The sequence below is a fragment of the Neoarius graeffei genome, chromosome 22 (assembly GCF_027579695.1).
Source record: "Neoarius graeffei isolate fNeoGra1 chromosome 22, fNeoGra1.pri, whole genome shotgun sequence".
NCBI classification, from domain to species: domain Eukaryota; kingdom Metazoa; phylum Chordata; class Actinopteri; order Siluriformes; family Ariidae; genus Neoarius; species Neoarius graeffei.
The window spans coordinates 27,748-99,325 of record NC_083590.1 but is presented as its reverse complement, the minus strand read 5'-3'; the positions used below and the strand labels follow the sequence as shown (position 1 = coordinate 99,325).

At 44.8% G+C, this 71,578-nt stretch overlaps 3 protein-coding genes across 3 annotated transcripts; 2 read left to right on the top strand and 1 right to left on the bottom strand.

Moving 5' to 3' along the window:
• Positions 1-18,511: 18,511 nt before the first annotated feature.
• On the top strand, positions 18,512-23,390 carry LOC132870479 (ER lumen protein-retaining receptor 3). Its single transcript, XM_060904123.1, has 5 exons — positions 18,512-18,937; positions 19,485-19,585; positions 19,739-19,897; positions 20,886-21,138; positions 21,963-23,390. Exons 1-5 carry the CDS (start codon positions 18,847-18,849, stop codon positions 22,004-22,006), a joined length of 648 nt encoding a protein of 215 aa, XP_060760106.1. The 5' UTR covers positions 18,512-18,846; the 3' UTR covers positions 22,007-23,390.
• A 141-nt stretch (positions 23,391-23,531) lies between these two features.
• On the bottom strand, positions 23,532-26,825 carry LOC132870478 (GTPase IMAP family member 7-like). The gene is made up of 2 exons (XM_060904122.1): positions 26,786-26,825; positions 23,532-24,848 (listed from the first exon to the last, which is right to left on the bottom strand). Exons 1-2 carry the CDS (start codon positions 26,817-26,819, stop codon positions 23,944-23,946), a joined length of 939 nt encoding a protein of 312 aa, XP_060760105.1. The 5' UTR covers positions 26,820-26,825; the 3' UTR covers positions 23,532-23,943.
• Positions 26,826-27,833: 1,008 nt separating this feature from the next.
• LOC132871041 (meiosis inhibitor protein 1-like) lies at positions 27,834-63,894 on the top strand. The gene is made up of 32 exons (XM_060905195.1): positions 27,834-27,845; positions 27,901-28,053; positions 33,693-33,813; positions 34,350-34,400; positions 34,765-34,838; positions 35,089-35,185; positions 35,373-35,576; positions 35,698-35,810; positions 36,093-36,204; positions 36,282-36,398; positions 36,624-36,723; positions 36,816-36,950; positions 46,003-46,111; positions 46,217-46,308; positions 46,423-46,567; positions 46,695-46,806; positions 46,919-46,979; positions 47,249-47,343; positions 48,934-49,093; positions 49,314-49,461; positions 49,549-49,797; positions 58,385-58,544; positions 58,689-58,793; positions 58,967-59,077; positions 59,178-59,338; positions 59,413-59,497; positions 60,065-60,210; positions 60,377-60,455; positions 60,554-60,660; positions 60,779-60,910; positions 63,674-63,777; positions 63,843-63,894. Exons 1-32 carry the CDS (start codon positions 27,834-27,836, stop codon positions 63,892-63,894), a joined length of 3,702 nt encoding a protein of 1,233 aa, XP_060761178.1.
• Positions 63,895-71,578: the final 7,684 nt, after the last annotated feature.

Below are 71,578 nucleotides of genomic sequence, written 5' to 3'. Positions count from 1 at the left end.
TTCCCAGAAGAGTTGAAGCTGTTCTAGCTGCAAAGGGTGGACCGACGTCATATTGAACCCTATGGATTAGGAATGGGATGTCACTTAAGCTCATATGTGAGTCAAGGCAGGTGAGCAAATACTTTTGGCAAAATAGTGTATGTGGATACCTGGCTAACATCCCATTCCAAAACATTAATATGGAGTTGTTCTCCTTTACTGTTATAATGAGCTCCACTTTTATGGGAAGGCTTTTCACTTTTCACTCAGTTCAGCTACAAGAGCATTAGTGAGATCAGACCATAATGTTGAGCTGTTGAGGCTCCAGTTCCAGTTCATCCCAAAGTTTTCAGTGAGATTGACTTCAGTCAGGGAGTTTGCATGTTCTCCCCGTGTCCGCGTGGGTTTCCTCCAGGTGCTCCGGTTTCCCCCACAGTCCAAAGACATGCAGGTTAGGTTAACTCAGAGGTGGGCAAACTACGGCCCGCGGGCCACATCCGGCCCGTTGGCGTTTTTAATCCGGCCCGCGGAAGACAATCATAGCAGATCTATAAACTATAAGCATCAGTGTTATCACGTAGACAGGTGTTCTAGAGATCCGTCTTTCCAGTCAGTCGTATTCACGCGAGATTACATTTGCAGAGTGGTGCAGCGCGTGCCATGGAAGTCATTCTGGCGCCCGTGCCACTGATGATCTCGAGAACACAGGATAAAACTTTACAGTGAGTGGTCCTAAAAAAAGAAAAGTGGACAGTGAGTGCAGGGTGTTCAATAAAGAATGGACAACTAAATATTTTTTTGCTGAAGTCCGATCAAAGGCTGTATGCCTTATTTGCAAAGAAACCGTTGCAGTTTTAAAGGAATATATAACATCAAACGGCACTTTTCCTCCAAGCATGCTAATTATGCTAACAACCAGTCAGCGCAAGCACGGATGAATACAGCTCAGCGGTTGCGGAGTGAATGTGAGTATTAACACTTTCTCTTTTTAAAACTATGTTGGAGCTGTAATAAGATGGTAGTCACATGTTTACAGACATAATAATATAAAAAGTATAACTCAGTAATTTTGGTTGTCGTGGGTGGCTGCTGTAGTGCTGGTGTTTGTTTTTATGTGTATATATTTTTTATGTGCCAATCTATTGAACTGCAAACATTTTTCTGCTCTGCCTTTGTTGACTGAGAACTAAAATAAATGTCAATCTGATCTGCATTTGGGTCTCTGTCAGTGAAGGCCTTACAATAACACTAAAGCTTTTCCGGTTTATGTTCGATATGTATGAATTTGGTGCTGGCCCGGCCCGCCTGGCAAATTTCAAAAGTCAATGTGGCCCCTGAGCCAAAAAGTTTGCCCACCCCTGGGTTAACTGGTGGCTCTAAATTGACCGTAGGTGTGAATGTGAGTGTGAATGGTTGTTTGTATCTGTGTCAGCCCAGCGATATCCTGGTGAATTGTCCAGGGTGTACCCCACCTCTCAGCTGGGATAGGCTCCAGCTTGCCTGCGACCCTGTAGAACAGGATAAAGCAGCTACAGGTAATGGATGGATGGATGACTTCAGTCAGGACTCTCAAGTTCTTCACTCCAACCTTCACACACCTGCTCTCTTTGGGCACAGGAGCATGTTTAGAACATGTTTACATTGAAGGGAAACTGTAAAACTACAGCAAAACAGAGACACGTCGTACAACTATGTGCTTCAGACTTTGTGGGAACAGTTTGGAGAAGAACCACATACGAGTCTGATGTTCAGGGGTGCAAATACTTTTGCCATACAGTACACAATCATTACATTACAAGCATTTAGCAGGCACTCTTATGCAGAGTGACATATGTACAACATATCCAGAGCAGCTTGGGGGTTAAGTGCATTGTTCAAGGGCACTTCAACCATTCCTGCTGGTCCAGGGAATCAAACCAGCAACCTTTTGTTCCCAAAGCTGCTTTTCTAACCATTAGGCCATGGCTTCCCTTCAATCATCATCATACATCCTGAAGTAATCTTGATTATCAAACAAGCTGGAGTGTTTCCTTACCCTACACACAATCTTTTGGACACCCTGATTTGTTGAGAAGCAGACTTCCTTGGATCAGCAAGATCATAATTTCCATTAAACATGATGGAATAAATAACGTAACTTCAGGTGGTGAAATGTGGACGAGCTAATGACAGACATTCTATAATAACTCTGGAGGAAGTTTAGAAGCTGCCCGTGGACCTGCCAGCATAAGGACAGAAATGCTCAGATAAAGCATACTGTACACAAGCTGCAGAAAGCACTGCTCGAGGTCTACAACCTTATCCTCACTTCAGACTGAGAGGGCCAGAGGCGTGGCTGTGAGCAGTAACCTAGGGAAGGACACCTTCACTACCTGCATTCTGACCTTCTGACTCACATTAATGTCCTGTACAAATTATCTGTAGTGTAACGACTCCAAAGGAACAACTGAGAACTCTTCCTCAGGAAAGGGCACAGTGATGTTTACCATGAAGTGTTCCACCAATGCTCGGGGTAGCATAGGCACAGTGAGACAGGGAGAGAAAGAAGGAGGTTTGTCTCCCTCTGCTGGACAGGAAGGAGATGACTATCATGTGAATAGTTTTCTTTGATTGAATGAGCTCCTATAAAACAAAGGCCTTCTATTCTCCTCAAGTCAGTTTTGACTTACAAAAGGACTTCTGTTCTGATTCAGGTTTGCTTCCCATTCATTGGTCTTTTCTTACTTATAGTGTTCTTTTTTCCAGCCCAAACTCATGAGGAAGAAACCTTGAGAGGAACCAGACTCAGTCAGAAACCCATCTTCTTCTGAGTAGTCCTCCATTTCTCTGAAAGATTCTGCCATTTCTTGTGTTGATCATGATTCAGTCTTTTTTGTCTGAAGTCATGTTTTTGTTCTTTCTTGCATTTGAATTCTATCTTTTCAGATTTTCAGTAGGACTTGGGAATTAATGTCTTGTCACACTGTATTATGGGATCTCTCTGCCATTTCAGAAGGGTTAGTGCTTTTGTTTACATGCTGTAAATATGTTCACACACACTGTAGGAGCTGAACTGCTGCTTTTATGTGTAGTTAAAAACTTAAAGGGTTGGATCATAACAAACTCATGATTAAAATTATGGTACTGATGGTGTAGATGGGGCGGCACAGTGGTGCAGTGGTTATCACTGTGGCCTCACAGCAAGAAGGTTCTGAGTTTGAACCTCACAGTCGACGGGAGCCTTTCTATGTGAAGTCTGCATGTTCTCATCGTGCCTCCTGGTGCTCCAGTTTCCTCCCACAGTCCAATGACATGGATTCAAGTCAAGTTTATTTGTATAGCGCTTTTAACAATAGATATTGTCACAAAGCAGCTTTACAGAATTGTAATGAGTTTAAAGATGAGCTAATTTTATCCCTAATCTATCCCCAATGATGAAGCCTGTGGCGATGGTGGCAAGGAAAAACTCCCTCAGATGACATGAGGAACAAACCTTGAGAGGAACCAGACTCAAAAGGGAACCCATCCTCATTTAGGTGATAACAGACAACATGATAATAACATTTTTAACAGTTTTAACATGAAGTTTGTTTTGTTGACGTTATAAACTCTTCATTGATGGAAACTTAAGTGCAAAACTGTTCATAACAACTGCAGTTCTAAAGTTAGCAAGTCAACTGAAGTCCTCAGCCATAAAAGCATTACTGTCAGTATCCAGAGCATCTTCCAAGTGTGACTTTCAACTGTCCATATGGGGTCATCTTCCACAGGAGCAATGTGATGAGACTCCAGCCAGACGTAGGGCATCAGGATGGATCAGGCAGGTCCGAGGAGCAGAAGAGGTCAGCATCTCGATCTCAGGCTTGACATGTAACTCAGAGGGATAGACGGGGGGGAGAAAACACAGGTTGTTAGGTATGCCCAATGTCACCTGATGAGTAGGAACAGTATACATATTGCACTGAGTACAAGCAGGGACTCCGGCAACTAACTATGACAGCATAACTAAAAGGGGAGAGCCAGAAGGTAACACAGGCATGATGGAGCCCCGGGACATAAAGCAGCAGCCACTACACCGTCAACAAACTCGAGTGAGCAAGCGAGTGGGGACTGACAGCATCCATACATCCCAGTTTACCAAAACACTCTGTCTGAGGACCCTCCAGATCTACACCTTTACCTCATAAACACCATTAACACAAGGCTTGACTAAACAGATATGTTTTCAGCCGAGACTTAAACACTGAGACTGTGTCTGAGTCCCAAACACTACTTGGAAGGCTGTTCCATAACTGTGGGGCTTTGTAAGAAAAGGCTCCGCCCCCTGATGTAGCCTTCACTATATGAGGTACCAACAGATAGCCTTCACCTTTTGATCTATGTAGGTGTGGCGGGTCATAAAGGACCAGAAGTTCACTCAGTCAGCTGGATTCGGTCAACTGGCTGCTCTAAACCCCCCAGAGGTGTGAGTGTGACGGTTGTTCGTCTCTGTGTAGCCCTGTGATAGATTGGTGACCTGCCCAGGGTAAACCCCACCCCTCACCCAAAGTCAGCTGGGATTGGCTTCAGCTTCCCCTACAAGCCTGGCAGATAAGCGCCGTAGATGCTGGATGGATGGTGTAGATCTGCATGAACTCCCAAACAGAGTGGCGTAATGACATGGATATAGTGCATCCTCTTCAAATAAAATCAGACATCATTTAAATCAGTGCCTATCTATTTAACTCATCTGGCCATAAGGCTGGTGAGCTGTTGCCATGGTGGGGTGTCCGTCATCCACAATTCAGTTAAATCATATGTCCTCTGCAAATTCTCCACAAATTTCCTTTCCGATTGTTTTGTTTGAAAGAACTCATCACTCTACAGAAAACTTCATTGTTGTTTTTTCAAAATTTTTGCTGAGTTAATAATTAGGCCAAATGAATGAATCTTCCAGGCCTCTCACAAGAATTGTATCTCCTCTCTCATTTCTCATCCAATTCCAGTTATGATCAATGTTTTGAGTTGATCTTCCCTCAGGGAACAAAATTTAGTCCTTTGTTGATGTTTCTGTTGTAAACAATTTGTCGTGGAGGTTGGTCCTCTCGCACATTGTCACATTTTAGTCCTGTTTGATGTTTTGGTCATCATGGTTGTTTTGATGGCAGGCCAGATGAGCTCCTACATCCTTGATGTTCTGGTAAACCAATTAAGACTATTTCAAATAACTTCAAGCCATGTGCGGTTTATAAAGGAATGGGTTCCAGGACCTGCAGATTTAGCAATAGCCTAAACATGATAGCACAGTCATTCAAACCAGTGTTAGAGTTCCAGAGCTCTCACTGTTCCCCTACAGTGATTTGATTCATGTTTGTCCTGTTATGTTACTGACAGTTAAATAAGGGTATATTTTTAAACATATAAGCCTTAAATTAGCATATATTCCATATCTGAAACTGTGCTTTCCTAATGTAAACAGACTTTTGTAGAGTTGTTATATCTCAGCTTTCACAGTGCTGCTTCCCACCATCATGACCTGAACGCTCAAAACACTTTGTTTGGATAAAACTGACTAGATCGGATGGATATCTGACTTGACTAATCCTGCCAAAATATCAAATCATCTATGAGACATTGCATCATGAGATAATTTCCCCAATCCCTATGTGGATACACATGTGTTGGTCAACTCATGGCCAAGGCCAGAGAATGAGACTCAGTGAGCACATCGATCTGCTTCTTGCTCCGGTTCTTGCTCTGAGATAATCCGTGACTTTGAACATGTGGCACAGGATTTTTATTTTTCCATTACTCACACTGAGTGTGTTGGAACCTGTCCTGATTCTGAGGGTCTCTGTTACCACTGAGGAACTAATGCTTTCAGACATTCATACACACTCAAGTTCCTCTTTCAGCTCCTGATGTTTCTCCAGGTTCTCACAATCCTTTTGGATGTTATTGTGAATCAAGGCTATGACCTATAGTTGGATTGGTTTGCTAGTACTCTTTAATCCATCAGAATCTGGAGGTCAAACAGAATCTTAATTTTGTTGTTCCTCAGATTCAGACCCTGGATTGTCCCATCAGTATTTTTCTCAGATGTATGGAGTTTTATTCATATCTTTAATCCAGAGTGTGGTCAATGGACCAGTGGAATCATGACTGCCTCCTTGGGTGTGTTTGCTTTACTTACACACAGTTACTGTTTAACTGGAAGTCAACGTGCTGCAGGGCTACTATGGGGTACTACCGGTAATAAAAATCTGAACATAAAATGAACAAATACTCCTCTCAGACTGAAACACCACACTCTTGATTAAAGATAGGCAAAAAAAACCCTCCATTTAAAACCATTTACTAGGTCATAATAATAATGAGAAAGTTTCTTGGACTCTAGGGCATAATTTTGGGTAGGGACGCTAGGGACGTGTCCCTACCAATATTCAGCTGCTACTGTGTAATCACGATCAATAAAACCGATGTCCTAACCTGAGCAATGATTATATGGCATACAAAAGGTTAAATGTATGACACTGCTAATAATCCCCCCTCTAACGTAGATATCATTCTCTGATTAGCTACCTGTTTCTCGCTAACTTGCATGGTTGGCTATCCCAGCTGTTACTCCATCTGCTGTAAAAACAGCACACTTCCCACAGCAGCCGTGACTACCCGCCCATCAACCCCCCGTATCTCACACGTACACACCTGACCTACCCCACGCACCCCCCACTCTCCGTCAGCCTACAAATTGAGCTGGACTTCGATGTGCATGCATGCTTGCCCTACGACTCGCATGCTGACTTGAGTATCATGGATGACGGCCCCCCCCCCAAGAAACGAGACATTCGTTCATTCTTCTTCAAAGTCAAGAATGTAAGTGCAGGGTTTCCGTCGAGCTTTAAAACCTCAACAAAATCCTTTTGATGTATGGAAACCCTTCATAAAACTATTGCTGCGGCTCCTTAGGCAGGTTTAGCAACGTGACAGGACGCATCAGAGCTAGGCTACTGCATAGCTGCAGAGAAAAGGAATGCTGGAGCAATGTAACTTGGTGTTAGATAATATCCTCGATGAATGAATGTTAAATTTATAGACCTAATGGTTTTACAGAATGTAAGTAGTCAGATGTAGGCTACTGCATGGCCATGCAGATGTGCGACTTGCATTTCAGAATCAACAGCGTGACAGCCGCTGAGTCTGCTGCTGAGTCTGCTGCATTCACCGTTTTACAGAGACCTCTTTCTACTACTACTAGGCTAGGCTAGATACAACAAATCCATGGTCCTTTACTGCCACCTACAGATGAATATTGGTAACTGCAGCATGAACATAAAAGAAGTCACAAGCACATCTGCAGTGAAAATCATAACACACGTTACGAACACAGAAACAGGCAACAAAAAGACATAATATGGAAAATGGAGGGGCAACAAAAAGACAAAAAATGGGGGGTATACTACAAATGCAATACTAATGTAATCATAATCATGCTATAATAGGCAATCACTAAATTATATATCCAAATATCATTTTAACTAAATTTGAGCTTAATTACAGAATAGAAAATGCCACCAGTAGCACCTATTTATGAGTGTCTCAATAAGGCAGTCAGTGAATTTTGAGACCCCCCCCCCATGTCAAACAATACAGATATTGAATTTAAAAAAACAACAACAACAACAACAACAATATTTACAACCCTGGGATCCAAAGACCAACTCCCTAAACATTAGGCCACGGCTGCCCTCGTTAACCTATAAGATCTGCATGACATGAAATTATGATTGCTAATGAAAAAAAAACACCTTTTGGAAGCTCTGCCTTGGATCACTTTTGTGTCTCCACCAATGTCAAAATCAAAGTTACTCCATTGCTTGGACTGATGACAAAAGGCCCATTGGGATGGGATTTGTTCTCCACCAAGAGCCGGGGTAACTGTATCCTCTACAGGTGTTCCTCTGGGATTATATTTCAGTCAGGATCTGCAGAGTTTCTGTTTCTCAATTCAGACAAAAAAAGATTATTTCTGTATTAAAACCTGATCATTTCAGCATTTCTGGAGAGACATTTCAGATTCTCCATGATTTGCAAAATGTTTTTACGACTGCTACACCCAGATACGACAGTGTTAGTATTCAGTGGCTGTAGAATTTCTACAATCAGCTCTGGGATTCATCACTGAGAAAATATGGACTTGTACCTGATCATGAATGAGTCCAACAGTGTCATTCCATGATGAGCTAGTCGCTATCATGCTACAGATGCTAACTATCACCGTGGTAGTTATTATGCAGTCCACTAAGTTTTGTACATACAGAGCAGTGGATCTCAGAATGACCCCAGAGATCTGTAACACATAGCCAGGGGGTGGGGGGTGTTTATATTATTCTACTGGTGGAAATCACAACCCACATTTGTCAGAATTATATTTATTATTATTAATATTTATTAAGTTTGTTTAGATATTAGCCTATTTGACTTGAATTGAATGGGTTTAATCCAAATCTAAATAACTGAAAAACAAGTAGAACAATAAATAATATCAGTTTGGATGATGGAAAGTGTAGGAATATAAAGCTCTATGGTGAAATGAGCTGGATATTTCAGTAGTTGGATTATGTGAAGTTTATTCTACAGTAAAATGGATTGCTTTAATAGAGAGAGAGTAAATGGATTTTTCCAGAATATCACAGCAGTACAAAAATGGTTTTGTGTTTAAAGATCCTGCAAAGCATTATTACTGTGCTGTTGTTAAAACCATCGTCCAAGTGGCTTATAAATTTACTAGGAAGGGCATGAAGTAGTGGGTTCTACACCCTACATATAGTGCACTAGATGGATAAGGGGGTGAGTCTGTGACCTCCCCGGGACCTGAAGTGAGCCATCTGAGATTCAGTGTGAATTCTACAATCTGCTGTTCTGTGATTTTAATGAGGAGACATTTGGGTCACTATTTCCTGTATTATTATATATTCCTGTACTGTTATATTAGTAATATCACAATAATATAATTATAAGACCCCAGTATGAAACAGTGGATTTCACACACTATGTATAGAAATACACATGTCAAGTGTGTAATATGGGATTCGGTACAGTAGTCCCTATACACACACCCCGGCCACATTAATAGGAACTTGTTGTTGATTCTAAGATCCCTGTTCTTGGCTGCAGGAGTGGAACCCAATGTGTTCTTCTGCTGTTTCAGGCTGAGATGCTTTTCTGCTCACCACGGTTGTAAAGAGTGATTATATGAGTTACTATATCCTTCCTGGAAAAAAAGCTCGAACTGATCTGTCCATTTCCCTCTGACCCTCTCTTATCAACAAGGTGTTTGTTTCCACCCACAGAACTGTCACTCACTCACTCAGTGTTTTTTGTTTTCTGCACCATTCTGTGTAAACTCTAGAGACTGTTGTGTGTGAAAACCCCAGCAGGAGATCAGCAGCTTCTGAAATACTCAAACCAGTCCATCTGGATCAAACCAACACCCATACCACAGTGAGAGAAAGTCACACTGTGAGATCACAGTGTTTCCCATTCTGATGTTTGAACATTGTGAACATTAACTGAAGCTCCTGATTTGTATCTGCGGGATTTGATGCATCGTGCTGCTGTCGAGGGATCGGCTGATTACAGAACTGCAGAAAACAGCAGGTGGATGGATGGGTGAATTGTACAAGCTAGACATGATACCAAACCAAAACCCAGTATCACTATCGGGCTGATACCAGTAAAAAATGTGGTTCGAATGTCAGGGAAATCGTATCGGATATCCAAGCCTGTTAAATAAATGCAAAGACTGGAAATTGATTTGTCAAATAAATATATCTTTTGAACTTGTCACGGTGGTGTAGTGGTTATCACTGTCGCCTCACAGCAAGAAGGATCTGGGTTCGAGCCCAGCGGCCGACAGGGGCTTTTCTGTGTAGAGTTTGCGTGTTCTCCCCGTGTCTGTGTGGGTTTCCTCTGGGTGCTCCAGTTTTCCCCACAGTCCAAAGACATGCAGGTTAGGATAATGACTATAGGTGTGAATGGTTGTTTGTCTCTATGTGTCAGTTCTGTGATGATCTGGCGACTTGTCCAGGGTGTACCCCGCCTCTCACCCATAGTCAGCTGGGATAGGCTCAAGCCTAAGCAGTTATGGATGGATGGATGAAAATGTTTACATACAAAGAGTCTTGAGTGGGCGGCATGGTGGTGTAGTGGTTAGCGCTGTCGCCTCACAGCAAGAAGGTCCTGGGTTCGAGCCCCGGGGCCGGCGAGGGCCTTTCTGTGTGGAGTTTGCATGTTCTCCCCATGTCCGCATGGGTTTCCTCCGGGTGCTCCGGTTTCCCCCACAGTCCAAAGACATGCAGGTTAGGTTAACTGGTGACTCTAAATTGAGCGTAGGTGTGAATGTGAGTGTGAATGGTTGTCTGTGTCTATGTGTCAGCCCTGTGATGACCTGGCGACTTGTCCAGGGTGTACCCCGCCTTTCGCCCGTAGTCAGCTGGGATAGGCTCCAGCTTGCCTGCGACCCTGTAGAAGGATAAAGCGGCTAGAGATAATGAGATGAGATGAGTCTTGAGTGTTTTTTTTCTTTTGTTAGGATTGATTGTATTATATTTCCGTGAAGGCAAGCGTTTTAAGCAGTGGAGTAAATGCAGTAAATCTTCATAGGCTAAAATTCTGTGGCAATATGTCATCAGAGCAGGCTGCTCAGCAAATACCAGACATCCCACCAGTCAAATTTGCCCTTATAAATGCTCGGTCCTTATCAAACAAAACCTTCATTTTTAATGATAGTTTTATGTCTCATCAGCTGGACTTTGTATTTGTAACTGAGACTTGGCTTAACGTTGGTGATTTCTCCTCACTTGGTGATCTCTGTCCTCCCCACTGCAGCTTCTTTAATTCCCCAAGGACTACAGGTCGGGGAGGTGGCTTAGCCACTGTTTTTAAAAATTGTTTTAATTGCAGAACTATGCTCGTCGATGCCTACTCTTCTTTTGAAGTACAACTACTAAAGATTAATGCCGCTACCCCTGTTCTATGTGCACTGGTGTACAGACCACCTAAAACTAACAGTAATTTCACTCAAGAGTTTTCTGATCTGCTATTATTTATGGCCTCTCGCTCTGATAAATTGTTGATTTTAGGGGATTTTAACATTCATATCTGTTGTCCATAAAAGCCTATGGTCAAGGAGTTTTTATGGCTCGTGGATTCTTTTGATCTCATTCAATCAGTATCGGCTCCAACATATCAGAAGGGCCACACATTAGATCTTTTGTTATCATCTGGTTTCTCTGTCTCTAACCTTGACATTGTTGATATTGGTGTCTCTGATCATTTTATGGTTGTGTTTGAATCCATATTGTATTGTCCCCTTTCCACCCCCCCCCCCCCCCCCCCCCCGTCCGATCTATAAACTCAGCCACAGCCTCTCAATTCTCCAACACATTCATGCTCACTCACCTGCCTCGTATCTCTAATACCCTTCTCTCCTGCACTGACACTGAAGTGCTAGTCAGTCTCTTTAAGTCATCCTGCTCTGACACTCTGGACTGTGTAGCCCCTTTAAAACTAAAGAGACCCAAGGTTAGCACTGTAAGCACCCCCTGGCTGAATGATTCCACCCGTGCTCATAGACAAGCTTGCAGGAGAGCAGAACGCAAATGGAAAAAAGACAAACTACAGGTTTCATATGAAATTTTAAGAGATTGTTTAAAGCTGTACCAAAGCTCTGTTAGTACAGCTAAGGCTAAATATTTTGCCGAACTAATTAATAAAAATGCCCATAGACTCAAAATGCTGTTCAATACAATTAACTCCATCTTATACCCTGCTGCTGCTACTCCTGCTACCACCGAAACCTGTGAGAAGTTTTTGAATTTCTTTATTGATAAAATTGACAATATAAGATCTCACATTTCACCCCCAGACTCTGATACCTCAGAGGCTCATCATCCAGTCAGCTGCCTCCAGCAGTTTCAACCAGTGTCGTCCTCCCAGCTGTCTGAGGCGGTCTCACATATGAAACCCACTTATTGTCCCCTAGACGTGATACCGTCACGCCTCTTCAAGGAAGTTTTTGTCATAATCTGTCCCCTTATTTTGGCTGTTATTAACAGCTCTTTAATGAGTGGAATTATTCCTTCTGGTTTTAGACATGCAACTGTGCAACCTCTGCTAAAGAAACCTAGCCTAGACCCTAACAACCAAAAAAACTACAGGCCTATCTCCAAGCTGCCTTTCATCTCTAAGATTTTGGAAAAAGATGTTTTCTCTCAGGTTTCTTCTTACTTAAACACTTTCAATATCTTTGACAAATTTCAGTCTGGTTTGAGAGCGCGGCATAGTACTGAATCCGCTCTGTTGAAGGTCTATAACGACATCCTTCTCTCTGTTGACTCTGGTTCTTGTGCCATTTTAGTTCTGCTTGATCTCAGCACAGCATTCGATACTGTCGATCATGACATCCTTCTAATACGCTTGGAGGTTGAAGTTGGTCTGCAGGGCTCAGTGCTAACATGGTTTACCTCTTACCTGAGAGACAGAACATTTTCAGTCAAAATGGGAAACTGTTCCTCTTCCCCTGCTCTCATCAATTGTGGTATCCCCCAAGGACCAATCCTAGGGCCTCTTTTATTTTCTCTATACATGCTTCCCTTGACTCTATCTTTGACAAATATAACATTTTGTGTCACTGTTATGCGGATGACACACAGCTTTACCTACCAATTATACCCGACAGTGCTTGTTCATTGAACAACCTTTTTAACTGTCTAGACAATGTCAAATCCTGGATGGTGAGGAACTTCCTACAACTAAATGAGAACAAAACTGATGTCATTATATTTGGCCCTCCTAGCTCTGTCTCTAGCTTAACCAATGTGCTTGGTCCTCTGTCTGCAAATTTGCACACTGAAGTTAGAAATCTTGGTGTGTTCTTGGACACCTCTTTGAATTTTAGCAAACAAGTCAGTAGTGTTGTGAAAGGTAGCTTTTATCAGCTTAGAACCAGAGCCAAATTAAAGCCATTTTTATCTCATAAGGACTTGGAAACTGTTATTCATGCTTTTATCACTTCCCGGCTGGACTACTGCAACTCCCTATACATGGGGTTGACCCATTCCACCCTGGCTAGACTACAAATGGTTCAGAATGCTGCTGCCAGAATTTTAACTGGTACAAAGAAAAGACATCACATCACTCCAGTCTTAGGTGAGCTGCACCTGTGAAATACAGAATTGATTTTAAAATTTTACTATTTGTTTTTAAAGCCCTCAGTGGATTAGCTCCACAATACATTACTGTCACAATACATTACACAATCATCTTATTTATGTTATTTTATCTACTTAACTTGTTTTCTTTTTTCCTTTATCCATGTATACCTCTAAGGTAATTTTTTTTTCATCTGCCTCATTATGGAAAGCACTTTGGGTCAACTTCTGTTGTTTTAAATGTGCTATGCAAATAAATGACTTGACTTGACTTGATATTTATACTTTATAATTTACTTAAATTTGTGTTCAAAAGTTTATTCGCAAATGTGCTCAAACACACAGCTGTATGTAAATGTAAAAAGTCTCTGTATATGTGACACTGTGAATCATTAATAAATACACATTTTTAACTGTCTTAAAATAAACATTAGCAGCTGAGGATGTGTTAAAATAAGTATACGAAAGGTTCTGTGGGTCCAAGAAAAGTCAGAACTTAAGTTTGTTTTATGGAATTCTGAGGAGTCTGATTGAAGACACCATCAGGGAAAACAACAACAACAACAAAACACTGTGATTGTATTTTTGGGTCAAAATATCAAATATCGTCATTGTGTTTGCTGAAGGTGACTAAAAACAGTCTTTAAACAAGAATAAACTTTTAGTTGATAGACTTAACTACAATTTGAATGAAGACCACATCAGTTTTATTGCCTGCAAAATTTGGGTCCATGACTCAAAACCAGAAATAATTGTCATGAAAAGCCAGTAGATGGATGTAATAGCTGGAAGAGTTTATTGAAAGCACACTGGCAAACAGCTCCAAAACATCAGGCAAGAGCAGAGTGAAGAAACAGGCAAAGGTCCAGTGAGACACAGACGGAATATCCAGGGCAGAGACGAAACACAGTCAGGAAAAACAGAAACAGAGTCGGAAACCAGAATATCATCACAGTGCTACAAAGGCTTAGTAATATGAGACACAAGGTACAGAGTGTATACTTCACAAAGTCTGTGTGTTAACAGAGTCCTTATAAGCTCATGCTGTGATTGTACTCTAATCCAGAACAGGTGCATGGTATAATTCGCTGCGCTGCACGTGTGTTGCATTTCATGGCATGCGCTCTGAACGCCAATGCACATGGATGTAACGATAATCATGACAGATTACAAGGAATTATTATATGGCACAAGCTACTTCTGGTAAAATCGTGTGCTTTGATTGGTTCCTTGGGGGCAGAATTTTCCCGTAATGCCCATGGGCGATTATGGCCTTTCTTTCCAAGGTGCCGGCTTTCAATGTTGCAAAAAAAACAAACAAAAACAAAATAACAAAAAAAGATTAACTGGAAATCAAAATGAAATCAAAAACTGCCGAAACAAACAAGAGTCACTGAGTTATGCAAGAAATGAGCAATGAAGAGCGTTCAGAAACCACTAACCGCAAACAGAAATTCAGTTTTAAAACCGCTAGCCGTTTATTCTGCATGCGTTACTCAACCTCGTTACAAATATGACGTGACTGAAAGCAGCGTCACACCTCATTATAATGACCATCTATTTTAATCTTACAAATAAAAAGCCACATAATAAACTCCTTATTAACCTCGCAGGCTTGGTCTTTATGGGACAATATCAGACCGAGGTCTTTCTGTATGAAACTCGTCCACGGCTCGGTCCGTACTGTCAAAATGTAAATTGGAATGAGTTACTGTCTACTGAAGACTTGAGGCATGGCTGTGACTTATTTACAGCAACTATTAATTCCATAAGAGCTAAGTATACCTCAGAAGCTTGGGAAAAAAAACAGGACTAAAGCTGATTTACCCTGGTTTAATGAAACCCTATGGAAGTTGATGAACAGTAGAGACTCTGCATTAAGGAAAGCCATTAAGACAAGAAGAGATACAGATATGTTGATTTACAAAGGTATGAGAAATAAAGTTATTAGAGAACTGCGATTTGCTAAATCAAAATTTTATCTCCAAGTAATGAATGAAGCAAAAGGAAATAGCAAAGAAATCTGGAAGAATATTAATCACCTCATAGGGAAGGAATGATATTTCTCTGGGGGGCTTCAGTTAAAAGTTCAGGGTAAGCTAATTGAGGATGATACTACTACTGCCTCTATTTTTAATTCTTTTTTTCTTGAATCAGTACAGGAGCTAGGTAAACATTTTAAAAAGATGGATCTGAAGAATACTGTCCACATTAACAGGTTAGGACAGGTTTTTGATCTTGATATAGTTGATGAAGGGAAAGTTCACAAAATAATTTGCTCCCTTAGAAATTCAAAGTGCAGAGATGCCTTTCATCTAGACACAATGCTTATTAAAAAGCATGTTGATAGTCTAACCCCCCCCCCCCCCCCCCCATTGCTCATTTAATTAATCTCTCAATTATTTAAAGTCTTTTTCCCTCAAATTGGAAACATGCCGTTGTGACTCCTGTATATAAATCTGGTGATCAGTATGAAGCCAGTAATTATAGACCTATAAGCATACTGCCTGTATTATCAAAGGTGGCTGAGAAGGTTGTCATTGAACAGCTGACAACATTTCTTAACTCAAGCAACCCAAGGTTACACAGTATGCAGTTTGGCTTCAGAAAAAAATTATTCCACTGAAACTGCAGTCTTGCACCTCATAGAACAAGTAAAATCTAAGCTGGCCAAAGGCGGGATTGTTGGTGCTGTATTTTTAGATCTACGGAAAGCATTTGATACAGTTAATCATGATGTACTCATTTCTAAACTTGCAAAATTTAACTTCTCAACTAATACACTGGCATGGATGTCCTCGTATCTATCCAATAGAATGCAGTGTGTTAAAGTAAAAAATGTGTGTTCCAGTTACCTAGAGTGTAAAATGGGCATACCTCAAGGTTCAGTGTTAGGCCCACTATATCAACGACCTACCTCAGAATTGTCATGGCGTGGATGTATAGATGTATGCTGATGATACAGTATTATACACGCATGCAAAAAACGCTCAGGTGGCAGCTGAGAAATTAACTAAAGCAATGGAGGGTGTGGTTAATTGGCTTGACCAATCTTGTCTTAGTCTAAATGTCAGCAAGACAAAAGGTGTGTTTTTCTCTAAGGCCAACACTCACACTACTAACACAGGTATATTTATTCGGGGTGAACAGATTGACATAGTAACTCAATTCAAATATCTTGGTGTGACACTAGATGTAAATCTAAACTTTAAGAAACACATAAAAAACATGACCAAAACTATTAAATACAATCTAGCAAATTTTAGACAGATTAGACATTCTCTTTCTATGGAAGCAGCAAAGATATTTATGCATGCATTGATTTTCTCACATATTTCATACTGTATGACCTGTTGGGGGCAGGCTGGAAAAACCACAATCAAACAAATTGAATCATTATATAAACAAGCACTAAAGGTGTTTGATAAAAAGCCATTTCTGCACCATCACTGTGAAATTTTAGACAAGCATAATCTCTTGAGCTTTGAGAATGTTCATTTTTTTCAAACCTCTGCATAGTGTATAGAATTTTAAATGGTCTGGCTCCTACTTGTCTACTTGAATTTGTCCAACGTCGCCCTGTAAACTCTGTAAGATCCACCAGAATAGCATCCATACACAATTGCATAGTACCCTTTCGCTATTCTACTTTTGGTCAGTCAGCATTTGCAGTGAATGCCACCACACAGTGGAATGACATACCCGACAACATAAAGAGCTCTGGCTCTATTAGCAGTTTTAAATTGCAATTAAAACATCTATTGAAACCACCCAACACTGCACTCATTGATGACTGACAAAACACTTTCATACACATCATATACTTTCTGTATTTTTATCTACTCACAATGGTGTTGACTGTGTGTATGGTGGAGTTATGTGTGTCTTATTGTATTTTGTATTGTCTATATTGTATTGTCTATATTGTCTATTATGTTTGTATGTTTGAATGTTGTCCTGTGTTTATTTGTAATTGTGCCCTGCCAGGGGACTGCAGATGTAAATTAGCCAAAGGCTAACTCTGGCACAGTGCATCAGATGGAAACATCTATGTTAAAAACTGTACATGGTCCCCTACAAATAAAATGACATAATAATAAAAATAAAGATCTCGGTCTGATATTTTCCATAAAGACCTCGCGCTCATTTAATAAGCAGTTAATCTGATTCCTGACTGTTTCACACCTTCTAAACAAACTTCACTTTCTTACACCAGACAGTTTATTAGGTTCCTCAGGATGTCAAATTTTTTAAAAAGTTATGACAAAAATTATTATTTTTATGTTTCAGGTCAAGTCAAGTTTATTAGTATAGCGCTTTTAACAATAAACATTGTCGCAAAGCAGCTTTACAGAATTTGAACGACTTAAAACATGAGCTAATTTCATCCCTAATCTATCCCCAATGATGAAGCCTGTGGCGACGGTGGCAAGGAAAAACTCCCTCAGACGACATGAGGAAGAAACCTCGAGAGGAACCAGACTCAAAAGGGAACCCATCCTCATTTGGGCAACAACAGACAGCCTGACTATAACATTAACAGTTTTAACATGAAGTCAGATTCGTTGATGTTATAAACTCTTCATTGATGGAAACTTGAGTGCAAAACTGTTCATGACAACTGCAGTCCTAAAGTTAGCAAGTCAACTGTAGTCCTCAGCCATAAAAGCATTACTGTAAGAGTCCAGAGCGTCTTCCAAGTGTGACTTTCAACTGTCCTCATGGGGCCGTCCTCCACAGGAGCGATGCGATGAGACTCCAACCAGACACAGGGCACCAGGATGGACCAGGCAGGTCTGAGGAGCAGAAGAGGTCACTCAGCTCTGGTGACTTGTCCAGGGTGTACCCCGCCTGGGACAGGCTCCAGCACATGACCCTGCACAGGATACGCGGTTACAGATAATGGATGGATGGATGGATGGATGGATGCTTCAGGTCACAGTGTTTGTTTTAATTTCAAAGGAAAACTTTACAATAATGCAGTGTTAAATTACTGGTGTTTTGTTATGATTCAGTTTATAAACCTGATCTTGGGATCATTTACAGGGTTTTTCAGGTTCTTTCTGTTTTTACTCTTTGTTTCAGCATTTAATCAAAATTTTGCTCACACACATTTTTATGACTTTATAACTGAATTCATTGTTTGTTTGTTTGAACTGGTTAACTGTTTCCATCTACACCATACAGGAAGGATAAAAAGAGCAGTTTGAAATAAGCCGCTGCTGATCAGGCAGAGCTCGCGCGCTGCGCTCCGGTGTCCGGTCCCTTTAAGTCGCGCGCGTTCACGAGCGTTTGGAGTTTTTTTTTTGTCCCGGGGTGAAGGAATTCCTCCGCGTGCGCGCGCGTGACGGAGGGAGGGAGGGAGGGAGTTCCGTCAGCCACGTCACCTACCGACTTCACGCGCAGGCAGAGAGACAGAGCGGTTCCGGCTGTCGCAGAACACTCCGTTAATGTCGCGTGGTTAATAACGGCACATCTGTGAGGGCACAGCTGGATCTATAAGGAGCTTTACTGAGAGCGCGCGCTGTGTTCGTGCAGCGGCGGAAAGTTTACACTCGGAAATCCGTCCTCGAGACTCCGAGAGCAGCGCGAGACCCCGCACACTGCCGACTTACCCGTCTAATAGCTCTTTTTATTATTATTATTATTATTATTATTATTTCATTTCCGGTTTTGTGCTTATTGACGCGCGAGGATGAACGTGTTCCGTCTGGCCGGTGACGTGTCGCATCTGCTCGCCATCATCATCCTCTTCATGAAGATCTGGAGGTCCAAGTCCTGCGCAGGTAACGTTAATGCGCGCTCGTGCACGAACCGACACGTCACACAGACACTCTGTTTACACACTCACACACACACACTCACACACAGTGGAAGTGCACTTCTGTCCCAGAGCTGCTGCTCGGAGTGTATCAGGCTGTTCTCTGTAAGTGCACTCCGGAGTGAATGGAGTGAGTTCAAGCCTTGTTTGGTTCACTCTGATCTCAGCACCTCCTGGAGAACAGCGCGAGAACGAGGGCACGAAAACAAGTAGGTCCTCCTCGGCCCTGTGCAGTGCACTAAGAGGGAGCCATTTGAGGACTGAGTGGGACCTGGTGGAACCTACACCCATGTAGTGCACTAGATATCCAGTGAGTGCTGTGTATAACTCATTAAAGAGTGGATTATGCGCCCTTTATAGTGGACTCTGTGTCCACTGGGGAGCCATTTGGTATTTAGCTTCCTAATAGGGCAGAAAATGACTTGTTTACACTCCGTAGTGCACTTGATCTCTGACCGAGACACACTGATAGGAGAGAAGAGTAAATAAGCCAGCGGTGTGTGTGTGTGTAGGTATCTCAGGGAAGTCCCAGGTGCTCTTTGCATTGGTCTTCACCACCAGATATCTGGACCTGTTCACTGTCTTCATCTCCTTGTACAACACGGTCATGAAGGTAACACACACACACATATATATATATATATATATATATATATATATATATATATATATATATATATATATATATACACAAAAATATGAAGGCATTTTTCCATTTTCATATTTCACTCTAATGGTCTGTCTGTCTGTCCCCCGCCCCCCTCAGGTGGTGTTCCTGGTCCTTGCCTATGCAACAGTGCATCTAATTTACATGCGCTTCAGGAACTCTTATGACAGTGAGAATGACTCATTCCGTGTGGAGTTCCTGTTGGTTCCTGTTGCTGGACTCTCCTTCCTTGAGAACTATGCCTTCACTCCACTGGAGGTACACACAAACGCGGACAAAACATGGGCCCGGTACGGGGAGCAGTACGGGTGCGGGGCCCGGTACGGGGAGCAGTACGGGTGCGGGGCCCGGTACGGGGAGCAGTACGGGTGCGGGGCCCGGTACGGGGAGCAGTACGGGTGCGGGGCCCGGTACGGGGAGCAGTACGGGTGTGGGGCCCGGTACGGGGAGCAGTATGGGTGTTTCTTGTGCAGTACTTTGCTATGAGTTGATGTGAAAACACACACTTGTTCTTTTTCTTGAGTCCACACACCTTACCCTTCCTGTTTGTTTAAGGTGACTGTGCTGGCAATTAAACAAACGAGTCAGGCAGTGTGTGGGGTTTTTTTTTTAGGGAAGGTGTTTGCTTGAAAATGTATTTGTTCTATTTTTATTGGTGATATTAAACCACATAGCATTAGTGTAAATAATGAATTTGCACGTCCTTTTCCCTAGACTGCACTCACTCGCTCAGTCCAGCTAATTTTGAACTGCTGCACTGATGTCATATGACTAACTCCGCCCTAACGACCCTGGCTGCTATACTCCCAGTATCTACACTAGCCAGTAAATTAGGTTCGATGGTATAGAGTGATGAATCAGAACGATGCCTCAGATCAGTCCTGTGTGCTCTGAGGTTTCTCCAGTTCCCTGCTCACAACTTTAGTTCATACCTACATTTAGTTCTTGTTTACTATTTGATGGACAAAAATGCAAGAAAATCTTATCATGGTTTCATCACATACTGTCATGCAGCCTCTCATTACAGGGGTATAGAGCTGATAATAATGAAAATGATGTTTGGAAGGAAGTATCAGAGATCTCTGGTGCCTGCGGAGAGTGTACATGGCTAGCACAGTTAGCTCACATTGCTAAGCTATGATGTTACATGCCAGCAAGAGACAAACTCCAGGCTAGAAGAGTGTACCACCGTCATCCTCTTGCTAACTCTTTATTATTGTTATTGTTGTTGAAATCATGGTTGTAGATCCTGTGGACGTTCTCCATCTACCTGGAGTCAGTGGCCATCTTACCACAGCTGTTCATGATCACCAAGACGGGTGAGGCCGAGTCCATCACCACACACTACCTGTTCTTTCTAGGACTGTACCGTGCCCTCTACCTGGCCAACTGGGTGTGGCGCTACCACACAGAGGGCTTCTTCGACCAGATCGCTGTCGTCTCTGGAGTTGTGCAGACCATCTTCTACTGTGACTTCTTCTACCTCTACTTCACCCGAGGTGAGCGCACATCTTTAATTAAACACCATGTTAATCACACGCTCTTCTACTGGTTTATATCAACATCCACCTTCTCTACAGGAACAAAAATTATTTAATGATGTTTCTGTGATTCCTGAGTGACGGGAATCATTCAATTTAACACGCTGACGAAGATTTAAAACAAAATGCTGCCCCTCTCTCTCTGTCTCCCCCCCAAAATTCCCCCATCCCTCTATTTCTCTCCCTGCCTCTATCTCTAACTTCCCCCTCCCTCTATCTCTCTCCCCACCTCTATCTCTAACTTCCCCCTCCCTCTATTTCTCTCCCCGCCTCTATCTCTAACTTCCCCCTCCCTCTATTTCTCTCCCCGCCTCTATCTCTAACTTCCCCCTCCCTCTATTTCTCTCCCCGCCTCTATCTCTAACTTCCCCCTCCCTCTATTTCTCTCCCCGCCTCTATCTCTAACTTCCCCCTCCCTCTATCTCTCTCCCCACCTCTATCTCTAACTTCCCCCTCCCTCTATCTCTCTCCCCACCTCTATCTCTAACTTCCCCCTCCCTCTATCTCTCTCCCCACCTCTATCTCTAACTTCCCCCTCCCTCTATTTCTCTCCCCGCCTCTATCTCTAACTTCCCCCTCCCTCTATTTCTCTCCCCGCCTCTATCTCTAACTTCCCCCTCCCTCTATCTCTCTCCCCACCTCTATCTCTAACTTCCCCCTCCCTCTATCTCTCTCCCCACCTCTATCTCTAACTTCCCCCTCCCTCTATCTCTCTCCCCACCTCTATCTCTAACTTCCCCCTCCCTCTATTTCTCTCCCCGCCTCTCTCTGACCCCCCTCAGTGATCAGAGGAAATGGGAAGATGTCTCTGCCGATGCCAGTGTGAGGACCAGTCTTGGCTCCGCCCCTTCTGCGTGTTTCTGTATCAGCGTTTCTCACTCTGCCAACTTCAACTCATTTTGCATTTTAAAGGAACTCCAAATTTTTATAGTAACTTCGAATCCCAGCGTTGGGGCTCAGCCGCCATGTTGGAGGGGAAAACAGAAATGTGCCTTAATGTACAGCATAAAGATTTTTTTAAATTGGTTTTTTTCACACACATATATATACACACACACACGAGGGTAAGTCAAAAAGTTCTAAGACAGATTTTATAATTTCAAAAGGTGTGACAGACATCCCCCAGAATTCTACAAAGAAGGAATTCTCCGATGGAAACACCGCTTGCAGAAGTGTTTAGACTTAAATGGAGGATCTGTAGAGAAATAGCTTTGTTATTTTCATAAATAAAGATTTTCAATTTATCTTAGAACTTTTTGACTTACCCTCATACATATAGAAACACTTATTGGTACTCAAGAAAAGAGCACACATGCCAATGTCTTCCTTCACTGTGTGTGTGTGTGTGTGTGTGTGTGTGTGAGCTTTTGTTTATTGTCCTATGGGTGCCAAGAAGGGATAAACTCTATATTTTATGCTTTTTTTTTATTTGAGTGCATGACCAAGAGCTATTTTTAAGTTTTCAGACCCTGATGTAATCTGTCTGATCTGTACACTCTTACTAATGTAGCACGTCAGCTAACTACCCTCGCTCTAGTCGTCTGCCATGTGAGCTAGTGTCCCTCACTTCCTCACTGTACAGTGTCGTAGCGTGATGGTGTGAAGTGCAGCGCCACACACACGAGCCAGTTTCTAATGGCAACTGGAAAAGCTTTGTAGTGGTGCTGAACACTTAACGTAGCTACATAAGAGATAAAATGCCACATGGGTGGTGGAGGTGGTGGACTGGGAGACCGTCTGTGTGCTCTTCCTGTTGTGTCTGTTCATGTCACATGTTTACATGCAGTATAAAGAACGTATCGGTACAGAAATCCAATCTGGTACTGATCCAGAGTTTGAGGTCAGCATCTGGACCAATCGCAGAGTTCCGTTTCACAACCGTATACGGTATGCTGGATTTTTCTCAGCGTTAATGACGAGATTAACAAACAGGAGTCAGTCACAGGACTCGTCTCAGTGTCGTAACTGATTGAACAGGTCGAGCACTCGCACAGGGAGGGGCGTGTGTGTGTTTCATATGAGCGTTCTACACATTTCACATGGTGTTAAAACAGGAGCTTAAACACTCCATATCTTTTCCAAAGACTCTATCTAAAGTGATCATTTTTTACAAATTCATACTGGGAAGTGCTTTCTGTTTTTCTGATGTTTGTTGAGTGTGTTTTGTAAAATGGGTGTGTTTTACCAATAAAGGATCGAATGTGTGTGTATAGTGTTTTTGGTGTGTGTGTGTGTCAGTAGCTATTCTGATGAAGGGAAATTAAATGAGTTAAATTTACCCAAAATGCATTGCTGCACCGTGGTAAAGTTGTTACTGGTTGTTTATTTGGCACGATATTGTGACATCATAAAGAGAAGGAAACAAAATAGCAATGGCATCATGTTCTGTGTGTGCTCTTAAACATTTAGTGGAGCATTTCCCAAGGATAAGACAATCTTTGAGAATAAACACACCATCAGAAGCAGTGAAGATGAAGGACGACAGTAAATTACACACTTTCAGTCGGTTTAGCGTCAATGCTGTACACAGTCTACACTTCTTCTGTGGGTTTAATCACAGAACGCTGCTGTATTAATACTTTTATCAGGCGTGTGTAATAATTTGTGTTAGTTCATGGTGCCTTGCATGCCCTTCTGCTTCCAGCACATCCTTGTCTACGTCCTGCTGTGTGTGTGTCCTGGTTAACACACACTCCTGGCTGAAGGTTACGGTTGTATCTACAGCGACAGCGTGGTGTGGAGTGAAGCCGGAGTGGTGTGTGTTCACTGCAGCAGTGTTTTACGGTGTTTGTACAGCACTTTGCTCCCTTCCCTCATGGCCCCGCCCACCATTTTAGCAGCAGATGTCACTGAAAGGGGCGTGGATGCTAAAGCTGCTGCCCTGTGCACCACTTTACTCTTTTTCCCTTTCCCTTTGCCTTTCTCCAGAACTCCGGAGCTCTCCAGTGCCCCCTTCCCCATGGCAGTCACTAACTCGCACCAGAACTCGTGCTCTGCTTTCTTCCTCCTCTCTTTATCCTCATCTCCTCTCTCCCTCTTCTGCCCCTGCTCCTTTTCTCCCAGAATCCTCTGCTCACACACATACCAATTCCCCTCATTCCTCCCCACCATCACCTCGATTTTCTTCAGCAGCTCATTCACTTGGGCTCGATCTTCATTTTTCGTGTTATCCAGCATGTGAATCCTGCCCTCGCATGACCGAATGAATTCCCAGAGTTCCTTGCTCTCCTGTAGAAAGTGCTCGGCTGGTTTGTCGTGCAGCTGGTCAGCGTGTGTGAGGACGAGGACAGTGTGTTTGAGAGCCACTGAACCCAAAACCTTGCCGATCCACTCCAGAGTCATGAGCTCTTCCGGCGTTAATTTTCCTGGTTTGAGGACTAACAGAAGCGCGTGAGGTCCGGGAGCAGAGAGATTCATCATGCCACGTGCCACCTCTGCACACACCTCCTCTGATGACATACAAGTGTGGAAAAAGCCTGGAGTGTCAATCACCTGCAGGCTCCGCCCCTCTACCTCACCACAGGCTCGTACACACTGCTGAGTGATGGACAGAGGAGAGATGTCTCTCTGAAACACAGACGTTCCCAGAATGGTGTTTCCTGTGGAGCTTTTACCAGAACCAGTCCGGCCCAACAGGACAATCCGCAGATCTGTGCCACACACGCTGCCTGAGGGGCGACATACACACACAGGACCTCACTATATCTAATAACTTTGCATACCATGTCCTCATTGTGCAAATTGACAAGTGAATTTAAAGTTAATTTTAACCAGCCAGTGTTGAACTCAGCTGTATGACATCATTCTTCAGTCGACTGGTTTTACCTTACACTGTTACAGGTTTAGGAACATTAAAGTGCATATTCTGGATCAATTTCATTTTTTTTTATATGAAAGTATGTCCCTTTACACACTCATCCAGAAGGGTAATTTTGCACAAGGCCATCTGTCTACAGCAGAAAAAAATAAAATAACAAAATGCGTCTGGAAAAATCCCAAGGGAGTCTGGAGCCAGATTCGTGACGTCACCTGCGGAAGCGCCAGCAGGCTGCGTGAGCTTGCGCAGTTTCAGTGCACAGCCTGTGTAGACCAAGCGCTCCCATTTCTCTCTCATTGTCCGGTCTTTTGGAAAACGATGAGTACTAATCCCATCAAGATTGGTGTTGCTACACCCTCCTACGATACATCTGTTAACCATTTTAATAATTACGCGATAACATTGAAGAAATTTGCAGAAAACCACCAGGTCGTTTTCTCATAAACAAACCAGCGCTGATGCAGGATTCAGAGGGAGGCGTCCCGCACGCGACATCACGAAAATCAATGTCTCATCTCATCTCATTATCTGTAGCCACTTTATCCTGTTCTACAGGGTCGCAGGCAAGCTGGAGCCTATCCCAGCTGACTACGGGCGAAAGGCGGGGTACACCCTGGACAAGTCGCCAGGTCATCACAGGGCTGACACATAGACACAGACAACCATTCACACTCACATTCACACCTACGGTCAATTTAGAGTCACCAGTTAACCTAACCTGCATGTCTTTGGACTGTGGGGGAAACCGGAGCACCCGGAAGAAACCCACGCGGACACGGGGAGAACATGCAAACTCCGCACAGAAACGCCCTCGCCGGCCACGGGGCTCGAACCCAGGACCTTCTTGCTGTGAGGCGACAGCGCTAACCACTACACCACCGTGCTGCCGAAAAGCAATGTTTGGCGGGAAATCCAAATGCCAAGTTTTTTCAGAGGCGGACCAATTCACCTCAAATGGCTTGATTTCAACTGAATTTTTCTGGTATTGTGCAAGGTAAAAAAAAATTGCAGAACATGCAGAATGTTACAGATATTTGACCAAAGTTTAATATAAAATAGGAGAATTACATTGATCTTGCTCTTGAATTTACCCGTGATATGCACTTTAATGTTCACACAGTGCTGCTGGCTAGCTTAACTAATCAGCGAGTTAGCTTACCTCTAGTGCAGTAGCTAAAGCTACCTAGGAGGCGTGGTGCTGTTCTGTCTGGGGGCGGAGCTGATCTTTATGCCATAACAAAGACACTATGGATGAATAGATTTACTGCATGAATCACAGGGTTTTTTCTGTGTATAGGAACACTTTTAAACATCAACCACCTGAGCCAAATCCACTATGGTTATGACGTCATATCCGGTTTGCAACTGCAAGCTCACTCACTCACTCTTTATCCATCCATCCATCCATTAATTAATTAATGAGCCTCAGAAGTAGCTAGGACTGAAGACAAGCACGTGTCAGTGTAGACGTGATTTCCGGGCTACTTATTATTGCATTTTGAATAAAATGTGCTTCCGGGCCTGTAGAGAATCCCCCCCCGTTCTGAGCTCTGCAGCAGCTGATGGTGCAGATGGAGAGCAGGGCGGAGCGCATGCGCAGGTGATTGAGCGCGTGCGGCTGAATGCAGGTATTTTACAGCTGATTACTGACATGCATTGATTTTTCTTGCAGCAGACCGCGCATGCGCTACAGTATGATACCACATCCTCCTCCTCCTGAAGGGCATGCACACCGTTATTATGATCCCTGCAGGATCAGTAGCGTCTGTCTGTCTGTCTGTCACTCACCTTCAGACGCCGCGGGACACTCCGACGCGGCCATGATGCCGAACACCGGGACACGGTCCGAGGAGCTTCTGCATCCGCTGTCAAGCCTGTCTCCGTGACGTCACGGTCGCCGTGACCAAAAGTGACCAATAGTGTTTTATAATCATGCTAATGACAGTATGGGTCCTGGAGCGCGTGCACATATGAGGGGGGGAATTATAGACAGTAATTTAATTGTGAAAGGGACAAACAATAACGTGATGAAGTATTAAAACGGGTAATATCAACAAGAAAAAAATAAAAACGTGTTTTTATCAGTATATAAAAATGATACAGAGCAATATCAGAGCTTTAAATACAATAAACGATATTATCTATTTATAAACGATATAAAACCGACATTAATATAAAAATAAAAACTGAACTAAACGTCATAAATAAGTTTTAATGTGAATAAAAAGGAAATAGATATTAATAGAAAAAAAACCTCCATGATGGTAGAAGTGATATAAAATTATATTTCTAAATCACATAGATATATTTATTCATGTATTATATATTACAGTTACTGTACAATGTTTAGTGTGTGTGATCAGACTTTTAACAGAGAGTGCAGGTGAGTTTTCTTCATTTTAATGAGGTTTTATTTGAGTAATTAACACTCATTCACACCATGAGGCTGGAGAACACTTCTCTTCCGGGTTGACGTTGAGGCGCATGCGTCATCATGGATATAAATAGGCTCGCGGCAGACTGGGCGGAGTCAGACTGACCCTTACCTCAGAGGAGCAGTGAGTGTTCGAGCTGTGGCGCGAAGAGATTATTTAAAATTAGTTAAAACTTAACTTTGTGTGATTTCAGGACCTGGATTTTGAACTAATTAGTGATTTTAAAACTTCCGAGATAAGTTATTATATCTAAGGGCGCTATTTTATTCGCTTTTTGTCCAACACGGTGAGAGACTTTAGCCGCTAGCGGACTGTGTGAGGTGAGAGACTTTAGCCTGTTAGCTCGCTGAGAGGAAATTAATTATTTTATTAAAATAAAGGTAAATATGGAACCCTAAGACATGAAATCTGAGGTAAATATTAAGGATAGTGAAAGCTTGGTCCTGTTTAAGGTGTTTATTTGAGCAGGAAGGTGAAATGGCGGCTGTAGATGTCGTGTATGAGAAGATTCACCACAGACACGATCCGCGGTGGAGCGCGAGACATGAAGGCGGAGCCTGGGTGGGCCTCAGGGTGTGCGTCGCGTGCGTCATCGAGCTGATGGACAGCCAGGACGTGTCGGTAATTATTATTATTATTATTGGAATCTGTTTGTTGTAATCACAGTTTGAGTTTATTTATTATTTATTTTTAATTTTATTTGTTGTATTGATATCTATTGTCATACATGAAGTATGTGCATTTAAGTTGTACATGTTTGAAAGTGTGTAGGAACTTTCAAGCCGTAATCCATGACTTCCTGATTAACTGGGGAACAAATATGAGGTGACACAGAGGCCAAATTCCCTCAACATCACCATGGGAAAGATCAGAGACACACAAACCCAATGAGGGAGAAGTGTGTTGACCTTCCCGAGTCAGGGAATGGGGATAAAAAAACATCTCCTCACCTGAAACTGTCCATTTCTACTGTTAGGGCAATAATAAGAAAGTGGACACCAACTGGAACTGTCCACACTCACATGGAAGAGGAGTTTATTTTACCCCACATACAGTGAGGAGGGTAAGAGAGGCAAAAAAAAAATCCCTAAGGATCACTTTTGGTGAATTACAAGAAAAAGTAAAATCTTGGGGTTTCCGAGTCTCCAAAACCCCCATCAGACTCCACCTCCATACCAACAGATTATTTGGAAGGTTCCAGAAAAAAAAAGCCTTTTCTGTCAGTTAACCCCAAATGTAAGAACCTGAAGTTTGTGAAACACTACGACAACTTTGACTGGAACCGCGTTCTCTGGTCTGATGGAACAAAAATGGAGCTTTTTGCCAATAAACACTCGTGGTGGGTTTGGAGTAAAAACAAGGATGGCGATAATGAAAAGAACCCGATCCCAACTGTAAAATATGGTGACGTTTCTGTGATGTTTTGGAGCTGTTTTTCCTCGAAAGGCCCTGCAACCTTATTAGGCTCCATGGCATCATGAAACACCAGGACATTTTAAATCAACATCTAGCTCCTCTGCCAGGAAACTAAAACTGGGCTGACACTGGATCTTCCAGCAGGACAATGATCTGAAGGATCTGTCCAAATCAACACTAAAATGGTTCAGTGAGCACAGACTCGAGCTTCTGCCCTGAACATCTCAGTCCCCTGAGCTGAACCCCAGTGAAAACCTGTGGGCTGAGCTGAAGAGGGGAGAGACAGAGCACAAGAGAAGGTCGAGGACCCTGGATGATCTGGAGAGACTGTGTGAAGAGGAATGGGCTCAATGCCCTGCTCTGGATCTCCAACCTAATAAAATGTTAGAGGAGGCACTCAGTGCTGTTTTACTGCCAATAATCGTGGTGCGTGTGTTTTTGTTGAAAATAATTTTCTTGATGGATTTTTTTTTTTTTTTTTGCTGAATAAATTTCAATTAAAGTTTGGATTTTTTTTCTTTTTTTTTTCAGTATGAGATGAAGTAGCCCAGTATGGCGCAGCCAGGGCCCCACCCTGGAGCCAGACCTGGGGTTGGGGCTCGTATGCGAGCGCTTGGTGGCCGGGCCTTTGCCCACGGGGCCCGGCCGGGCTCAGCCCGAAGCAGTGACGTGGGCCCGACCTCCTGTGGGTTCACCACCCACAGAGGTAGCCATAGGGGGCTGGTGCAGTGTGGATTAGGCAGCAGTCAAAGGCAGGGGCCTCGACGACCTGATCCCCGAACACAGCGGCTAGCTGTTGGGACATGGAATGTCACTTCACTGGGGGGGAAAGAACCTGAGCTTGTGCGGGAGGTTGAGAGGTACCAGCTAGAGATAGTCGGGCTCACCTCCATGCACAGCTTGGGCTCCGGAACCCAGCTCCTCAAGAGGGGCTGGACTCTCCACTTCTCTGGAGTCGCCCATGGTGAGCGCCGGCGGGCTGGTGTGGGCTTGCTTATAGCTCCCCAGCTCAGCCGCCATGTGTTGGAGTTTACCCCAGTGAACGAGAGGGTCGCCTCTCTGCACCTTCGGGTCGGGGAGAGGGCTCTTGCTGTTGTTTGTGCCTACGGGCCGAATAGCAGTATAGAGTATCTGGCCTTCTTGGAGTCCCTGGGAGAGGTACTGAGAGGTGCTCAGACTGGGGACTCCATTGTTCTACTGGGGGACTTCAGTGCTCATGTGGGCGATGACAGTGACACCTGGAGGGGCGTGATTGGGAGGAACGGCCTCCCCGATCTGAACCCGAGTGGTGTTTTGTTATTGGACTTCTGTGCTAGTCACAGTTTGTCCATAACGAACAGGTGTCCATAAGTGCACGTGGCACCAGGACACCTTAGGTCGGAGGTCGCTGATCGACTTTGTTGTCGTTTCATCTGATCTCCGGCCCTATGTCTTGGACACTTGGGTGAAGAGAGGGGCTGAGCTGTCAACTGATCACCACCTGGTGGTGAGTTGGATCCGCTGGCGGAGGAGGAAGCCGGACAGACCTGGCAGGCCCAAACGTATGGTGAGGGTCTGCTGGGAACATCTGGCCGAGCACTTTGTCGGGGAGGTCTTTAACTCCCACCTCTGGGAGAGCTTCTCCCAGCTTCCGAGGAAGGCGGGGGACATTGAGTCTGAGTGGACCACGTTCTCTACCTCCATTGTAGACACAGCTGTTCGGAGCTGTGGCCGCAAGGTCTCCGGTGCCTGTCATGGCGGGAATCCCCGAACCCGGTGGTGGACACCGGAAGTAAGGGACGCCGTCAAGCTGAAGAAGGAGTCCTATCGAGCCATATTGGCCTCCAGGACTCCGGAGGCAGCTGATGGGTATCTGCAGGCCAGGCGTGCTGCAGCTTGGGCAGTTGCGGAGGCAAAAACTCGGAACTGGGAGGAGTTCGGTGAGGCCATGGAGGAGGACTATCGGTTGGTCTCGAAGAAATTCTGGCAAACCGTCCGGCGCCTCAGGAGGGGGAAGCAGTACTCTGCCAACACTGTTTACAGTGCGGGTGGGGAGCGGTTGACCTCGACTGGGGACATTATCGGGCGGTGGAAGGAATACTTCGAGGATCTCCTCAATCCCACCGTCACGTCTTCCATTGAGGAAGCAGAGGCTGATGACTCAGAGGTGGACTCGTCCATTACCCAAGCCGAAGTCACTGAGGTGGTTTTCAAGCTCCTCGGTGGCAAGGCACCGGGGGTGGATGAGATCCGCCCTGAGTATCTCAAGTCTCTGGATGTTGTGGGGCTGTCTTGGCTGACACGCCTCTGCAGCATCGCGTGGCGGGCGGGGACAGTGCCTCTGGAGTGGCAGACTGGGGTGGTGGTCCCTCTTTTTAAGAAAGGGGACTGGAGAGTGTGCTCCAATTATAGGGGAATCGCACTTCTCAGCCTTCCCGGGAAGGTTTACTCCAGGGTACTGGAGAGGAGAATTCGGCCAATAGTCGAACCTCGGATCCAGGAGGAACAATGTGGTTTTCGTCCTGATCGTGGAACACTGAACCAGCTCTATACCCTTCATAGGGTGCTCGAGGGTTCATGGGAGTTTGCCCAACCAGTCCATGTGTGCTTTGTGGATCTGGAGAAGGCATTCGACCGTGTCCCTCATGGTTTTCTGTGGGGGGTGCTTCGGGAGTATGGGGTTCGGGGCTCTTTGCTAAGGGCTGTCCAGTCCCTGTACGAACGGAGCAGGAGTCTGGTTCACATTGCCGGCAGTAAGTCAGACCTGTTCCCAGTGCATGTTGGACTCCGGCAGGACTGCCCTTTGTCACCGGTTCTGTTCATAATTTTTATGGACAGAATTTCTAGGCGCAGCCAGGGGCTGGAAGGAATCCTGTTTGGGAACCACAGGATTTCATCTCTGCTTTTTGCGGATGATGTCCTGTTGGCTTCTTCAAACCAGGACCTTCAGCATGCACTGGGGTGGTTTGCAGTCGAGTGTGAAGCAGCTGGGATGAGAATCAGCACCTCCAAGTCCGAGGCCATGGTTCTCGACCGGAAAAGGGTGGCTTGCCCTCTCCAGGTTGGTGGAGAAGTCCTGCCTCAAGTGGAGGAGTTTAAGTATCTTGGGATCTTGTTCACGAGTGAGGGAAGGATGGAGCGTGAGATCGACAGGCGGATCGGTGCAGCCTCCGCAGTGATGCAGTCGCTTTACCAGTCCGTCGTGGTGAAGAAGGAGCTGAGCCAAAAGGCGAAGCTCTCGATTTACCGGTCGATCTGTGTTCCGACTCTCACCTATGGTCATGAGCTTTGGGTAATGACCAAAAGAACAAGATCGCGGATACAAGCAGCCGAAATGAGTTTCCTCTGAAGGGTGGCTGGGCGCTCCCTTAGAGATAGGGTGAGAAGCACAGTCACTCAGGAGGAGCTCGGAGTAGAGCCGCTGTTCCTCCACATCAAGAGGAATCAGCTGAGGTGGCTTGGGCATCTCTTTCAGATGCCTCCTGGACGCCTCCCTGGGGAGGTGTTCCAGGCATGTCCCACCGGGAGGAGGCCCCAGGGAAGACCCAGGACACGCTGGAGGAACTATGTCTCTCGGCTGGCCTGGGAACGCCTCGGTGTTCTTCCCGAGGAGCTGGCCGAGGTGTCTGGGGAAAGGGAAGTTTGGGCTTCCATGCTCAGACTGCTGCCTCCGCAACCCGGCCCCGGATAAAGCGGATGAAGACGAGACGAGATGAAGTGACTTCACCAAAAGGTGGCTTTTTTTTTCCCTCCAAGCCTTTTTATTAATCTTTACAAGGGGTGCCAATAATTATGGCAAGCACTGTGTGTTGAGTTTCCTCCAGTTTAAGAGTCAGACAGGTTTATATCTCTGCACTACTGGAAGTGATTGCCAAGTGAGGCTTCATGAAGCAACGAGGCTTTCCAGCCCCCTGAGTCACCAAAAGGGTCATTACTCGAAGTTATGAATCGCAGCCAGATCACCTGATGGTCATGAGTTCTTGTTTGTGGAGCAAAAATTAATTACCAGAGGTAACATATCTGCTCTTCTGTTCCCACTGTAGTCATCAGTCACAGTAATAAGTTATTTTTAATAATTTTTATGCAGACACACATGTACACAACTGACTATTTATGTTCTTATATAAGGTTATAATTGTATGTGTCAGTGATGACTAAAATAAAAAATAAAGACTGCACGAAAACATTAATAAAGAGGGGTGAACATTTTGCTGGGATTCACTCCACAAACGTTGGATAAATATGTAGTGTTTTTTTTTTTTTTATTATTATTCAAAGGTTTCACAACCACATCAGTCAATACTCCACTTTGCAACACTGACTCATGAATCAAACCTCCATCTCGTGACCCAGGAAGTGTCGGCTCTTTCACGGGCTTTTATTCCGGACCCGAGACTCAAAGTGAATCGCTGACGTGTACCGCACAAACCGTGGCCTTTTCTGTCGTCACTGACGTGGTTTTCTGCAAAACAACGCAAGCCTTGAAGTGAGGCTTCATTCGACACACCCCTTCCTGCTCGACACCCCTTCCTGCTCGACACCATTCCTGCTTGACACACTCCTTGAAGCCTTAGTTTTAAGTGTTCCTTCAGTACTTGATACTACAGTGTTCAGTGCTGTTCCGTTCCTGATCAGGTGCTTTTCTGCTCTTTTGCTCTTTACTGATTGTGTTATTTACACACTACAGTTCAGAGAGTAATGATCTCTAATTGTGTCACAGTTTTGTGTCACGTGTCCTCAAACTCACCTGATCTGACTCCTCAGGAAAATGTTACAAGCTCTACAGCTGCGTTGTGTGACCTGTGGAACTGAGGTGTGTGTGTGTGTGTGTGTGTGTGTGTGTGTGTGTGTGTGTGTGTGTGTAGGTTGTGCGCAAGTCGGTGGCTCTGACGGGTGTAGGAGAGCTGCTGAAGACTGAAGGAGTGATGAGGGAAATCCTGCAGCAGGATGAGAGAGTGTGTGTGCATTTCACCTCTGCATTACTCAGTAAGATGCTCTTTTTCTCTCTCACTCACACACACACTTGACCCTCAGTGATGTGTGTTTACATCCACCTACATAAAGATGTGATAGTGAGTGATTCATTTATCATCACATCAGAGCTTTAAAAATTGGCCATGTCCCAAACTGCACAAGATGTTGTTCCCGTCACTCCACGGGCTGTGTCCTCAACCACACGCGGCCACACTTCAGTGTCTGAATCGATTAAATATTGTAATCCATACTATCTGCAGCACCCTCCGTTATGGGTACCTTTGGTACTCTGTGGTGGTGTGTGAGTGGAGCTGGCAGTTTATGATGCAGCCACAGTGAGTGTGTGGTTGTCATGGTAACTAGTAATGCTTTGAGATCAATCATACACATGATATGCAGTGTGGTGTGTGTCGATATCTATTTGCCCATGACTATGTACACGTGTGTGTGTGTGTGTGTGTGTGTGTGTGTGTGTGAATGAGGTCATATTGCTGCTTGTGAGAATGAACAGTAGCTGTTGGAGATGTGACCATTCCTTATGTGTGTAGAGATGATGCAGTGCGTGGAAGATCCTTCTACACTAGACAAAGCCATTCAGGGTGAGAGGAGAACTCTACAGATCTAAAACTGCACCTTTACTTGCATTAGTGTGTGACGTCAACACATCTGAAAGCGCAGTGTAGTGTGTTTACTAAATCCATAGTGTTAATCAGTAAGAGCATGGTTTTGTACACAGTTTATTTTTATTCTCTTGATCTATCTGTCTCTTTCTAATTCATTTCAATCATTATCTAAATATTTTTCCATTAACATTCTCTCTCTCTCTCTCTCTCTCTCTCTCTCCGTCCTGTTCCCCATCTTATTTTTAGTGTAATATATAAAATATAGTATAAACATCAGAGAGACCCTACTGACACTGTCACATCAATGTGGATGTAAATTGTGTGTGTGTGTGTGTGTCAGTGCTGGTTCAGCTGTTGTTGGAACTGAAGACAGAGAAGTTAGTGCAACATGTGATGAATGAGGTCCAAACACAGGTGAGAGACAGACAGACACACATGGATAGAGAAACAGCGACACACAGACTCAGATACGGGGACAGAGAGAGACACACACACATTTGGACATACAGACAGATCGTGTCCTATTATTTGATTCATTCATTAAAAAATGATTCCTCTCCCTCTTTCTTGCGCTCTCCCTTTCTCTCTCTCCCCTCCGCCTCTCTCTCTTTCCCTCTTGCGCTCTCTCTCTCTCTCTCACGCCCTCCCTCTCTTCCTCCCTCAGCTGTGTGATGTGAAGTGGTTCCTGGTGTGCGTAACATTTCTGGGTAAACTTCTGGATGCTGTTCCTGCAGTAGCCCACATGCTGGCCACCACACACTGTGAGAACACACCCATTCTTTCCTTCTTCTCTTTTAGTGTGAACAGCTTCATTATTATAGATGTCGGTGTACGCGTTTCCTTTTTTAAACGTCGTACTGATGCTTATGTATTTACCCGCATGTTTGTTTAAATGATAACTGGAGATAATTTTAGGTGCTAGTTGATGAGCCTGTGTCTCTGTTCCAGTGTCTGTGTTGGAGTGTGTGTGTGCACGGGCGGCGAGTGCCGATGAGGAGCTGAAGGCGGCGGTGTGTTACATGTTCCGTGGTGTGTGGGATTCAGAGGTGGCGCTTCATTCTCTGCCAGACACACTCAGAGACAGTGTGTGTGTGTTACTGCTGCAAACACTCACACATGCCTGTTCACACCAGCTCATCGTCAACTGCTTCGGTGTGTGTGTGTGTGTGTGTGTGTGTGTGTTCATATCAGATAAACACAACTGGAGTGTCACTGTGGGTTCCCCCAGTGGGTTTAAATAAAGAGGGGTGTGTGTGTGTGTGTGTGTGTGTAGGGCTGCTGTTACTGATGCTGTGCTCAGAAGAGACGGTGTGTTTTCTGATGAACCGAGAAGAGACACAGCATCCTGAACTCCAGCACTGTTCTCTACCACTCATATTGAAGAGGGTACACACACACACACACACACACACAGAGTTTGGTGTGATGTTTTGCATTAGTGTGAGACTGTTGCGTTGCATTAGTAGTATCCACACACCTCAGTAATGTGTTTGAACATGAATGAAACACTAAACACCACTGTGACCTTAAATAATTAAAGCGCTCATCAAAAAAGTACATCATCTAGAATTTCACTGACATTTTACAAACCTGAGCAAAGGACTTTTTAATCTGATTGTGGTGTGTGTGTGTGTGTGTGTGTGTGTGTGTGTGTGTGTGTGTGTGTAGTTGTTGCTGAGTAGTGATGAGTCTCTGCAGGTGGCCAGTGTTCAGTGTGTGTGTGCTGTACTGAATCACTCCACTCAGTACTGCATCTGCTTCATCCACAACGACATACCCGGTATCACACTCGGCCAATCACAGTGACCCATACTCAATTAGTGCTTGGAGACTGACAGGTGTGTGTGTGTGTGTCAGAGTTCCTGTTTGAACGCTTGAGCAGCAGTAACGACGTGCTCCTGTGGCGTGTGTACAGCTGTGTGTTGCTGCTATGTGAAGACCCGCTGTTTTTCTCACAGGGCCACTCTATTTACGGTGAGTGTCCTGCCCCTGTGGCGTCTGTCTGTCTGTCTGTCTGTCTGTTTGTTTTTTCCTTCTCAGGTGTCCAGTTAGAACACACCTGGCTACGTCAGCACACTGGTATGTTCTTGCTAACGTCAGCTAATCTCTGTTAAAATTGTTGGAATTCCATAAGCATCAATATTGATAAATAACAGTAATAAGACTCGATTGCTCTGTGTGTGCGTGTGTGTGTGTTAGGTATCGAGTCTTTGGTGCGCAGTCTGAAGGTGTCACTGAAGCTGTCTAACCTGGAGGTACCGAAACAGGGACTACAGCTCCTTACAGTTATACTGGAGAAGTAACACACACACACACACACACACACACACTTACAAAATGCTGTCATACACACTCACCACATGTTGCATATTAATATACTGTGTGTGTTAGGCAGCCAGCAGGTGTGCGTCTGTTCCCGATTGGCCCAGCGTTTGCGGGTGTGACTGAAGTTGTGATAGGGGGCGTGGCTTCACCCTGTCTCAGAGTAGCAACGCAGGCAGCACGAGCAGCGACTGCACTGATGAAGTACACACAGTACACACACACCTACACATTTTTGCTACATGATGGGGACCTGTTAGCTCCAGTTTACATGCAGCTTGGTAATCAGTTAATGATTGGGCTGATAGCTTGGTCAGAATAAACACTCCTAACGCAGGTGTGCGTGCTCACGGTATGAAATGGGTAGACCTGTTTTCTTGTACTATAACGTCACATGCCTGTTAGAATAAGCAGGCTCAGTAAGGGATCTGCTTATGGACCCTTTATCGAGGTCCTTTGTTGCTCTTGGAGAAAGAGAGAGAGGTAGGGTGTGTGTGTGTGTGAGATGAAATCCCCAGCAGAGTCCATTCTACTTCCAGAGTGTTGAAGTACACAGAAAGTGTCACTGAACTGCTGAATGGGAGATGACTGGTTTATGAGGTGGCCAAATAACTGATAAAGTCCATGTGCATTTCTTGCCCTTTTCCTGATTTTTCCAGCTTTTTTTGTTTGTGTGGTGTCCGCACGGTGTCGGTGTCAAAAAGCAGTTTGAATAGTTCAGTAGGGAGGTATGTATCTGATGTGTCTGCTTGCAGTCCTGATGTTCTGTGGAGAACAATCCTAGTGCTTTGTGGGGCAGTGTCAGGGTCATTTTCTCTTTTCCATGGCCCAGATCTGTGGTGTGGCTGCTCATGTGGGAGATCTTGATTGGGTTTGGTGACCCCTCCTTCTCTGTGTATAGTAAATACTGCTGTTTCTGGAAGCTGTTCTTCACTGCACATGCGATATGTACAAAAGGATGTTTTTTTAGTACAGTATTGTAACAGGTTCCTCTCTGGGTCTGATGAAATATTTAGCTACGAGTGATTGGTGTAGTGGTTAGCGCTATCACCTCACAGCAAGAAGGTCCGAGTTCGAGCCCCGTGGCCGGCGAGGGCCTTTCTGTGTGGAGTTTGCATGTTCTCCGCGTGTCCGCGTGGGTTTCCTCCGGGTGCTCCGGTTTCCCCCACAGTCCAAAGACATGCAGGTTAGGTTAACTGGTGACTCTAAATTGAGCGTAGGTGTGAATGTGAGTGTGAATGGTTGTCTGTGTCTATGTGTCAGCCCTGTGATGACCTGGCGACTTGTCCAGGGTGTACCCCGCCTTTCGCCCGTAGTCAGCTGGGATAGGCTCCAGCTCGCCTGCGACCCTGTAGAACAGGATAAAGCGGCTACAGATAATGAGATGAGATGAGATGATTGGTGCAGTTGGCCTTGGATAGTGAAATCTATACTTTCCTGCATCTTTCTCTACATCTTTCTCATCTTCACTTGGACGAAGAGTATAGGTAATGTCAATAAACCTGTGTATTTTTTCCTTCACTGTTCTCAGTACTTTTTTTCTTCATCAAGCAAAAGCACACAATACTCCTGTGTTGAAATTCAGTGTGGGACAGGTAATGGTGGCCCTTGCCCACAGGATGCACCTGTAACCTGTATTTAAAATGACCTGCTGCTGTCACAGGATTTGATGCCAGCAGCTCACATCGTGTTTCCCAGGTCATCTCCTCTTGTCTGCTCATCCCGTGGGTGCTTCGCTGCTGCAAGCAGTTTGTACTGTCGCTCTGCCAAAAGGAAGGAGACCCACGTACATTTTACAGAATGTTGTTTTTGGTGATTCTCATGTCTTCCTGGGTCATAAATCATCCCTGAGTTCATCACCTGTCTTCTGGTGTCTGCAGTAAGACTGCCTTTATCAGTGCAATAAAGATCTGATCCTTTCTCTGTTGATGCTCACAAACTTACTGTGCAAAAAACATATTCTACATTCTGGGCAAATTTTTGAACCTTGTTGACGTAGCTTTGAGACAAAATACTTTTTAGGTGATAATTTTACATCTCTCTTCACCATAAATCTGCATTCTCCAGATGGAAGAAGCTGTAGAAAAGCCTTCTCTTTACATTCTTCATCAGTCGTTATAGCACGTGGACGTTACCCGTCACCAGGTGCTACACGGTAATCAGGTGTCCTGCTCCACCTCACCCTCTCACTTAAACCCAGTCTCTCTGACTCTGTCTGAGACCTGACACTCTAAAAACACTCAAGACTGTTGGTACATTAATATCTCACCCTTTTCGGATAGTATAATGTTCACTGTGCCTGGGTCATAACTCTAATCCATCTCTAAATGACTATAGGTGTTAGATGTAATGGGGACTGAGTGGGGTTTATTGATGTTACATCCAACACCAATTACAACCCCGATTCCAAAAAAGTTGGGACAAAGTGCAAATTGTAAATAAAAACGGAATGCAATGATGTGGAAGTTTCAAAATTCCATATTTTATTCAGAATAGAACATAGATGACATATCAAATGTTTAAACTGAGAAAATGTATCATTTAAAGAGAAAAATTAGGTGATTTTAAATTTCATGACAACAACACATCTCAAAAAAGTTGGGACAAGGCCATGTTTCCCACTGTGAGACATCCCCTTTTCTCTTTACAACAGTCTGTAAACGTCTGGGGACTGAGGAGACAAGTTGCTCAAGTATAGGGAGAGGAATGTTAACCCATTCTTGTCTAATGTAGGATTCTAGTTGCTCAACTGTCTTAGGTCTTTTTTGTCGTATCTTCCGTTTTATGATGCGCCAAATGTTTTCTATGGGTGAAAGATCTGGACTGCAGGCTGGCCAGTTCAGTACCCGGACCCTTCTTCTACACAGCCATGATGCTGTAATTGATGCAGTATGTGGTTTGGCATTGTCATGTTGGAAAATGCAAGGTCTTCCCTGAAAGAGACGTCGTCTGGATGGGAGCATATGTTGCTCTAGAACCTGGATATACCTTTCAGCATTGATGGTGTCTTTCCAGATGTGTAAGCTGCCCATGCCACACGCACTAATGCAACCCCATACCATCAGAGATGCAGGCTTCTGAACTGAGCGCTGATAACAACTCGGGTCGTCCTTCTCCTCTTTAGTCCGAATGACACGGCATCCCTGATTTCCATAAAGAACTTCAAATTTTGATTCGTCTGACCACAGAACAGTTTTCCACTTTGCCACAGTCCATTTTAAATGAGCCTTGGCCCAGAGAAGACGTCTGCGCTTCTGGATCGTGTTTAGATACGGCTTCTTCTTTGAACTATAGAGTTTTAGCTGGCGACGGCGGATGGCACGGTGAATTGTGTTCACAGATAATGTTCTCTGGAAATATTCCTGAGCCCATTTTGTGATTTCCAATACAGAAGCATGCCTGTATGTGATGCAGTGCCGTCTAAGGGCCCGAAGATCACGGGCACCCAGTATGGTTTCCCGGCCTTGACCCTTACGCACAGAGATTCTTCCAGATTCTCTGAATCTTTTGATGATATTATGCACTGTAGATGATGATATGTTCAAACTCTTTGCAATTTTACACTGTCGAACTCCTTTCTGATATTGCTCCACTATTTGTCAGCGCAGAATTAGGGGGATTGGTGATCCTCTTCCCATCTTTACTTCTGAGAGCCGCTGCCACTCCAAGATGCTCTTTTTATACCCAGTCATGTTAATGACCTATTGCCAATTGACCTAATGAGTTGCAATTTGGTCCTCCAGCTGTTCCTTTTTTGTACCTTTAACTTTTCCAGTCTCTTATTGCCCCGTCCCAACTTTTTTGAGATGTGTTGCTGTCATGAAATTTCAAATGAGCCAATATTTGGCATGAAATTTCAAAATGTCTCACTTTCAACATGTGATATGTTGTCTATGTTCTATTGTGAATACAATATCAGTTTTTGAGATTTGTAAATTATTGCATTCCATTTTTATTTACAATTTGTACTTTGTCCCAACTTTTTTGGAATCGGGGTTGTATCATGTAGTTATTACTTGTGTTATCAGTGATATTACAGGCATTTAGCAGACACTCTAACCCAGAGCAGCCTGGGGTTGGGTGCCTTGTTCAAGGGAGTTTCAACCACTCCTGCTGGTGGTGGTCCAGGGAATTGAACCAGCAACCTTTTGATGCCAAAACTGCTTCTCTAACCATTAGACCATCGCTTCCACAGGTCAGTGACTCTGAAGACCAGGTGTACTTTAACATAGTGTAGTGTGGGTGTCATTAATACACTAATACAGGCAGTGGGGAAATACCAATAATACGAGGGTGAAAGAAAACAACCCTGATCAGGTCACAGGCACCATGGAGTGAACTGTACGTCCACAGGTTTCAGGTTCAGACGCTGGCACAGCCTCCTGTTTCCTCATCCTCATTTTTTTTTTTTAAACATCCATTTTTACCTCTCTTGAAAAAGAGTAAATAAAACATTAGTTTATACGCCATAACCCAACCTGCAAGGTGATGTTTGCATGTCCTTACTATTAGACCCGATATTCACCTCAGTATTTTCCTCCTTGAACTCTTTCTTGTTTAATAATGATGTGGATTTTTATCTTGGCCTGTTGTAATGTACATTCAGGCATCTGCTAAAAATTCCAAAGGATTTTGATATGTCCAAGGAAGTCCGACTGATCCAGCTCAGTGTGTTTGAGACCTGTGGGATAAGGTGTTTTATAAACTTATTTGGTGTTGAGGATGTTTTGCTCCAGATTCATTAACGAACAAACATTCAAGTGCAAAACATCTGCACACAAATTTATACACTGGGATGTAAGCACCTAGCTGTGGCTTCTGTACCATGTGAGCATGGGGTTTTTATCTGTTTGTTTTTTAAATCTGGGAATATCATAATTTAAATAAAAGGAACGGACTAAAGCCCAGTACTGCAGAGCACATAATTTTTAACCCTTTAAGTGTCCATTAGTTTCTGTATTTTATAACTATGCATGTGTGTTTATGCAGGCTTACCCAGATACACAAAACCTGTCTCATCTGTCTTTGGTTTGCAAGTACAAACCCACTGTGCATTGCAGATGCATAACTGCGTAAACTAATGTGCAGTCAAAACCTAATAGACCTTAAGGCAATGGAAGTGGTAGCCATTGGGCTACCGTTGCACTACTGCCTTTAATCAAACATGAATACTGTGTTTACGATGTGCATATTTCTCTTGGAAATGACTCTGATGAAACACATTCTCTTATAAGGAAACCGTGTGCTGTGTGAGTTCAGAATTCAGTGTCTCAGTGGCCCACTCCGCTCAGACACACAGGTACTGTAGGACCTTTAATTGTCCAGCAGGTGACTGTGTAGAGCTGGGTGTCAAATGCTTTGAAGCTCTGACTGTTTTTGCTTCCAGTGTATCACTAATTAAAAACCATCACTATCTAGGAGAATCGCAGAGTTCACTGGCTGAAGACCGAGCCTCAGAACTGTGAGATCGAGTCATGCCTTAGCCATTAACTCATATAGAGCATTCAACAGACATGGGTACAGCTGGAGCAGAGCACCACTGATCATAACCGGGATGGTTCTCTCTGGGGGGCGGCACGGTGGTGTAGTGGTTAGCACTGTCGCCTCACAGCAAGAAGGTCCTGGGTTCGAGCCCCGTGGCCGGCGAGGGCCTTTCTGTGTGGAGTTTGCATGTTCTCCCCGTGTCCGCGTGGGTTTCCTCCGGGTGCTCCGGTTTCCCCCACAGTCCAAAGACATGCAGGTTAGGTTAACTGGTGACTCTAAATTGAGCGTAGGTGTGAATGTGAGTGTGAATGGTTGTCTGTGTCTATGTGTCAGCCCTGTGATGACCTGGCGACTTGTCCAGGGTGTACCCCGCCTTTCATCCAGCTCGCCTGCGACCCTGTAGAACAGGATAAAGCGGCTGCAGATAATGGACGGATGGATGGGTCTCTCTGGCTCCCTATGGTATCAAGATCTGGCAATGTTTCTGGCTGCTCTCTGCCCCCCCCCATTGATGGCACATGGTTAAGACAGCTTCATCTTGCTTAATGTCATGAATCTGCACAGCTGTGTGTCCAGCACCGTACATGTATAGCAGTGCGATGGTAGCCCAGTGGCTAAAACATTCAACGTCTGATTGGAAGGGCTTGAATTCAAATCTCAGTGCCACATAGCTGCTACTGCTGAGCCCTTGAGCAAGGCTTTTAACCCTCAACTTCTCAGCTGTATCAGCCATGAACAACTTTACTGTTTCCAAGGCTGATAGCTGATCTATCTGAGAGATGGATAAACAGTGTACTGTACTACCGTAGAGGAAGCAGCCTGGTGATTCTCTGAATTCACAATTCTGAATTGTGTGACTGATTTGTAACTAAGCTATAATCATAATATACTGAAACTACTATATGAGAGGATTAATGGTTGATTTTTATTATGCTTTATATGGGAATAATTTATAATCCCACTATCTAGTGTCTCTTCTGCATAAAGGACAAGTTTCCTTTTAGTCTGGTTCCTCTAAGTTTTATTCTTCACGCCGCTGCATTACATTACAGGCATTTAGCAGACGCTCTTATTCAGAGTGATGCACAATGAGCACGCTCACCCAGCACCCGGGCGGGGCTGCCCTTTTTCAAGGGCACGTCAGCTGTGACTTTTCCTTCCAGTCCAGGGAATTAAACCAGCAACCCTTTGGGTTCAAGGCTGCTTCTGTAATCTTTAGGTCATGGCTGTTCTTGAAAAACTGCAGGGAGGGTTTTTTTTTCCTTAACTGCCTTGCCTCCTCATTAGGGATGTTTAAATCATTATCTGGATTTCTATAAAGCTGCTTTGGGGAAATGTCCATTGTTTAAACTGCTGTCGTAATGAATCTGAATTTATTTAAATTCAGTGTTATTGTAGCTACAATAAAGTAAAGCACAACATGTCAGTCTTAATTCTGCTATGGTCCATCATAACCAGTTCTTCATTTTTCTGCTCCCATTAGCTGTAGGATTCTCCTAGAGTTGATTTTACATCCAGTATTTTTTTCCCACTCCATTTGCTCCTTTGAGTTCTTTCATTCAAAAACGCAGCACATCATTGTATCGTTATATTAAGAACACCAGCTCACCCTCCACTGGTTAAGCTCTGGGTTAATGCTCAGAAGATGATGGGTTCAAGCACCACCAAGCTGCCACTGTTGGGCCCTTGATCATGGCCCTTAATCCTCTCTGTTCCAGGGGTGCTGTATATAGCTGACCCTGTGCTCTCACCCCAGTGTCCTAACAAGTTGGGACATACGGAAAGACTTTCTCTGTGCTGTAATGTACAGTTGTGCTCATAAGTTTACATACCCTGGCAGAATCTATGATTCTTTGACCATTTTTCAGAGAATATGAATGATAACACAAAAACATCTTTTCCACTTATGGTTAGTGGTTGGTTGAAACCATTTATTGTCAAACGACTGTGTTTTCTCTTTTTAAATCAAAATGACAACAGAAACTACCCAAATGACCCTGATCAAAAGTTCACATACCCTGGTGATTTTGGCCTGATAACATGCACAGAAGTTGACACAAATGGGTTTGAATGGCTACTAAAGGTAACATCCTCACCTGTGATCTGTTTGCTTGTAATCAGTGTGTGTGCATAAAAGCTGAGTGAGGTTCTGGGATCCAGACAGACTCTCGCATCTTTCATCCAGCCACTGACGTTTCTGGATTCTGAGTCATGGGGAAAGCAAAAGAATTGTCAATGGATCTACGGGAAAAGGTAGCTGAACTGTATAAAACAGGAAAGGGATACAAAAAGATATCCAAGGAATTGATGATGCCAGTCAGCAGTGTTCAAACTGTGATTAACAAATGGAAAATCAGGGGCTCTGTTAAAACCAAGCAAATGCCACAAAGTATCTCGCCTACAATACGCCAAACAGCACAGAGACAAGCCTCAAAACTTCTGGAACAAGGTAATTTGGAGTGATGAGACCAAAATTTAACTTTTTGGCCACAACCATAAACGTTACATTTGGAGAGGTGTCAACAAGGCCTATGATGAAAGGAACACCATTCCTACTGTAAAGCACGGAGCTGGATCGCTGATGTTTTGGGGATGTGTGAGCTACAAAGGCACAGGAAACTTGGTCAAAGTTGAAGGAAAGATGAATGCAGCACGTTATCAGCAAATACTGGAGGCAAATTTGCACTCATCAGCCTGGAAGCTGCGCATGGGACGTACTTGGACGTTCCAACATGACAACGATCCAAAACACAAGGCCAAGTCGACCTGTCATTGGCTACAGCAGAACAAAGTGAAGGTTCTGGAGTGGCCATCTCAGTCTCCTGACCTCAATATCATCGAGCCACTCTGGGGAGATCTCAAGCGTGCAGTTCATGCAAGACAGCCCAGGAATTTACAGGAACAGGAAGCTTTTTGCCAAGAAGAATGGGCAGCTTTACCATCTGAGAAAATAAAGAGCCTCATCCACAACTACCACAAAAGACTTCAGGCTGTCATTGATGTTAGAGGGGGCAATACACGGTATTAAGAACTGGGGTATGTAAACTTTTGATCAGGGTCATTTGGATGTTTTTTGTTGTCATTATGATTTAAAAATAGAAAACACAGTTGTTTATCAATAAATGGCTTCACCCAACCACTAACCATGAGTGGGAAAAAAGTTTTTGTGCGATCATTCATATTCTCTGAAAAAAGGCCAAGAAAGCAAAAAATTCTGCCAGGGTATGTAAACTTATGAGCACAACTGTATATGTGACAAATAAAGCCTTATCCCAAACCTGTTAACAGCCTCATAGGAAGTCTTGCTCTTTTTAGTAAAATTTAGCTGCCGCCACCACAAGGTCAATTAAATGTTTATCCAAAGGCTGTTTTCTCTATTAAATATAAAAATGTTACATAAATCACTGAAGATATAGCGAGGTAAGCCAGTGTATGCTAGTTTACTATTAGCTAATCAGTTAGCTGTGTATTTAATGAGGGTAATCATGCAAATATTGCAAGGAAATTTAAATTGTCGAGATTATTTTAGTTTAATAGTTTTATTTTCTTTCGCAGAAAAACATGAAATGTATAGAATATGGATGTGCAAATATGAATACATAATTGTAGCACATGTACCAGGTACTCTTGGTTGCTGCCCTTTGGCCGCAGGGTGCTCTTGTACACACACTCTCAGGGTCGAGACTGATTTCTGTTTAAATGTGTGTTTGATTTATGAGATTCGCCTCCAGTGAAGCAGAATGTTGTTGATCTGTAAACACTGCGTGTGTAGGATGCATCACCAGTCCACTCCAGTGCATTATGGGGAATTGAAAAAGATTGTGGAGGCTTTGTCATGCAGATTCTTGGAGTTACCCTCACGGACCATCTCACAACGCAGAGTGAGTGTATGTGTGTGAGGGACCATAACTTGAAGAGAAAATGATGGAACTGAATACACCATCACGACAGATGTGTGTGTGTGTGTGTGTGTGTGTGTGTGTTAGAGATGTTTTGCCGATTCTGAATCCAGTTCTCAGTCCACCAAAGCAGGAGCGTTTTTAATGCAGGCCCTGGTCTGCTTTCACGAGACGTGCAGGTCAGTGACACACGGTGTGGAACAGTAATGCAGTGTCTTAATGAATGCAAGTCAGAGAGAACTTTATTGTGCTTAGCACCGCACTCTGTGGGAACATCAGGTGTTTGTGTTCAGGCTGGTGGAGGAGTGTGTGCGTGAGGCCAGTGTGAAGGACGGCCCTTTGACAGCAGCAGCAGATCCACAGAATGAGGACACGCTGGAGTCGGTGTGTGTGTGTTTGCTGAAGTGCTGTGATACAGCGTACATTCCTACAGTTACTGTAAGTCTCACACACACAACCTGTTCAGCACTTTTACCACATGCACAGAGTTCATTAAACACGTGAACACACACTTGGGCTGTACATAGTGAAGGTTAAACGTGTGTGTGTGTGTGTGTGTGTTTAGAGAGTTTGTGAACGCACCCCCAGTCCCCGGGTTCTGCAGCTCTTCCTCTCCATTCTCTCTGCGCAGTTCTCTCTGTCACCCTCACACATGCCTGCCTTTGCCAACAAGCTTGGTGAGCACACACACACACACACACTGATCCAAGTCTAGCACAGTTTCTAACATTAAAATTAATTTCTTTTTAAGTTATTAAAATATTAAATGCCTCCCCCCCTCTCTCTCAGCCTCGTCGGGTTTCATTAGGCTGACTGTAGAGAACAAGGCTCTTCTGTGTTCAGGAAACAGGTATAAGTACTCTGAGTACTAACAGCGTTCCTGTTTACAGCTTGATAACGATAACTGAAACCTCAGGTTCAGTGACTTACTGCTGAAGGTTCGAGAGCTCTGAATGTGATGGGCAGAATGTTCAGCGCAGAGCTGGAACACTGTCCGACTGGAATTATGATGAAAACAGGAAGTGATAGACGGATGAGTATTAATAAACCGTGAATGCTTCCTGTCAGTACAGTGTTTATGTTGAGTGTTTTATTTCTCTCTGCCTGCTGATTTTTCAGACACGCATCTCTAAACATGGCTTGCTGTGGCTTTCTTCTGAAACTCTGCATGTGTTTACTGTCTCAGCCTGATCCAGAGACCCACAGGCACCTAGGTGTGTGTGTGTGTGTGTGTGTGTGTGTGTGTGTGGACCAGTTAAAGAACTGTTTAGGGTGGTTCTCCACTATAGTTGCAAATTGGTGTCACCTCACTTAACAAGTATTCTGAGACCAGGCCTTTAAATAAAATCAGGGTGTCTGTGTTCATATGCCTTCCTATTGATTATAAAAATTAATTGATATTAAATTTTATCCACTCAAATATAATAGTGTTGGTAGAATTTTTCATTGGAAGTACCCAAGGGGGTCCAAAATGCGTGTCTCATACATCCCAGAAGGAAAATAAACCCTTGCTGAAAAATATTTATTGGTGTTATTATTTTGTCTCACCCATTGAAATATGATCCATATTGTCCATGCAGCATGAAGAAAAGCACATTTTTGAAAATATTTCCAATACTAGTCAGAAATTTTCCCGCCAAGAAATTGATTTTTGGTGTCCCAAGTAATTAAGTTAGTACACGAACAGTACTAACTACTAGAGACACCTGGGGAAAATGGACAGAACTATTCTAATGAGACGACTGCAGTGCATTGTGGGAATCCCACAAGTTCAAGGGAGGGAAACACTGAATTTCATATTGTGGTAGTTTTCCAGCATTGTTCAGGTTTGTATGGCAATTTTTAACAGAATTTATAATAGCAGTCAATACACTAACACTTCGAGAATGATGTAGGCCCAGCTTTGTGCCATGAATGTGAGTTAGAAGACCTTTCAACTAGACTACAATGCACAGGCATCATATACACATCTGCACCCTGGTGACCAGATGATGAACTATTTGTCCATACACTAACAGTCCATACACTCACACCGGGGTCTGTTTGTGTACTGACTATTGTGTTAGTGTACTGACCAATCTGATAGGATGACAGTTTGATGTCTCTCAATCCCTTTTGTCAACCTACTAGTATATAGGCCTATACCTAGTATATGTATCCTACCAGGATGTCTTTAAAGGTTTTCTGATTAGGCCTAGTCAATTTCTGAGAGTGTCTGTGTACTGACTTAAAAATTTGAATTTGCCCCCCCCCCCGTACGCACCTTTTACAAACTGTTAATTTTGCTTCCAGCTTCCCCTACTGTACTTACTACCTGGTTGAATGATTGATCTTTACTGTTCTGCTCAAATAATCAACTTCGTTGTCTTATTTTTGAACGTCAGTACACAAACGCTGCACCCTTTTAATACATATATTTATTGTTCTATTGTGATTAAATATACATTTTCAAATAGAATGATTTATAATAAGGCCCAGATTTGTAATTGGGGTCAATTAGATTTTGATTTTTGTCAGAGATTATGGATTTATTAGGCATTTCAGAGACCTGTTTGTGTACTGACAGAGACAAGGGCAACCTTGACCTTGAAATGACCTTGACCTTTGACCTTGAATTTTGCCATATCGAGCAATAAGAAGATACCTTGATAAAACTCCAAAATTGGCTACCAGAATTCTGCCTTATGAACTTATCAGTTTGCTCAAGGTCCATATCCCAATTTGCAACTATAGTGGAGAACCAAGCTGTGCATTGTTGTGCTCCTCTGTTTGAAGGTATCCCCCCCCCCCCCTCTCTCTCTCAGGTGTTGAGGAGGTGGAGCGTGTGTTGCGTGAGTGTTTGCCGTCTCTGTCCTATCGCGTGGGTGATTGGCCGTCAGTTCTGTGTGAGGTTCTGGTTGCTAATCAGAACACACAGTACTGTTTACTGCACCTGCTCTGTCTCTCACTGATGCATGGCGACAGGTGTGTGTGTGTTTATTACAGTTCAACAGCAGTGAGAATGAAGAGGAGCTGGGCTTTAATGTGCTCTTCTCACAAAGTTCTAGAAGTACTAAATATATGGAATATTGTGTGTTAATTAGCTTCAAATGGACTTGTGTCTTAATCAGAACAAATACAGTGTGATACACACAACCAGATTAATACACAGGAATAAACATACGTGTGTGTGTGTGTGTTACAGGCTGCTTCCTGATGCCACAGTGTTCTCCAGTGTAGTACAGTTTAACAGTGCAGTGATGGAGCAGTGTGATACCCTTCCTCCATCAGTACTGCAGTCTGTTCTTTATCTCTTATCAGAAACGCAGGAGAGCAGCTCGGATCTAGACTGGGTACCACACACACACACACACCAGCCCATACATGTTCATTCCTTTTCATGCACTGTTAGCCTGTTGATCTTTTCTTCTGGCCCTCAGCCTCTTCTGAAGAGCATCAGTAAGGTCCTGTCATCCTCACTTCCATCCTCTTCTCCTCTGTCCGTCCCTCATCCCTCACTCCTGCGCTTCATCTTCCGTTACCCCGAGCTCGCTGAGCAGTTTGGGAGGACGGTTCTGACCGGGTGGCTGAAAAGAGGATCACAGCTGACTGGGAAAGCTCTGGATCCAGAGCAGACAGTACTAATGGAGCTCCTAGAGAAGAACCCTTCTGTTCTGTTAACAATGCTGGTGAAACGAACACACACTGACACTTAACTGCATACACACACATCTTTCTAAAACACCAACACTGCTTCCTACTCTCTCAAACTCATTATATAGTTTATTGATGATAGATTTCTGTAGTTTCCCAGTGATTCATTTTTATCTCAAGTATTAGATGATAAATGCAGTTTCATGGCCATGGATGCTTTCACTCCACCATTCAAAGAGGTGACCTCATCCTCCCCAAGCTAACATCCGAGCCTCATCAAAATTGATGTTATCCTTACTAATGCACCATATAAGTACCCTGCTGTGGGCGTTTTCTCCAACGATGGAGTTAGTGATCACTGTGCAGCTGTCTGTGTAAGAAACTGTAAATCAATTAAAGTGAGGCCACGGTTTATTTTTAAAAGGAATTATAAATGTTTTAATGAGCAGGCTTTTTTGCATGACATCCATCTAAGTGACTTAAATAGAGTGTGTTATATGGATGATGTAGAACTGGCATGGGATTATTTCAAAAACACGTTTTTATCTATAATAGACAAACATGCGAAAATATAGAGTGAAGGGTAGGGATAACCCTTGGTTTAACGACACTCTTGCAGTAGCCATTCGAGAAAGAAATGAAGCTTGGGCTAAAGCTAAACGGTTTAATGACGGGAAACACTGGTTATCTTATAGAGTTTTAAGAAATAAATGTACTAGATTAATAAAAAATACAAAAAGTGAGCACTACCTAAATTTAATACAGGAAAACCTAAATGACCCCAAAACATTCTGGAAACTAGTTAAATCTACCTCGGGGGGATGTGCCTCTCCCCACCATTCCTGAAGCTATTATAACAGAACAAGGAGAAGTGAGGGGTAAACTAAATTTAGCAGAGGTTTTTAATAAATACTTTATCAATGCAGGAATGGTGACACAGTCGGTCCTCCCAACCTCCAATGCAGACAGTGAACCCCCTTCAGTCTCTTCTAGCTTTTTCATACCTGCCAACCTGTACGCATCTTGCGTAGCCTCTACGAATTTTACCTCATTGTACGACTGTACGTTTTCACATTAAAAAGTACGCATATCGTCCGAACTCGCATTTCAGTCAAGTTCTCGCTGAAGTTGATACCGCTGATCTGTGAGAAAACTCAAAGCCAGAATGGAACGCTTTGCCCAATCCCCCCGCCCCTCTTCCACAGCGTATGGCTCCGCCCTCTTCTCCTCCTCCCCTTCCTCCTTCTCGTCTCTGACTTGAGTGCAGCGGTGCAGCCAGAGGTGGCTAGAGCGAGTCGGGGATTGAAACATCGGTTAGAGAAGAGAGATTTCATCAATGATGGTCAACAATCCATTCTGCAAAGATCACTGGAAAGGTAAAATAAAAACATTAGGTCAGCCCAATAAACCGACATTGTTAACCCCTCGTGAATGTTATACCAGGGCTTTCCACTAAGGCTCATACTAGCCAGCCATGACCAATAAGTAGCCGCCGGGGGGAGAGAGAGAGAGCAGCCCCGCCCCTCTCTGCTCCCTGAGTGGAGCTCGTTGCCTTGGTAACAGTGCAGGTGCAGGGAAGAGACACAATATGACAAGCAAAGAGCGCTTTCTCTCAGAGTTCCCTCTCCTCCAACAACGGCGATTTACACGGAAACGGAAGGAGCTATTCACAAAATTCTTGCACAGTGAGCGCTACAAGGCTCCCATGAACACATTGATGTATTTTTTTGTCCCTAGTGTAAAAAATGTGGCCACTAGAGCGAGTTAAAAACAAGTGACTTTTCTGATTTTGCAGTAAAAGCGCTGCCAGGTTTATAATGGGAGTCTATGGGGCAGCGCGCCTGTCCTCTCCTTACTTTCAGGCTTCTCATTCCAAAACTGTAAATCCTATCGCTCAGGGAGACACATTGTGTGAATCAGGACAAGTGTGGCTACAACTTTTGAGAAAATTGTGTGTGTAGAGTGAAAATTGTGGCTGAAAACACAGTTTAAATGAGAAAGTTAGAGCTTTTTTTTTTCAAGCTGCCTCCACTCTAAACTCCTGAGCTCCACTGGTGTGTAACGCCATAGACGCCCATTATAAAGCCTGAATTTCTCCAGGTGTGATCATGGTGTTTGATCTGTGACTGATCAGAAAGTATAGAACCTAGCAAAAAAGTTGAATGCCAGATCCACACAGGAGAATTTTGTCTCCGTTTTAAAGTTTGAATCATGTCTCTAGGTGAAAGACAAAAGCGTTATCTCTGCTTCTGTTCCCTCCGCCGGCCCTGACACACTACTGCCTCCGCCGAGTGCGCGCACACACCGCATGTCGGGGCGGCGGATGAGTTACTCTCCCTGATCAACGAAGTCGGCGGGGAATTTGTGGTCATTATCGGTACAAATAGCGCGAATCACAACTTAAATGAGTGCGGTTCAGTTTGACATTATTGTCAGTCCGTTAGATAAACATTTAATTTTATTAAAATCAAAAATTAATATTTAGAGCCTGTGGGCTACAAAAATAGTCATTAAAGTAGCCGGCTGGACTTAATTGTGTAGTCGGCTGTATGGCCGCAGCCGGCGCTTGTGGAAAGCCCTGGTTATACTCGTTCACCAACTCAATATGCTGCAATACTTCAGGCTTTCCCACATGCATGTTTCAGACAAAAACTGAACATATGGAGCCCGAACCGAGCACCAAACGTGTTCGGAAACCCCAAAGATTTCTGGAAAGCTATCGGGAGAGGTGGCCTTGTCTCACACGGTCGCAGTTACCCAGCCACGCATTCTGCACGATGTGCAAGATTGATATAGACATCAGTCACCAAGGAGCAACAGGTGTGCTAACACCGTCCCACACGCGCCCGTTAATAAGAAGTTTTAGCTAACTGGAAGGCAGTGCGTAACACTTTTACTGTTATGCACGGCCTTCCTATATTTGTAACAGAAACGGTTGTGTTTCACGTGTACTCGAGCTTCCTAGCCGTTATTTTGTGCATTTACAACACCAACAGTACAGGCTAGTTCTTCATTTAACTTCGAAGCCATCACTCGAGGTCGCATATTCGATGCGGTAACCAACGAAACCTGATTACAATTGAAGAGTTCAGATGCAAAACCCTCTAACTCCACTTGACCACTTTTTGAGAAAAAGGCCATTTTTTATCAGGCCTTTGTATTTAAGTATAGAAACCTAGATTAATTTGAAATCACAAGGTTATTAGTTAGGGAAAACACTGTGTTAATCTCACAAATGTTACTTCAGCAAAATTACTGTTTTTAACAAATATTTTCTTTCTTTTGCGTCAAAACCAGCTAAATCCATAGGTTCTTTGTGTGCAAAAACCTCTAAATCCATTTTTTCCTTACAGACATGGGTAAGTGTTACAAAATCACCAGAGACACAACTGGAAACATTGAAAATTAGTCTGCCACACATATAGGGTGGTTGTAATAGTGATGGTGGTGTGGTTGGCACATTCATAGCTAAGTTAATGGACCTATGATCATGAGATAATCGTGTCATGTTTTTAAGCAATACCTAAATAAATACCAACACTCCTCTTCATAAATGAAGGCAAAAGGCCTGTCATGTCAGCATTTAAGAAATTTGAAATCCACACAGTTTAAACAGCGCCAATAGGTTTATTTTCTTCACATCAGCAGACTTTTGCTTTCCAAGCAAATGATACAAAGTACTAAACCAAATAAAATACACTGGAATAATACTGAAGTGCAATAAAAACCTGGTGTAAACAACGTGAAAATCTTAACACAAATACATGTACAGTAAATGCAACAAGCAATATTCTGCCAAGAAGGGCAAGTTTAAGTTAGTAACATTAACAACATTGACACAATAACTGTGATAATAATAATAATAATAATTTGATTTGATGGTAAATAATATTATTTATATTATATTATTATTATATATGGGGCGGCACGGTGGTGTAGTGGTTAGCGCTGTCGCCTCACAGCAAGAAGGTCCTGGGTTCGAACCCCGGGGCCGGCGAGGGCCTTTCTGTGCGGAGTTTGCATGTTCTCCCCGTGTCCGCGTGGGTTTCCTCCGGGTGCTCCGGTTTCCCCCCCCAGTCCAAAGACATGCAGGTTAGGTTAACTGGTGACTCTAAATTGAGCGTGAGTGTGAATGTGAGTGTGAATGGTTGTCTGTGTCTATGGCCGAATCCCATTTCACCCCTTGGACCTGGCCCTTCCCCTCCATTTTGCGCGTTCACGTGAAGGGGTAGGGGTATCCCAATCCCAGTTAACGCGGAGGGGTAGGGGAAGGGGTAGGGCTTCTGTACCCCTCCAAACGGAGATTTTCCTGGAGCTGACTCCGAACGAAGGGGTTTGAGTGATTTCCCACAATGCTATGTGGATTTCAGCGAGATTTCATGCGGATTTCAGAAAGATGGCGGTTCCCGCGGCGAAAGATTGTCATAAATGTATTTTCTCCATTATTTACGTGTTTTAAGTTGTTATCCAGAGGAAACACGCCGCTTGATTCGCTTTCGAGCTGAGAATGAGCAGCGATTTCTGAAATCCAAGCTGCTGCTAAAAAGCTTTGGGAGTGAGTATTGTTTTCGGTTGCTTTACTGCGTACGTTTTGTTCTGTTATTCTCGCTTTTATTGTTTACATGAGTGTTCTGACACCTCATTCTGTCGGATGTGGTGCACGAAGCGCCAAAGATATCCCATTCAGTGGTGTTAGTTAACAAATCACACCCTGCCAGCAGAGATTTCTGGTTCTGCCTCTGGCTCTGACTGTAGCGGCTGGTCGCAGCCAATGACGCATTTGGTCGCGTTTTGCTAACGTAAACGCTGACAGAGGTACGCGATGACGTATGCGATCGTTGAAGGGCTATCCCAATACGTAGGGGTTGAATTTCAAGCCCTATCCCTTGTAGCTCAGTTTCAAGGGGAAGGGCCAAGGGGGAGGGGAAGGGGGAGGGGTAGAAATTAGAATTGGGATTGGGCCAAAGTGTCAGCCCTGTGATGACCTGGCGACTTGTCCAGGGTGAACCCCGCCTTTCGCCCGTAGTCAGCTGGGATAGGCTCCAGCTTGCCTGCGACCCTGTAGAAGGATAAAGCGGCTAGAGATAATGAGATGAGATGAGATTATTATATATTATTAATAATAATATTATTAATATTATTTTAATTATTATTAAAATAATAATTAATTTGATGGTCACGTCTCTTTGTCGTCTCTTCCCCTCGTCGTCAACTTGTTCTCTCCTCCGCTTAACCGGCATAATATTCAAGTGAGACAGAAGTATAGCGTCCTGTTCAGCCTTATCTTTGGATGTGTATAACTGTTTTTTGAAGTAAGCCAGGTCGATCTGAGTTAAGCTTACCGCGGCGCACATCAAGCTGTTGTGATGGCAGACTATTCCATTTTCAACATTTTCGCCGCTATATCGCTTCATTTTCGCTAAATAGCGACCATGATTTTCCACAACACGACGTTTCCTCCGCCCATTCACTGTCTGGAGGACAGGTTCATTCATGCCATCGTAATTCATGTCGGTATTAGCTGCCATTTCGCGAAAATCTTCCTGTGAATAAAGTGTTCCTGACGAAACTGTTTACAAACGTTATGGCACGCGAGTCCAGGTCACGTTCTGATTGGTTGTTGAAAGTAGAGGCTTTTGCTGCTAAAGTGAAGTGGCGTTTAGAGGTTTTTGATACTAAACCAATATTTTAGACAAGACAGGGAGTGGTTTTTATGTAATTTTTTTACAAAAATATTTCAGTTACATATACTAGATGTAGACAGGATTCACACAACATCATTAACTCATTTTTCACAGAGATGGCGTTTAGGGGGTTTTGCATCTGAACTCTTCAATTCCTCTCGCGCTCTCATTGAATCACTATGATAAGGACCACTTTACTGATGTGCTCAACAAAACGTAGCATGTTGTATATGTTAAGGGCAGTCGGTAACTTCTGTCAACGGTAGCCTAGAATGTTTGCAGATGATGTGAAGTCGAAAATTGGTCATCCCTCTTATGAAAAAACCTGCGTGGTACTGCAGTATCAAATGCTTTTTTCTACAGTATTACTGCAGTAAATGTAATATTTCGAATGCAATAGTTTGCGCATGAAAAAGGCGTACTACAAAATACTGCAGTGTACTGTATAATGCAATATTTTGGACGTGTGTGGGGGGGGGTGTCTGCACAGTGCAGGAAAAAAAATGTCAGTTTCCCATTTATACACTGCATTTTTTTCCCATAAGGGCCTTATAAAAGCCTGGGTCTGTAATGTTTGCTGTGCTTTTCAAAACGGAAGGAAGTTCCCAAGAGCCATCAATAACAGTTTCCCAAAGTCTATCAATAGGAATGTTTTACAAAACTGGACTATGTTCCCAAGGTCAATCAATAAAACTGGATTGAAAGTGTGTTTTTGGTCTGCTGGTTGTGGTCTGTGGGGGCGCATGCGCGCCGGGTTGGGGTGAGGTTGACGTGCGGGGGGGGGGACGGGACTCATGAAATTGTAAAATTGTACTCATAAAATTTTTTCAAGGTTGGCAGGTATGCTTTTTGAATGTGTTTAACTTTTCTTATATTTCTGCATATGATGTACAAAAGGCACTTATAAATTTGAATTGTAAAAAGTCTGCTGGTTCAGATCAGATTGAGCCATACTTTCTTAAGCTGGCTGCAAGATTGATAGCTGATCCTGTTTCTGCTATTTTTAATCTAAGTTTAAACAGCGGCGCTATTCCAAATTCTTGGAAATCTGCACTTGTCCTCCCACTGTTAAAGGGTGGTGACCCTACTAATTTGGACAATTATCGTCCTATTTCCAGACTATCCGTCATGGGTAAATTATTTGAATCACTTATAAATGAACAAATAAAGCATCTCTTAGCTGATCACAGTTTTAAGCCCCATGCAGTCTGGTTTTAGACAAGGGCACAGTACTATTACTGCCGTAACATCAGTCACGAATGATATTATTACTGCTTTAGACAACAAAAAATTGTGTGCTGCTTTATTCATCGATTTGTCTAAAGCGTTTGATACGGTTTGTCATGATCTTCTTTTGAACAGATTGAAAAGTATAGGTTTCAGCCCTTCTGTTATTAAGTGGTTCTCTAACTATTTGAGTGGTAGAACTCAGTGTGTAACTGTTGATAACTGCACCTCATCCTTTCTAGAGGTAAAAATGGGTGTGCCCCAAGGATCAATTCTAGGCCCCATTTTGTTTTCTATCTATATAAATAACTTGGGTGCGGGACTAAGTCCCACAAAAGTACATCTTTATGCAGACGACACAATATTATACACTTTTGCTTCATCAGTGCAGGAGGCTGTGAACTATTTACAGTCTGCTTTTAACAAGGCTCAAAATTCCCTTGTAGGACTTAAGTTGGTGCTAAATGCTAAAAAAACTAAATTCATGGTCTTCACACGTTCACACACACTTTGTAATGACACTATTTGTACTACGAATGGAACACAGTTAGAAAAAGTATCCTCCTATAAATACCTAGGAATATGGTTGGATGATAAACTGTCGTTTAGTACACATATTGAGTGTCTCTTAAAAAAACTCAGACCCAAATTAGGATTTTATTTTAGACAAAGAAAGTGTTTTCCATACAAAGCAAGAAAAAGGTTGGTAGAGAGCACCTTCTTATCAGTATTAGACTATGGTGATATGATTTATATGCATTCCTCACAATTGAAAAAATTGGATGTTTTATATCATTCTGCCTTGCGTTTTATCACAGGAGCAGCAAATAGGACTCACCACTGCTTGCTATATGAAATGGTTCAATGGTCCTCTCTCTCTCTCTCTCTCTCTCTCTCTCTCTCTCTCAGGAGAGAGTTTCACTTGTTGATTTTTACTGTGAAAGCATTAATGGGTAAATTACCACAGTACATCTCAAGTCTGCTTTCTTATCACATTAATATTTATAGTACAAGGTCTACAAATAAGATACTATTAATCACACCCTCAATAAGGACTGAACTGGGCAAGACCTCTTTTTCCTTCTATGCACCATACGTTTGGAACGAACTTCAGAACACACTACACCTAGAGACACTTCCTTCTCTTAATACTTTTAAAAATCTTTTAAAATCAGCTCTTACAGAGCAGTGCCATTGCTTTTAAATATGGTGCCCATGTGTCTACATTTTTTTTTAATCCTTTTATTGTTGTTTAGTTTGTGTTTTATCTTAGAATTTATGTGAGTCTTGTCTTCTGCAGTCTCTTGTCTTTAGTGTCCTTGGCTGTACTGTCAGTTGTTTTTGTTATGTTTATGAGATTTGTCTTGTTTTAGTTGTGTTCCTTTGACTTGGTGTATTTAGTGTATGTTATATGTTTAGTTACAGCACATATTCCACTGTTTTGTGTGCTTTGTAGTCTGATTTAGTCTTTAGTGTTTTGGTAGTGTTGTCCTCTGTCTTTGTGTTTTTTTAACTTGCTGCCACTTGGCCAGGACTCCCTGGAAGAAGAGTCACTGTGACTCAACGGGACCTTTCCTGGTTAAACAAGGGTTAAATAAAATCAGGACTGTGTGTGACATCACTGATACCAGTTCCTTACTTTAATTATCTTCCTCTTTCATCTGGGACATTTTATAACCACAGAACTGTAAACATCTCTCTCTCTGTGTAGGATGTAGTGTTTGAGGAGGAGGAGGCAGTAGCTGAGCGTGTAGTGAGTGTAATTAGGAGTTTTCTGATGGATCAGCAGAATTGTAGCTCTGTTTCTCCATCACTGCTCAAACCGTCACTACTACAGATACTGCCCAAACTCAGCTGTGATAGCAACACAGGTACACACACACACACACACACACACACACACACACACACACACACACACACACGAGCTACAGATATTATTGTGCTGAAATGTAAGTGAAAGGGAATGTTGGTACTCCTGGAGTTGAAGTTTCATCCCCACCCCTCCCCCGCAGTGGTCCATGGTGTGTGTCTGATGTTGGAAGTCCTGGTTGTGGTGCAGACTAACTCTACAGTTCACACTGATATGGACCACACTGACTTCAAACTGCTGTATCACAGTGAGCGCACACACACACACACACACACACACACACACACACACACAGTGCATGAAAAGTAAGACTTGCGTATTAGACTAATTGTGATAGAATTATACTAAGAGACACTACAGATGATTACGTGTGTGTGTGTGTGTGTGTGTGTGTGTGTGTGTGTGTGTGTGTGTGTGAAGTCAGTAACCTTGTTGGAAAGACGAAGTGCAGTAACACAGAATATCTGCTACCGGCCTTAAACTACCTTTACTGCTGTCTGGCTGTGTCTCATACACACATTGCTGACCAAGGTAACACACACACACCTATTAAACAAATAATCACTGCTATTCTGGAGTAGGAGCAGTGCTGATGAACCATTCTGTGTGTGTGTGTGTGTGTGTGTGTTAGCTGTATCCATGTTGCTGTGTAACACAGGTCTGATGGAGTTATTACAGACTCTGTTGGATCTCTCTCAATCCTCCTCATCTTCAGCTTCATCACCCGTCATCTGCTGCTCCCTCCTTCTGCTCAGCTCCCTCATTACTCTACAACACACACACTCTGCACAGGTCTCACGCGCACACATGCTTAGAAATATTCCTTAATTCATGTCTAAGTGTGTGTGTGTGTGTGTGTTTTTCAGGTCCATAAGAGTGTGTGTTTAGATTTAGAGAGTGTTTTGAGAACCCTTATGTTCTGGAAGAGACACACTGACAGCCTGCTGCTAGGTACAAAACACACACACACACACACACACACACACACACACACACACACACGTCCTGAATATGTAATGATGTAATGCGTTAGAGTAGAAACCTTAAAGTTACAGCTTCACCTCTGGCTGATACTGGAGACTCCTTCCAGGAATGTTACAGAAATATGTTTCGACAAAACACTTCACCATATCAGTGATTACACGCATTTAATTACTTTGCATTATTTATTCCACCTATTTATTTATCTGTAATTGGCATTGATGGTGGACAGCAAACTGAGAATTTCCTTGTGCAAGAGGACGTGTCCTTACTGTGCATATGACAATAAACACTGAACTTGAACTGAACTTAATTTATGTGGAACATCTGCTGTACACGTCCCTGTGAATGAGCCGTTACTATAGAAACGATAACCTGTTAGAGTGAGTGCATTAATATAAGCCTGTACTACTGTCAGAGCTGCTCCTATAGAAAACTAATCAACACCTTCTGACCAATCACAGTCCAGAAACATACAGTACAGACACAAGCCTTGGATTGCTTTTCTTTTTTTTTTTTCCTCGTGTGTGTGTGCAGCGAGTACAGTACGTCTGCTGCAGGCGGTGTTGGATGTGGACCTGTGCTCTCCTCTAGTGTGTGTGTCCGAGTGTGGGGAGCTTCATCCGCTCAGCTACAGAGGAGCAGTCAGCTTCACCACAGCACTGCAGAGTCTGCTGCTGCAGGCACACACACACACACACACACACACACACACACACCCCATCTTATTGAATTATAGTAGATGTGCAGTCATTCTGTTTTTGTACTCCATTAGCTGAAGTTTGATGTATTGTGTGTGTGTGTGTGTGTGTGTGTGTGTGTGTGTGTGTGTGTGTGTGTGTGAAACAGAAGCAGGAGATGCTCAGTGTGTCTGTTAACTGTCTGAACTCATTCATATGCTTCCTGAACAGAGGGAGACCAGCTATGGGTATAGTGTGTGTGTGTAAATTATTGATTGTGCGGGTTACTACAGAGCCACCACTTCACTTAACTTTGCTGTGTGTGTGTGTGTGTGTGTGTGTGTAGTTCAGCATGTGGTGTGTCAGCCCTGGAATCGTTTCTTGCTCTACTGTCTGCTGAACTCAGGCGAATATCTCACACTCCACCCAGCAACACTCGACTTCCTGACTCTGGTAACACACACACACACACTGTTTCTCCACAAAAATATTAAATGGAATAATTTCAGAGAGCAAAATACAAATGATTATAAAGCTCAACAGACAGTTTGGTGTGTGTGTGTGTGTGTAGCTGGTTCATTGGTCTGGAGACACGGTGCAGTGGGAATCAGACATCGTGTGCGTGTGTGAAACTGCTAAGAGGAGAGGAATGAAAGAGTTGAGCGAGAACACCAAACACACGCTTAAACGTCTACTTACTGAGGTAAATACACACACACACACACACACACGTACACACACACATTCATTTTCTTTCTGCTTCGCCTGGTGGATGTTGCCATGGCAGCAGGATGAGAAAGTCAGCTGAGACTTCTCCATCCTCAGGCACAGATTCAGCTCCTCCTGAGGGATCTCCAGTGTGAGGTGTAGATCATGGGTCTCGTCTCTATCCTGTGCCCTCTCCACCAGGGGGCGTCCCTGTCAGGTGCCCAGCCCACCTCAACTGGTTCCTTTTGATTCACAGGAACAGCAGCTCGACTCCCAGACCCTCCTAGATTTGTGAAGCACCCCACCCACAGCTCCTGGCCGTAGGTCTAGATCAGGCTGAGCTCCAGCCTGAGCTCCTGCTTCACCCTCTCAGACCAGTACAGTGACTGAACACTGCTGGTGCTGACCCGATCTGTCCATCGTACTCTCTTCATTTATCACTCCACACTCCGGTCTCTCACCTCGCCTGACAAGAACATCCCAATGTTCTGGGATAGAACCATAGCTTCAGGGTTTCATCCACACTCAATGGTAAAAGGTGGGTGTGCTGGAGTTCAGATGGAGCCAAGAGAACACCAGCATCTCTGAAGAACATGGTTGTGATACGGTGTCCTTGAGACCCACGGACAGGAAACAGGACTCAGCCTTAACGGAGTCCGATCTCCACCTTAAAAGATTTGGACTTTACACCAAGAGTTTCAGACTCGCTGTACATGTAGAGGGGCTGGGTTGGACATGACTTTTAATAGCAATTGTTCATTTTTATTAATTTAATATTAATGAATTTGAATGCCAGTGTGCAACATCCTTGAACAACTTGTCCGTTCTCTCTCTCAGTTTTTAAGGGAGCGTGGGTTGGGCCGTGCCCCACGCTCCCCTAGACTTGGAGGCCGGTAATATACACATGCAGAATTGCCCCAGTTACCCCCGCATTACCCCCTACAACACACTTCAAGCCACACCCTCTTCAAATCCCACAACACATCTCTGCTGTGTTCACACTTATACCGGTACGATAGTGGTGTAACTGTATCGATACAAAGTATAGCGGTACAGTTTAGTGCATCTGTCCACACTAGCGAGAAATGGTTGCGGTTTTCTTTCACGGTAGTTGAAATGCGCGTGCGCGAAATGTTTCCGTGGTTACCGAGTAACTTCCTTCCGAGAATATGGCGGATGAAACAGCGTGTGTGCTTTTTGTTGTCAGTGTACAGTCTGCGTTTCTGGCGGCCATTTATTCAGTCGAATCGGATAAAACGCGTGAGGCAGTTGAGAAAGAAACAGAAAACGAATCTCCCTTTCACCCCCCTCACTTTCTCCCTCTTCCCTTCTCTCCCCCCTCACTTTCTCCCTCTTCCCTTCTCTCCCCCTCACTTTCTCCCTCTTCCCTTCTCTCCCCCTCACTTTCTCCCTCTTCCCTTCTCTCCCCCTCACTTTCTCCCTCTTCCCTTCTCTCCCCCCTCACTTTCTCCCTCTTCCCTTCTCTCCCCCCTCACTTTCTCCCTCTTCCCTTCTCTCCCCCCTCACTTTCTCCCTCTTCCCTTCTCTCTCCCCTCACTTTCTCCCTCTTCCCTTCTCTCCCCCTCACTTTCTCCCTCTTCCCTTCTCTCCCCCTCACTTTCTCCCTCTTCCCTTCTCTCCCCCTCACTTTCTCCCTCTTCCCTTCTCTCCCCCTCACTTTCTCCCTCTTCCCTTCTCTCCCCTCACTTTCTCCCTCTTCCCTTCTCTCCCCCTCACTTTCTCCCTCTTCCCTTCTCTTCCCCTCCCTTTCTCCCTCTTCCCTTCTCTTCCCCTCCCTTTCTCCCTCTTTCCTTCTCTCTCCCCTCCCTTTCTCCCTCTCCCCTTCTCTCCCCCTCACTTTCTCCCTCTTCCCTTCTCTCCCCTCACTTTCTCCCTCTTCCCTTCTCTCTCCCCTGCCTTTCTCCCTCTTCCCTTCTCTCCCCCTCACTTTCTCCCTCTTCCCTTCTCTTCCCCTCCCTTTCTCCCTCTTCCCTTCTCTTCCCCTCCCTTTCTCCCTCTTTCCTTCTCTCCCCTCCCTTTCTCCCTCTCCCCTTCTCTCCCCCTCACTTTCTCCCTCTTCCCTTCTCTCCCCCTCACTTTCTCCCTCTTTCCTTCTCTCTCCCCTCCCTTTCTCCCTCTCCCCTTCTCTCCCCCTCACTTTCTCCCTCTTTCCTTCTCTCCCCCTCACTTTCTCCCTCTTCCCTTCTCTTCCCCTCACTTTCTCCCTCTCCCCTTCTCTCCCCCTCACTTTCTCCCTCTTCCCTTCTCTTCCTCTCACTTTCTCCCTCTTTCCTTCTCTTCCCCTCCCTTTCTCCCTCTTCCCTTCTCTTCCCCTCACTTTCTCTCCCTTTTCCCCTCTTCCTCCTTTCCCCCTCCCTCCTCCCCCTCTCCCCCCCCCCCCCCCTTTCTTTGCTCCATGTAGCTCCACGGTCATTTCGTTTTCTCATGCGCATTATATTTGTATCGATGCAGAGCCGCTTCATCTGTCCACAGTACAGCGAAGCGCTACAGTACCGATACTGTACCGGTATGAAACCCATACATTTGTGGGTTTCGTACCGATACAGTTATACCGCTACAGTACCGCTATAGTTGCTAGTGTGGACAGGTGTTGCAGTACGAAAGTAGTATCGTATCGGTACAAAATCCCTAGTGTGGACAGGGTACTAGAGTGGATCAGTGCAGTCTGGTCACTCAGCTGGTGTGTGTGTGTGTGTGTGTGTGTGTGTGTGTGTGTGTGTGTGTGTGTGTGTCTCAGTGCAGTGAGAGTTCTCTGAGTGAAGATGTGAAACTGAGAGTGGAGAGTCTGCTGGAGTCCCTCGACCATCTGCGCCCTTCAGAGAGCAACACCGGTTGTTTACTGTATCCTACACACACACACACACACACACACACGCTCATCGTATGTGTCCTTAACTGTGTCTCAGTCGAGTGGGATGTTTATCCATCTGCCTCGCTGACTTCACTGTGAATCACTGACTTTGTAACACACACGCACACTCGGAGTGTGTGTATAGTAATGAAGTTGTTTACTGGTTATAACACATTTTGTTCACCTTTGTTCTTCATATTTATGGACACATTGTAATGTTGTGTGTGTTCTGTTTCTATAAAACTTCATTGTGTGTTTCAGGGTTTTTTCTAGAAAAATTTAGTATGAGGGCGCTCACCATAGCGAGGGAGCGAAGCGGGGGGGGAGATGGTGCCGGTTGTCCCCCCCCCCCCCCCCCCCCCCCGCCGTGCAAAGCCTTTGAAAAATGCTCCAATGGGACATTCTGAGGCTATCTGAGAGGGAAATTGTAACAAATTGTCTGTCAACATTTGAAAAGAAAGAAGTAAGGCCAAAAAAAATAGTGTGTTTCCGGTAACATGAAATACTAAAATAAGGTCGGTAGGTAGGAAAGTTTTTTTTTTTTTTTCTTTTTTTAAATTTTGTTCGAAAAAATTAACACAAGTAAACATCTTACAAAATAGTATTTTGGCACAGAATCCTTTATACCACACATCATAATAAAATAAGTGTTTTAAATCTTTAAACGAATAAAAAAATATCGCGAGAGTTCGAGTTATGATCTACGGAAGTGATATTTCATGATATTTTCATGTAATAACGTGAAAACACCTTATCAAGAAATAACGTGAAAATAACGTCCTAGGCTCGGCTACTTCCATTAAAAGCAGACGGCCTCGCCTAGCCTACTGTAGAACTTGGGTCGAGCAAAAACATGGCTGAATCCTGAATGACTCCTATTTGTATAAATAGGGGACTACATAGGCGGCAAAATGTAGTGTTTTTCCCTGCCATGGAAGTGCACTTGTATACTGAAGAGGAAGCAATTTGCATTACAGCCTTGAATGAGGATTCAAAATGGCGGCTTGGCTCAGTTTATGCAGGAGGGCTGATAGAAGTGGCGAAACATTTTACTTTTTATCGTTTCTTTCACAACTTGAATGTGTTGAAACAAAAAATTATGACAAACCAACGCCGCTTACACTAAAATATCGAGGGAAATTTGTAATAAAAACTTTACGGTCGGCAATTTCGACGCGGAAATTCTCGATCGGTCGGGTTACCGGAAACACACTTTTTTTTTTTTTTTTGGCCTAATCTTCTTCTGCCCCGGACAGTCTTTGGCTTTCTTCCGCTTCGTGCCGCGGGATGACATCTTTAAATGCCCAAGTGTCAACAAAAACAACTCGCGAACTACTTCTGTCAAAAGCTCCCGCGCCGGTGGGTGAAAGGTCATTCAGTCTCGAGAAATCTCGCTCTACAAGTCAGCTGACCTTGTATGTAACCCATGTCAAATCTCGCGAGAGCAGCCACGACAAGTAAACAACTAAACAACATGGCGCCTCAGTCTGGAAAACGCCAATTCGGATTGTTTTTGCACCGTCTGGCGGTGTATCTACTATGATTGGAATATTTTTGGAGCAATTATAACGTATTTGATGATCAGACACATTGTCACGTAGTGTTGCTGGGATGTTTTCACGGAGTCGGTAAGGGGGCGCACGCCGAGAGTAAGAGGGCGCACGCCGAGAGTAAGAGGGCGCAGCGCCCCTGTTCCCCCGTTTAGACGAAAGCCTGTGTTTCATAAACATCCCACGCTCCTCTCTAACCCCTCTGACTGAAAGTGTGTGTGTGATGATGACTGAATTACACGCGGCTCAGTGGTGGATCGTTATTGTTGTGATGAAGGTGTGGCGTTTTATTGTGTTTCATTATGAGTTCTGTAAGCTGAGGTGATCCAACTGTTACTAAAGATCAGGTATTAATTCAAACATGAACATGTGACACATGCGCGCGCACACACTATAGCTGAATGTTCTAGAATATAAATAATAAGTGAAAACACGATCGATCAAAATACAGTACAGAGTGTATGATAAAACCAGTAAGAGACTGTAGAGTGTGTCAGGGTTTGTCAAGCTAAATAATCTGCTGTGTGCATACACTCACTGGCCACTTTATTAGGAACAACCCTACATCCACCTGCTGTTTATTTGATGCAGTTCTCTAATCAGCCGATCCCTTGATGCATCAAATCCCACAGATACAAACCAAGAGCTTCAGTTAATGTTCACAATGTTCAAACATCAAAACGGGAAAAACTGTGATCTCAAAGTGTGACTTTCTCTCACTGTGGTATGGGTGCTGGTTTGATCCAGATGGACTGGTTTGAGTATTTCAGAAGCTGCTGATCTCCTGGGGTTTTCACACACAACAGTCTCTAGAGTCTACACAGAATGGTGCAGAAAACAAAAAACACTGAGTGAGCGACAGTTCTGCGGGTGGAAACAAACGCCTTGTTGATAAGAGAGGGTCAGAGGGAAATGGACAGATCAGTTCGAGCTTTTTTTCCAGGAAGGATATAGTAACTCATATAATCACTCTTTACAACTGTGGTGAGCAGAAAAGCATCTCAGCCTGAAACAGCAGAAGAACACATTGGGTTCCACTCCTGCAGCCAAGAACAGGGATCTTAGAAAGAAGAATCCTGCAGCAGGGTGTCACACATCTCCTGTCTTCTGTTCTGGATGCTGAAGGTGAACACCCCACTGTAGCACACCAGCAGTGTGTTTGGGAAGATCACACTTGGCATCGTCTTCATCACTGTCTCCACCATCATCTTACTCACTAGCTCGGAACCATACATGTGGCTCTCGCCAGTGAGCAGGCTGAAGTGGGGCCCCACGGTGGTGCACATCATTTGAGCGTGTTGGGTGTTGCACTTAGCAGAGCAAACAGCATGTCCTCCACTGCGCTCAGGTGAACCATGACTGGGAACAGTGCTGTCTTCTCCACCACATAGAAATTTTATTTAAAGCTATTAATTTCCTGCCAGTGCACTAATTTTTGTTGGTTAGCAACAGCCTCCTGTGGTCATTTTACCTGATTAACGATAACCTCCTGTGGTCATTTTACCTGATTAACGATAACCTCCTGTGGTCATTTTACCTGATTAACGATAACCTCCTGTGGTCATTTTAGGTTGGTGGCAGTAATATTTTTGGTTAAAATGGTTAATTGAGGAATAATTTTTCTAGCCATTTGACATTTTGTTAGCCTAATGGCATAATTGCCTAAGTCATTTTTTGGCTAAATTGTGATATCTGCCTAACTTTACTCTCCTACCACTGCTGCATCACCCTGCCTTATTGCCTATGTCCTCAGCCTATCAGAACGCATTTTAGAGTCCAAAATCACTATCTGCCTGTAGCGAGAATAGCGTGTGGGTGGAGCACAGAGGACGGCAGGACAGAGATCATGGTTCACAGAAGGCTTTATTGCCGAACTTTTCAGTCTCACAATATAAACCAACAGTCAGAGACACGCACACGCACACACTGTCGTCTCTGCTGGGGGAAAAAGCTCCTTTCCGCTCTCCCTTTCCCTCCTTAAGTAGGGCACGGTTTACTGGGGAAAACACACACAAAACACAGGTTAATTACCCTCAGGTGTCGCGATTCTGCCACTTACCTTCCCCGACTCCGCCCTCCTGTCACAGAGTGGCGCTTGACCACGCCCCCGCTGCCACATACCCCCACCGCCCGACTCAGGCCGGGCGCCCGTCCGGCCCGCAGCCGACCCCCCCCCCCCCCCCTTGACGGGAGAGGAAGTCCGCCACGACCATCTGCGCCCCCGGCCTGTGGACCACCTTGAAGTTGAAGGGTTAGAGAGCCAGATACCAACGGGTGATCCGCGCGTTGGCATCCTTCATGCGGTGGAGCCACTGGAGGGGCGCGTGGTCCGAACAGAGGGTGAAAGAGCGCCCCAGCAGGTAGTAACGGAGGGCGAGGACCGCCCACTTGATCGCCAGGCACTCTTTCTCAATGGTGCTGTAGCGCCCCTCACGCACTGACAGCTTTCGGCTGATGTATAGGACGGGGCGATCCTCTCCCTCCACCTGCTGGGACAAAACGGCTCCCAGCCCTCTGTCCGACGCATCCGTCTGCAACAAAAAAGGGAGAGAGAAGTCAGGGGAGTGCAAAAGTGGCCCCCCACACAGTGCAGCCTTTACCTCAGAGAAAGCCCGCTGGCACTGCTCCATCCACTGGACCAGATCTGGCACCCCCTTTTTAGTGAGGTCAGTCAGCGGGCTGGTGACGTCCGAATAATTAGGTATAAACCTACGATAATAGCCAGCCAGCCCCAGGAACTGTCTCACCCCCTTTTTGGTCTTGGGCCTCGGGCAGGCCGCAATTGCTGCTGTCTTATTAATTTGGGGACGCACCTGCCCGTTACCCAAGTGGAAGCCCAGATACCGTAATTCCACCCGCCCAATCGCACACTTCTTCGGGTTGGCAGTGAGCCCCGCCCGCCTCAGCGACCTAAGGACGGCCCTCAGGTGTTGCAGGTGCCGCTGCCAGTCATTACTATAAATAATGATGTCGTCTAGGTAAGCGGCCGCGTAGGTGGCGTGGGGCCGGAGGACCTGGTCCATCAGCCGCTGAAATGTAGCGGGCGCCCCAAACAGCCCAAACGGAAGTGTGACGAACTGGTGTAAGCCGAACAGTGTGGAAAAGGCCGTTTTTTCCCGGGATAATGGAGTTAAGGGGATCTGCCAATATCCCTTCATCAAATCCAGTGTCGAGTAAAAGCGAGCCGTGCCTAGTCGATCAAGCAGCTCATCAATACGAGGCATTGGGTACGCATCGAATTTAGACACCGCGTTGACTTTTCTATAGTCCACACAGAACCGGACCGAGCCGTCGGCCTTAGGAACCAAGACCACCGGGCTGCTCCAGTCACTGTGGGACTCCTCGACGATGCCCATTTCGAGCATGGCCTGAAGTTCTTCCCGAACCACCTTTTTTTTTGTGTTCGGGTAATCTATAAGGACGGCTGCGCACTACCACCCCCGGGGGCGTCTCTTTGTGGTGTTCTATGAGGTTAGTGCGACCGGGCAGGGGCGAGAACACATCCGAAAACTCGGCCTGCAACTGGGCAACCTCCGTGAGTTGGGTCGGGAAGAGGTGGTCTCCACAGGGGACCGGAGAGGTACGAGATGCCAATGTCCCTTTTTGGACCTCCGGCCCCAGCTCCGCCTTCTCTGGAACTACCGACACCAACGCCACGGGGACCTCCTCGTTCCAGAGTTTTAGCAGATTGAGGTGGTAGATCTGTAGTGCCCCCTCCCTGTCCATTCGCCTAACCTCATAGTCGACGTCCCCGACTCGCCGTGTGACCTCAAAGGGTCCTTGCCACTTGGCGATTAATTTGGAGCTCGACGTGGACAACAGGACGAGTACCTTATCTCCCGGAGTGAACTCTCTAAGGCGCGTGCCCTTGTTGTACAGGCGGGTTTGCCGTTCCTGGGCCTGCCGCAAATTCTCCTGAGTTAGGTGGGTGAGTGTGTGGAGTTTTGCGCGCAGATCCATAACGTACTGAATCTCGTTTTTGCTCTGTGAAGGTCCCTCCTCCCAATTTTCCCGCAGTACATCTAAGATGCCGCGCGGCTTACGCCCATATAATAATTCAAACGGGGAGAACCCCGTGGAGGCTTGGGGGACCTCTCGCACTGCAAACAGCAAGGGTTCGAGCCACTTTTCCCAGTTACATGCGTCCTCACTTACGAATTTTTTGATAATATTCTTGAGGGTGCGATTGAACCGTTCAACTAAGCCATCCGTCTGTGGGTGATAAACGCTGGTGCGGATGGGCTTAATACCCAGTAGCCCATACAGTTCACTCAGTGTTCGTGACATAAACGAGGTGCCCTGGTCAGTCAGAATCTCTTTTGGGATTCCAACCCGGGAGATGACGTGGAAGAGGGCCTCTGCAATACTGCGTGCTGAGATATTGCGAAGAGGCACCGCTTCCGGGTATCGCGTTGCATAGTCCACCAGAACCAATATAAAGCGGTACCCTCGTGTTGACCGGTCTAATGGCCCGACGAGATCCATCCCAATTCTTTCGAACGGGGTCTCGATTAATGGTAGGGGGCGCAAGGGCGCTTTTGGAATGGCCGCTGGATTTACTAACTGGCATTCGCGGCACGCCGTACACCACTTACGGACGTCGCCGCGAATCCCCGGCCAATAGAATCGGGCCATTATCCGGGCGAGTGTTTTATCCTGCCAGAGGTGTCCAGCCATGGGATTAAAGTGAGCCGCCTGGAATACCAATTCCCGGCGGCTCTTTGGAATTAACAACTGGGTGACCCGCTCTTTTGTCTGAGTGTCCTGCGTCACTCGGTATAACCTATCCATCAAAATAGAAAAATAGGGGAAGGACGGGGTGGCGTTCGGCTGGAGCGTTTGACCATCGATTACTCTCACTTGGTCAAACACGTGTCGCAGAGTCTTGTCTCGCAATTGTTCCAGTGGGAAATCCGCAAGGGATTCCCCAATAGAAAGAGGAGGGGCCGGGGGCTCCTCACTCTGTCGCGGAGATGACGTAGACGGCTCTGCGACCGCAGCTCCAGCCAAAGCGACACTGGGACCCTCCCCTATCAACCGGCAGGACCCACTCTTTACTAGGCGTGCCATCAAACCCCCAAATCCCGGCCAATCAGTCCCCAAGATCAAAGAGTGGGTAAGGCGAGGATTAACCGCCGCCTTCACTATTGATTTTTCCCCTCTGAAATGTATGTGGACCGACACCAACGGGTAGCTGTGAATATCCCCGTGCACACACAACACCTTCACCCCTTGTGCTCCCCCCAATGCCTCGTCTTGCACCAGGCTTTGGCGGATCGAGGTCTGATTGCAGCCTGAATCCACCAACGCCTGATATGTAGCCCCTTGTACACTTACCGGTATGCGATACGCTCCGGCCCGATCGAGGGCAGCCTCTGGTGCATCGGGGATCCGCACCACCGCCCCCACCTCCATCGCTGCACACTGTTGCTGCAGGTGGCCTGGTTCCCCGCAGCGCCAGCAAACCGGCCCGGGCCTTCCCTCTGCAGCTGTGTTCTGAGGCTCACTCACCTGGGGGGGGAGAGACAGACACAGAAGGGAGAAATGGGAGGGCACCACGGGTGCGGCGGGCCGGCTGGGGTGGAGCCGGCCCCCGCCTCCGTGGTGGGGGAATGGGGCGAGGACGGGACATGGGGGGGGGGGAGAAGGAGAGAGAGGAGAAGAGAGAGAAGACGATGTCGTTGGTTGTCCTGCCGCCGGAACAGCCGCCAGATGATCCTCCGCCAGTCCTACGGCCTGATCCAGCGACGCCGGGCGGTGGCACTGGACCCACTCCGCGGTTCCGGCTGGTAAGCGGGCGATGAACTGTTCCAGCGCCACCTGGTCGATGATTCCCTCGGCGTCGCGATCTTCGGCCCTCAGCCACCGCCAGCAGGCGTCCCGGAGCTGCTGGCCGAACGCGAACGGGCGGCCGACTTCCTCCATCCGCAGCGTGCGGAAGCGCTGGCGCTGCTGCTCCGGCGTGCGCCCCATGCGCTGGAGGACAGCCCGGCGAAGGTCGGCGTAGGCCAGCCGGCGATCGGCGGGGAGCTGTAGTGCGGCCAGCTGCGCCTCTCCCGTCAGGAGGGGGAGGAGGCGCGCCGCGCGCTGCTCCATCGGCCACCCCGAGGCTTCGGCGACCTGCTCGAACAACGTGATGAAAGCCTCGGGGTCGTCCTGTGGGCCCATCTTAGTTAAGGTGAGGGGAGACGGGCCCGTGGCCGGGGCGCTGGTGGACCCCGCCGACGCGAGGAGATGCCGG

Coding starts and splice junctions, on each gene's coding strand:
- LOC132870479 (XM_060904123.1), top strand. CDS start 18,847: ATGAACGTGTTCCGTCTGGCCGGTGACGTGTCGCATCTGCTCGCCATC. Junction 18,938..19,484: donor GAGGTCCAAGTCCTGCGCAG/GTAACGTTAATG, acceptor GTGTGTGTGTAG/GTATCTCAGGGAAGTCCCAG. Junction 19,898..20,885: donor ATGCCTTCACTCCACTGGAG/GTACACACAAAC, acceptor TCATGGTTGTAG/ATCCTGTGGACGTTCTCCAT.
- LOC132870478 (XM_060904122.1), bottom strand. CDS start 26,819: ATGGCCGCGTCGGAGTGTCCCGCGGCGTCTGAAG. Junction 24,849..26,785: donor GTGTCCCGCGGCGTCTGAAG/GTGAGTGACAGA, acceptor GTCGCCCCTCAG/GCAGCGTGTGTGGCACAGAT.
- LOC132871041 (XM_060905195.1), top strand. Junction 35,186..35,372: donor CATGCTGGCCACCACACACT/GTGAGAACACAC, acceptor TCTCTGTTCCAG/TGTCTGTGTTGGAGTGTGTG. Junction 49,798..58,384: donor CTGTTCTGTTAACAATGCTG/GTGAAACGAACA, acceptor CTCTCTGTGTAG/GATGTAGTGTTTGAGGAGGA.